The sequence below is a fragment of the Chionomys nivalis genome, chromosome 3 (genome assembly GCF_950005125.1).
Source record: "Chionomys nivalis chromosome 3, mChiNiv1.1, whole genome shotgun sequence".
Classification (NCBI taxonomy): Eukaryota; Metazoa; Chordata; class Mammalia; order Rodentia; family Cricetidae; genus Chionomys; species Chionomys nivalis.
The window spans coordinates 61876604-61936454 of record NC_080088.1 but is presented as its reverse complement, the minus strand read 5'-3'; the positions used below and the strand labels follow the sequence as shown (position 1 = coordinate 61936454).

The window sequence follows — 59851 nt, the reverse complement described above, 5'->3', positions numbered from 1 at the left end:
TACTAAATAAACAAAACCTTTCAAAGGGGAAGGGAGAGGGCACTGGCTGCTCTTCCAGAAGACCCAGATTCCATTCCAAGCACACAAGTGACCCCCAGTCATCTGTAACTCCAGTTCCAGGGCATCTGATCCCCTTTTCTGGTCTCTACAGGCAGGAGGGAGACACATGCTGCACAAAGAATGCAGACAAAACACCTCTACTGTTGTAATAAGAGCGGCAGGGCTGCGTCCCCGGCACCCGGCCGCCCGCATGGCTTATGCCCCAAAATAATTACACGGAAACTGTATTCTTTTGAACACTGCCTGGCCCATTAGTTCCAGCCTCTTATTGGCTAGCTCTTACATATTGATCTAACCCATTTCTAATATTCTGTGTAGCACCATGATCTGGTGGCTTACCAGGAAAGATCTTAACCTGCATCTGTCTGGAGTGAGAGAATCATGGCGACTCTCTGACTCGGCTTCTTTCTCCCAGCATTCTGTCTGTTTACTCCACCCACCTAAGGGCTGGCCTATAAATGGGCCAAGGCAGTTTCTTTATTAAATGAAAGTAACTCCTCCATCACTCTACACATAAAGTCATAAACATGTTATTTAGCCTTTCTGAGCTTCTGGAGGGAAGAGCTGCTTTACCTGGAGAGGATTCCGTGGGACTAGAGAGCAGGAAGACAGACAGAGCATTTTGTCTAGTGCACCAGCCACAGTAAAGCACCCACTAAATGAGTCCTGCCTGCTCCTACGAATCCGTAACTCAGCATCAAACATCAGCTATTCTACACCAATCTGAGTCCAATTGTTCCCATGTTCTCTTAGCTTCCCCACTTTTTTTTTGCAACAGAATGTTCTTTTCTTACATTCAGAAATATCTTATAGATCTATCAATTTTCAACTCCATTTAAGAAGACAAAAAAAAAATGCTGTGTGAGTTGTCAGCATGTAAGACTCTGTCATTGAGGAAGGGTTTTTGCAGGGGCAGGACGCCAGAGCAGCTGCAACTCCCGCGAGCGCGCGCGCGCGCGCGTGTATGTGTGTGTGTGTCTCTGTGTGTGTGTAATGCAGCTCGGGCTGTGTTTCCTAAACTCCAGGCCTTCCTGCTGGCTTCCCGCAATCCACTTGCCAGCTCACGCAGCATCTCTGTGTAGCAGAAGCGGATCTGGGTTTACCAACCCAGGAAATCAACTGAGGATTTGTTGGGCAATCTGTCAGCGCCACTGACAGAACACAAACTGAATAGACAGTCTGTGCCCTGGGAAAGAGTGACGTCATCACAGCAAGTTGGTGAATCTCTGCAGTCATTGTGTGTGCAGGGAGATGGCTCCCCAGAACGTGACTCTTGCTGACTTAGTGGGGGGCAGGGAGTGGGGGTGGTAGTGTTTCAGTGGTTAGCTGCTAGCTCACAGCGTGGACTGGCTTGTTCCCAAGCCCTTTATCTTCCTGTTTGGGGGCTTCTCATGGTCGTCATAAAGAACCATGACCCAAAGCAGCTTGGGGAGGGAAGGGTTTATTTCAGTTAACCGTCCCAATCACCGTCCATCGCTGAGGGAGCGTCAGAACAGGGTGTCTAGGTAGGAACCTGGAGGCGGAAGTGATGCAGAGACCATGGAGGAACACTGCTTGTAACATGAAGGCCAGGCTGCTTGTCGGGGTTTCTGTCCCACCTGGTACCCCACAACTGTTTAGCCCCAAAGAAAATCACACATAGGTCTCCATAAATTATAAGCTGATTGGCCCATTAGCTCTAGCCTCTCACTGGCTAACTCTCACATCTTGATTAACCCATTTGTCTGATCTATGTTAGCCATGTGGCTCAGTACCTTTTCTCAGTGGGGCAGATCACATCCTGCTGCTTTGGTGGTCTGGGCAGGAGTGGGAGGAATCAACTTCCTCCTTCCCAGAATTCTCCTGTTCTCATTACATCATTTCTACTTCCTGTCTGGTTTTCCCGCCTATATTTCCTGCCTGGCCAATCAGCATTTATTTAAAACATGATTGACAGAATACAAACAATTCTCCCACCAACTGCTCCTCAAGACTTGCTCAGCTTGCTTTCTTATACACCCCAGGACCACCAGCCCAGGGGTGGCAGTGTCCACAGTGAGCTGCACTCACTTACATCAATCGCTAATAAAGGAACTGCCTCACAGGCTTGCCTCCAGGCCAATCTGATAGGGACATTTTCTCAACTGAGCTTCTCTCTTCCCAGAAGACTCTAACACGTGTCAAGTTAACATAGAAACCAGCCAACACAATACGGGTGCGGTCGGTGACACACACCTTTAATCCTGGCACCTGGAAAGCAGAGGCAGGTGAGCTTGAACTCTGAGTTCGAGGCCAGTCTGGTCTACATAGAGAGTTGCAGGACAGACAGGGTTGCACAATGAGACGCCGTCCCAACCACCTGTCCCCCTTACTCCCAAAAAGGAGCATCAACTTAGCATAAGGTCCAAGCGTGTCAGAACTGCCTTCTGTTTGAAGGCTGAACCATATTCCCCTGAATGAATACACTACATTTCTTTGCCAGATTTCTATGAACTTGGGTTGCTGCTACCCTTGGTCTATTGAGCATAATGCTGCTGTGGGCATTAGTGTGCTCACACCAAGACCCTTCTGCTGGGCGGTGGTGGCGCACTCCTTTAATCCCAGCCCTCGGGAGGCAGAGGCAGGCGGATCTCTGTGAGTTTGAGGCCAGCCTGGTCTACAAGAGCTAGTTCCAGGACAGGCTCCAAAGCTAAAGACCCTTCTTTCAACTCCTTTTGGTATTTGCCCAGACACAGGATTACTGGGTCACATGAAAACTCCATTTTGAACTCCATGTTTGAGTTTACGTTCATACTAACAATGCACAAGCATTTCTCTTCCTCCATGTCCCTTCCTTTGTGCACTGGTTTCTTCCTGTTGGTGTGGGTGGCATCATACTGTGACTTTGGTCTCCTACGAAACATCCTGTCTTTGCCTGTTCTTTTCCTCAGGTTGTTTGCTGGACCTCGTAGCCAGGAGTCTCATTTCTCGCAGTTGGCGTAACGCCTTCTGCCCTTCCGTCCAGTACGCCCATCTCGCTTCTCACACACCAGTGGGTTCTGTCTCAACTTTCCTCCCTCAAGGTGTTACTAGTCTGTTCCTGAAGCAGCGAGTACGCATGATATCTGCTTCCCCCCAGTCCCGTTCTCCCCGCTCCGCTCCTCCTCCCCGACAAGCAAAGGCTCCACAGTGTGTGCTGTCCATCACAGAAAAGCCACCCTCCCCACCTCTCCCTTCTAGCCCAGGCTGCCTCTCCCACATGGGACAGACACCATTCTCTTCACGGGAGGTCCCTGCTTAGCCGTGAGCAGCCCTGGTGGTGAGGTGGGTGGGGACAGAAACCTGGATGTCTTAACCTCAGGGTGACTGGATCACCGGGGATGCGGATTTTAGAAGTAGAAAGTGGTGAGCAGACATCTGGAACCACAGAAGCACCCCTGCAGTGGAGGACAGTGGCAAGACTTGTTGTAGGGAGGTTGGGGAAGCTGAGAAAAAAGCCCCGCAGGTGGCTTGGGATCGCTGTCTCTGTGAAGGGGTTTCGAGTTCTATAGAGCCGACCGGTGTCTTACTCCTAGGTGTTTTGTGGACCGGACTTTGTCTATTTGATTTCATCCCTTCCCAGCTCCCCTGTTCTTCCCCTCCATAACTTCCCCATCCCCTTTCTCTACGTGGCGTCCACCCTATGGCGGGAAATCTAGGGCCAATGAACTTCCCCCACACGAGGGGTCTGGCCCTTCTGGCTCCACTGCACATCTCCCTCACCTCGGGGAACCTCAAACCTCAGCTGGGCCAAGCCAGTGAAGGCGAGCCAGAGGACCGCTGACGTGCGCCCCCTGGAGGAAGCGCAGAGCATTGTCAAGCAGAATCGCTGCCCACCTGGTCTTCGGAACAGTTTGAGCCGCCTCCCGGATCTCTGTGCGTGGGCTGATTGTGTTCTGTTTAACCACAGCCTCGGGCGAGAAAGCACGTTCGTTTTCCCTTGCACACAGCTCCCATCTGGAACAGTTCTTATTTCTAACCCCTTCCTCTATGAGAAGTTTTATTTTTATTTTATTTTATTTTTATTTTTTGATTTTTCGAAACAGGGTTTCTCTGTGGTTTTGGAGCCTGTCCTGGAACTAGCTCTTGTAGACCAGGATGGTCTCGAACTTACAGAGATCCGCCTGCCTCTGCCTCCCACGTGCTGGGATTAAAGGCGTGCACCACCACCGCCCGGTTTCTATGAGAAGTTTTAAAATGCAAATATGTTATCCATGCATGCATTCCTAATCTCAGCAAAAAGAAATCCCACCAGATGAGCTCCCGGCTCCGTCTGTCCTTTGGCACTGCTCCAGTAGCAAAGGCTGACACCAGACATGTACAGTAGGACAGAGAGACAGATGCCATCACTTTTGGGTCAGACAGGTGAGAAGCCAAGCTGGGACTTGGGTGAAAGACATGTGGAAGCCTATGGTAATGGAGCTGCCCAAGCTACAGACCTCAGAGCGCTGTGCGGTCCAGGACATGACTGGTCCATGGCTCTAACCTGCTCACCAGAGGGGCTGAGAGGGGAACCAGCATCTCTAATTGACCACTGGGTGGCACACGTGTGTGAGACAGATCCAGAGAGATTAAACAGACATTGGAACCACAGTTCCCAGAAGGCAGATAGGCACGTGTGGTCAGGACTATGGAGATGGTTCAGTTGATGGGCTGCTTGCCATGCAAGGGTAAAGACCCAAGAAAGGATTCCAGATCTCATGGAAAATACTGAGTGCGGGCCAGAGTGCGCCAGAGATGCTCAGTAGGTAGCCACACTTGCCCCCATGTCTGATGCCCTAAACTCCACCCCGGGGACACACATGATGCAAGGACCGTGCTGACTTCCTTAAGTTGTTTGTTCTCCACACTCATGCCATGGCATGCCCGTGACACACACACACACACACACACACACACACACACACAGAGAGAGAGAGAGAGAGAGAGAGAGAGAGAGAGAGAGAGAGAGAGAGAGAGAGGACTAAATGTAATTTTAAAAGATTTTTTCAAGCTAGGCACAGCCGTTTGCAGCTATGACCCCAATGCTGGGGAGGCAGAGATAAGCGGGTCCCTGGGGCTGAGTGGCAGTCAGCCTAGCAAAATGGCTGAGCTCCACTCCAGGTTCAGAGACCCCGTGTTTAAAAAGAAAATGTGGAGAGTCACCGAACAAGATATCAGACACTAACCTCTGGCATCCACCCCCACACGCACACAAACCTCCATACACATGCATGAACACACTCATACAAAGAAATGTGTGCCCTGACTTACAGTCATCTGCTGAAACAAATAAACACACAAGGAAAGCTCCCTCTTTGGGCTTTAAACATGACCCTGAGTCTCAGAAGATAATAGGCATAGTGTCTACGCCCCAACTCCAAACCACTCCGTGCACAGTCTGACGTCCCACAAGGACTAACATTCGAAGACCACTGACAGACAAAGCAGACGTCTTCCCCAACAGCCATGGTGACCGTGCTCCAACAGAAGAAACACTCTTGGAGTGAAAAGAAAGAGGACATCCCAACAGATAAATATTTAAAAAGTATCATTAAATGGGAAGGGGCTCCATGGCTATGGGACAGGTGTGAACCGAAGCCATCCCTGTGGTAACGATTCTCCATAGTGAGTGTGGAGAGTTGGACTACTGCCGATCTGGAACGGAATTATCTCGGGCTATCTTGAGTGCACTCCTAGGCCATCATTGGTCTAACATCTGTGTGACTGTGTGGTTATCACGTGAACCCTTTGCTGATGTAGTAATAGACCGCTAGCTTCCACCAACACCAAAGCTAATAATGTCCGCAGCCAGCATCTGAATGCTACAGCAGAGGGCTCCTTGCTTTGCTATAAGCCGTCGGCTTTAAAGTACTTTGATTTATAGCTTAAAAAAAATTCTGTAACTATATTTAAGAAAAAACAAACCAACTTTATTAAACTGCTTTTAAAACAGAACTGAGGGGCTGGAGAGTTGGCTCAGCGGTTAAGAGCACTGACCCTTCTTCCAGAGGTCCTGAGTTCAATTCCCAGCAACCACATGGTGGCTCACAACCATTTATAATGAAATCTGGTGTTCTCTTCTGGGGTGCAGGTATACATGCAGGCAGAATATTGTATTCATAATAAATACATAATCTTCTTTAAAAAAAAAGTAAAATAAAATAGAACTGAGATCCGGGGCATGGTGGCACAGGCGGATCTCTGAGTTCGAGGTCAGCCTGGTCTACAAAGCAAGTTCCAGAACAGCCAGGGCTACATAATAAAACCCTTTATCGAACCTCCTTCTGGCCCCACCCATAAAAAATTAAGGAATGGAAAATTTAGAAAAAAAATTAAGAGTCAAACAGTCAAAATAACAGTTCCAAAAAATAAATAAATAAAACAGGTTTGAAGGTCAAGGGCAGAGGCGCTGTCCCCAGACCCTGCAGCCTCTGAGCCACTTGCCTGGCTCTCTGTCTCTTCTTCACGCTGTCTGCTTGTAGAAGGCACAAAAGGTATCTCACAGACTGAGTTGGGGCTGGGGGCTCAGGGCCTCCACGGCATGAGGGAGGGAGGAGCACAAGTGGCCCCTGGCAGCCGTGTTCTCACAGCCCCACTCGAAGAACAAAGCTGGGACCCCAAGCCATGCTTGTGCCTGTAAGTCAAAGCCTTTGGCGGGAGAAGATAGGAGACTGGGAGAGAGTCAGCTGCCCTCAAAAGTCCTTGTCCCCGGTTGATTTTACACACACACACACCAGATGGCATGCTGGGCACTGAGGGATCCTGGTGAAGAGCAATTGATTTAGCACAATCTTTGGCACTAAAATTAAAACAAGGATTGCCGGACATAGTGGTGCACACCTTTAATCCCAGCACTCGAGAGGAAGTGGCAGGCAGATATACATAGAGAAACCCTGTCTCAATAAATTAGTTAAATAAAGCAAGGAAACCAGGCACTACTCCTTCAAATGACCAACAGCACACAGACTGTACACACACACACATAGAGAGACACACACGCATGCACGCACGCATGCACGCACGCACATGCGCACGAGGGTAGAAACAGCAATAAAATAAACAGTGGTTGTATTCAAAAGTCAGAACTAAAAATGAGCTGGAGGCCTTCTTTTTCTGTTATTGAAGCTTTATGACGTCGTTTTCAGCTATGACCCTATGACCCCAACGCTGGGGAGGCAGAGATAAGTGGGTCCCTGGGGCTGAGTGGCAGTCAGCCTAGCCAAATGGCTGAGCTCCACTCCAGGTTCAGAGACCCCGTGTTTAAAAAGAAAATGTGGAGAGTCACTGAACCAGATATCAGATACTAACCTCTGGCATCCACCCACACATGCACACACCTCCATACACACGCATGAATATACACGTACAGAGAAATGTGTGCCCTGACTTACAGCCATCTGCTGAAACAAATGAACACATAAGGAAAGCTCCCTTCGTGGGCTTTAATCATGATCCCGAGTCTCAGAAGATAATAGGCATAGTGTCTACGTCCCAACTCAAAACCACTCAGTTAGATGACTATTGTTTCCCCACCTTTAAAGCCGACTGCTTATAGCAAAGCGAGGAGCCCTCTGCTGTAGCATTCAGATGCTGGCTGCGGACATTCTTAGCTTTGATGTTGGTGGAAGCTAGCGGTCTATTACTACATCAGCAAAGGGTTCACATGATAGCCACGCAGTCACACAGATGTTAGGCCAATGATTGCCTAGGAGCGCACTCAAGATAGCCCGAGATAATTCCGTTCCAGATCGGCAGTAGTCCAACTCTCCACACTCACTATGGAGAATCATTACCACAGGGATGGCTTCGATACACACACACACACACACACACACACACACACACGAGCGAGAGTGAGAGCGAGAGAGAGAGAGAGAGAGAGAGAGAGAGAGAGAACTGATATTCCCAGGGTGAGAGAAAAATTAGACATTGATTTTCAGTGGGTTTTATTTTCTTAGGGTTTTATTGCTGTGAAGAGACATCATGACCACAGCAACTCTTACAAAAGAAAGCATTTAATTGGAGTTGGCTTTAGTTTCAGAGGTTTAGTCCATTATCTTCATGGATGGTCGTGGCGGCAGGCAGGCAGACATGGTGCTGGAGAAGGAGTTGAGAGTTCTACATCTTGAAATGCAGGCAACAGGAAGTGAACTGCATCACTGGGTGTAGCTTGAGCATAGAGACCTCAAAGCCCACCCCCACAGTGACACACTTTCCCCAACAAGGTCATATCTACTCCAATAAAACCACACCTCCTAATAGTGCAACTTCCTGTGAGCTTGTGGGGGCCGATTGCATTTACACTACCACACTGGTAGGTGCCTCATCCTCCTGTTTCACTTTGAGAGCTCTCTGAAGACGAGCCCAGGGCCACCCCAAGGGGAGGATGACTGTTGAGGCCTAGGCTGTGACAATCTCACAGTCCCACCTCCTCCTCTGTGCTTGTATTTCTAAGACACACCCCATTAACCCCCTGCCTTCCGTTCTCTCTCAGAGTTTGTCCGCTAGACTGGGGAACTGGACCCAAGATGGTGCCTGTCACTCAAAAGGAGGAATAGAGGAAGCAGACAGAGTATGTAATGAAACCCGCCCTCTTCCACACCAGCATCTCCCAGCGCCTTGTCCCATCTCTGGCCTATCACAAGGAACTTGGACTCTAACAAGAACCCCTGGGGTGCACGTCAGAGTGTGGGAAACCCCGGTGAGAACAGTGTGAAGATCTGACGCATGCGCCCGAGGGACTACTGCGCCAATGTGGACGCCTGGGACCAGCATCATCTCCGTACTACACCGGAAGTACTGTGAGCGGGGAGATTTTCCATGAAGTTAACAATTCTTGGTTACGTGCCAAACAAAACACCCAACTCTCTGAGTTTGCACAATGGTTGAGTTCCTGGAAAATTCAGTTTGTCTAAAAACTGTACAAACCTTCCTTTGTCACGTAGGCTACAGGACATTTCTTCTCAGGCATGACTGTGCCGTGTGGTCCCTTGGCCCTGCCCTTGTCGTCTCTGATTTAAAAATAGCCTTGGAATTTCTCAGCTTGTCCCCTAGGAGTGGCCACTGCCCTCCCCTGGAACAAGTGCTTTCTTCCGACTGCCTGCACTCGGAACGTAATGTTTATTTATTGGAATTCTCTCTTCAGCTTAAGATATCGGTGCCCTTCTCAAACCTTGGTTAAGAAAACCAAAATTCTGGGCCATCAGACATCTTCAAGAGGTCACACAGTTGGTAAGTGTGAGAGCAATCCAGGTCTGGATCAGGGATGGCCTTCAGCCAGATCCTTGTTTTTTGTTCCAGATTCCTTCTAGCAGTCAAGAGTAACGACATCTTGGGCGCATTCACTGCTGCTGGCGCAAGGGAACCGGGAAAACTTGAGGCTGGGAGCTGCTGGGCCTCTGGGAGCCTCATCTGAGATGTTGGTTCCCTTTCTCGGTGCCGTGACAAGTGCGTAGCCAAAGGGTCAGCTTTTAGTGTTAAAGCTCACTCTCTCATCATGATGGGGGATCACGGGGGGTGAGTATGAGGTGACTGCTCACACAGCATCTACAGTCAAGGACCAGAAAGAGATGGACACTGGCCCTCTGCTCACTTCCTCCTTCGTACTTTATCCAGAACCCAACCCACTGTGGTGTTACTCATGCTCTGTGAGTGTGTGTGTCTCCGCTCTTCAGTGTCCTCTCTGAAGGTTCCCCATAGACATACCATCAATGGAGATCAACCATCATGCTTGTCCAAGGCCTGAGGAGCCTGGGTTGGTAGATGGAGCAGTCTCAGGCCCCCTTCCTCAGACTCACCCCGAGGTGGTTGTCCATATACCACAGAGAACCCGAAGAAGTCAGCAATCAGATTGCAAGTCCTTTGGCTGCTCTCATACTCCGATGTGGGCCCCAGGAAGCAGAAGTACCTGTGTCTAGCTCAGATGGCACACTGCTAGCAAGCAAACCTCCTCATCCCTTCACTAGTCCTGGGCATCCCCGACTCTTCCCTTGAGTGTGAAGAGAAGCACACAGATCCTTAAAGACCCGGACTCGATGTCTTTCTTATCTGTTGTCCTTGACCTCAAGCACGTGAGCTCCAGTAGCCCTGAGAAGGGCTGTGTAGCCCTGAGAAGGGCTGTGTAGCCCTGCCTGCATGGCTGCTCCCCATGCCTTCCCTGGTACTGCCGTGTCTGACCTGAGAGAGGGCAGCTGAGACCTAGCCGCTTGGCCACTGCTGGCTGTTGTCCTCCAGGGAATGACCGTAACAAGCCTCTTTTCACAGGGGGGAAACTGAAGTTGAAAGAGCTATGGCAATATCCTGAATTAGAGCCAGTGGCAGCAATTCGTCCTGCTTGCCCCAAATGCTTCCATAAGGTTCCTGACCCTGAGGATAAACAATCCACTGCCCAGGCCCCACATTTCAGAGATAGTGGTATTTTTGGAGACAGACTTATTATTTTATTTTTAAAAAGATTCATCTGTTTTAATGGGTACGCTTGTTTTAGCATGCGCATATGTCTGTGCACCACATGTATGCAGTACCCTTGGAGGCCAGAAGATGGTGCCAGATCTCTTAGAGACTGGAGTTAGCTGTCAGCAGGTTGCTAGGAACTGAAACTCCAAGGCAAGAGCAAGAAGTGCTCTTAACCCCTGTGCCATCTCTGCAGGCCTACATTTATCCACTTATTTTTCTGGAGTGGAGTGGTGCATATGTCTCAGTGCACCTGTGGGGGGTCAGAATTTGTGGGAGTCTGTTCTCTCCTTCTATCAGGGATTGCACGGACTCAGAACGGTAGGCTTGGTGGCAAGTACCACATTGATGGCCTTAGATGGCTTTCAAAAGTGCTCCACGTGGTTCTGACCAGCAGCCAGGATTAGACCATGGCTGTGCTTTGAAGGAACTTGACCTTGAGCCAGGTTTTGAAGGCTAGCCATTTGACTGGTGCACACAAGAAACACCAAAAAGGCATGGGGCGGGGCTGAGCTGGGAGGAGAGAGATGCACATTCCCTGTGCAGGGCTGAGGGGATGGGGGGGTGGGGTCCTCCCAGACTGAGATTGAGCCAAAGACCTGGAGTGCTAGCTAGGAGTATCTTGCTTGGGGGTTCCCTGCTGGGGAATGCCTTGCTTAGGGGTGCTCATCTGGGGAGATGCTTGGGGCGTGTCCTGCTGTGAGTTTTCCTAATGGGCTGTCCTGTCTGTGCTTCTTCCTTATGGATAAACACATGCTTCCCCAGGGTGTTGTGTTGGGCGGGACTGAGGGTGTGGGTGAAAGTGTATGGCTGGTTGTCTTGGTCCAGAGTCTTTTTTTTTTAATTATTTATTTATTTATTTATTTATTTATTTATTTATTTATTTATTTATTATGTATACAATATTCTGTCTACATGTATGCCTGCAGGCCAGAAGAGGGCACCAGATCTCATTACAGATGGTTGTGAGCCACCATGTGGTTGCTGGGAATTGAACTCAGGACCTTTGGAAGAGCAGGCAATGCTCTTAACCACTGAGCCATCTCTCCAGCCCTTGAAGGAGCAGTCATGACGTTGGGATTAAAGCTGAAGATCACCCTGGAGGAAGTGAGTGCTTGAGAGGAAACTAGGAGGAAGAGGAGGGGAGGAGGAGAAGGCAGAGGAGTGCCCCTTGGCTCTGACAGCTAAGGAAGATTGTGTGCGCCTCGTCCCTGTCACTGTCTGGGAGGGACTAGGAGGATACCGCTCTACAAACATGTGAAGGGCTTCATAGGGCTGCAGAGGACCTGATAATCTGAAATCCCGTCCCATGCTGTCTCATCAGTGACATGGCTGAGGACTTTGGGTCTTTAAGTCGTGACTGCCTGGAACACCTCGTGTCTTCACACATGAGGTACGGACACGTTCCTCAGACTTCCCAGGCTGCAGTTTCCCTTGTGGGCATCATAGACCCAGCAAGATAGTTTGCTCAGTGAACCCTTGAACTCTCTTAAGAGAAGTGCAATGTTTACTGGGAGGTGGAGGCTCAGGACGTGCCAGACCCTGGTTTAGGTCCCCACTGCCTCCTCCAACATCTCTAGCTATTGTCCTTTAAATCATTAGCCACGCCAAGTCATTGGGAAAGCATAAAGATACGGACTAATTCAGAAGGAACCTTTCCTTAGAAAGCATGGACAACCGTGGAAGCCATGTTTGCTGTCCACTGGCCCGTGCAGCGTCCTCACACTGGAGGCACAGTGGTGTCCTCCTAGTTCCTACAGCACTGGCAGAGAGCCTTCCGTTTGTCACTTCGTCTTCCCCTGCTCCACAATCCAGATAATCAGATATTAAATTGACACAAACACACGACCCTGATCTCCATCAAAAGGCTGATGGAAGATGGGGGTCTTTCTGCTCTGCCTCAGATGCTCCTGTCCTTCCCCACACTAGGTGAGTGTCCTTCTCAGGACAAGCTCAGTGTGGGTCATTCCAGAATGATCTGCAGGCTGCAGGGTCCTGAACTGTGACCTTGCTGCGCTGTCCAGATTTCCTCCTCATCCTTCTGATGACCTCATCATCTCTGTCACCTGGTGCTCCTTGAGGCCGGTGACTCAAACAGGGAAACCTCCTCAGGATGAGGAGGGACCAGGTCAAACTCTGAAATAGAAACTGAACCTACGTGGGGGCAGCCCCTCACTAGGAAAGAGGCATGAGGCCTGGGAGGAGAAGGGAGAAGAGACAGGTGTAGGAGGTATGGGGAGAAGTTCTCTTGAGACCGAGCACCCTGAGGGGCAGGGACCGGGTTTGCCTCCTGTACCTAGGGCCGGGCAAGCAACTCGCATACAGTAGGCTTGGAACGAACGCCTGGTTGACCGATTGATTGACTTTGAACAAATTCACATAGAGGGTCACAGAGACGACAATGAAAATGACCTGGGATTGAGGGGTGCTTACTCCCCAGGAGATGGCCACTGGATACCCAGAAGTACCCCAGAAGGGCAGCCCTTTGAGAAGTAAGTCCCAGTGGGACCAAGGGAGGAGCCTCCACTTGATCCTGGGTATGGGGGAAGGTAGCTACGTAAGCTGAGGACATTCTTAATTCTCAGGGCACCTTGTCCACGTGTTTCAGTGATCTTCGGGCACTGAAAAGGTCCCTGCGTCCTGTCTGGCAGCTGCTGCTGTCACTTGGATGCGGCTAGACCAGACCGAGTGGTAAAAGAGGGGTAAAATACACTTGGATTCAAAGACACCCTGTGAGAAGAGCATAAGGTGTCTTATTCATTGTGTTTATAGTATGAGTGTTGAAATGACAATGAATGAAATAATACTATGTTGAAATGATGATATTGTAAATAGACTAGATTAAAGAAGAGTTATTAAGATGGATTTTACCTATTGTTTTTCTTTTACAGTTAATGCGGTTAATAGAACACTTAAAATTATATTTATAGTTTCCACTCTACGACTGCTGGTCAGCACTGCCCTGCACCCGAGTCTATGTCTGCTTTTCCCACAGGATCTAACTGTGGGAAACACGGCGGTCAGTCTATCTGTATGGAGAAGTTTCTTTTCAGTGGCCACGTGGTATGCAATTGCTTGAAGATGCTGTAATGATGTTACACTCTTGGTGAGCATACGGGGACTGCAGAATCTGCAGGAATCCTGCGCCGAGAGCTTTAAGTCTTCTGTCTCGGGACACAAGGGACCTCCAAGGGTCCCCTTCCAGTGATGCGGATACTTGGTCAAACAGAGTGACCCAGCTGCCACAGAGGAGACTCATTGTGTATTGACGGAGAGAACCCAGACCTGGGGGGAGGAGGAGGAAGAGGGAGAGGAAACAGGAAGTGGACTTAGGAGCTGGAGTGGCTCAGTCCACAGAGGTCAAAGGGTGAAGAGGACTTACACCAAGAGGCGGACATCGGTAGCTCAGTGAGCACCTTCAACAGAAGTTGAAGTAATTCGAAGGATTTACTTAAAAGGAAATCCATTCCACATTAGCCTGTGTTGTTTATGTGGTAGCTGGTGAGTCATGCCTGAGAAGGGTTGATAGTCCCCCTCTCGGGACTATGAACAAATAGACAAATAGATTATAAACAAACTAACGAACCAATAAGACTTTTGTTTGTTTTAGTTTTTCGAGACAGGGTTTCTCTGTGTAGTCCTGGCTGTCCTGGAACTCGCTCTGTAGACCAGGCTGGCCTCAAACCCAGAGATCCGCCTGCCTCTGCCTCTTGAGTGCTGGGATTAAAGGTGTGCGCCACCACTGCCCGGCTAAACCACTAAGACTTTTAAGGTTGGCTGTGAGTGTCAAGAATGAAATGTGATAGTCACTGAGGTGGACAGTGCCATGACACCCCCTTTCTGTGAGTGACATTAGCATCAGAGTGGAGATTCAAACATGAAGACACCACCATTGAGAGAGGCGGACTTGGGACAGCAGCTAGCCTTGTTGGCTTTAGTCCGGCTAGGTGGACAGGATGAGGTAAGGGGAGCTCTGCAGACTGAGGTGAGCCTCCCTTCATGCGTTCCTTTTCGTCAGGGTCAGAGCTAGTGGCCCCATGGGATGGATGAGGAACCGTGTGAGATGAGACCGAGGAAGACGAGTGCACATGATCTGAATGAACCTAGCGGCCTCCATGAAAATGTGTGGTTCTCTTTCTTCTTCGGGGATTGTTGGCCATGGGCTCGTGCGGGTAGAGGGAGCAGAAGCGGAAAATGGGGTTCCAATGGCTGTGGATACGGTGGAGGTAACGCTCCTGGAACGACTGCAGTGAGAGAGCTCAACTTTATTCCAGAGTATACGGAATATATAGGATTGGGGGTGGTAGCTGGGGACAAATCTTAGCTTGCATTCAGTGCTACACTCCTATCATAGCTGGATTAGCAGAAGCACAGCTTTATCAGAATGACCAGAGCATACGCCTTAGCTGTGTGGGCAGCAGGGGAAGAACATTTGCAGGGAACTATGCCGAGGGTCATCCTGGAGACAGATCAGGCATCCAGGCTAGAGACAGCCTCCAAATAAGGGCAGGCAGAGAGCAGGAAGCCTCGCTGGTGAGGAAGTCCACCATGTTGCCGAGCTTGGAGAAAGCTGCTAGGTCCTGGAAGATTGCAACCTCTGACCAGCAGGGCCTCCCAACAGTCCAGAAGGTCATAGGTCACTGAAGGGATTTGAACAAGAGACTCCATCAGCTATGAAAATGAAGGCTCTCCTACCACTAGGTACCGAGTAGATGGAAGAGTCAGGGCCACATTTCAGGGGACTGGCAAAGTCGTCTACGAGAGGAAGGGGGGCATCTTGAACTGGGGTGGGTCTCATGACAACAGAGGACAGAAGGGACAGGGAGAGGAATCAGGGGGTAGAGACCAGATTTCTGCATTGTCTGAGGATTGTGATGGTGACTGGGAAGGAAAACTCGAGGAAGACGTCCAAAGGGTTGGTTTAGAACACTGGGTAGGGAGTGCTTGATGCTCAGTGGACACAGAAGGAGGAAATAAGCATACTTCCTTAATAAAAAGTATGCCAAACATGGATAAACCTGGAATGTATTCTAACAGTCAGTAGTTCCACTCCCAGAAGCCTTACAGTGTAGACAAATAGATTATAAGTGAACAAAGTCTGGCCCTGGGTGAGTTCAGGACCCTAAAGGTCTTGCGGAGGTGGCAATTTCTAATAAATCTGTCCCCAGGATCCCTTCCTGTGGTATGGAGTCTGATTCCCCAGGTTTTCCCTATTTCCCAGAGGTCAGAATATTTTTAAGGAAGCCTCAGCTTTATAATGCCAATTTTTGCAATAGAAATGCTCTTGTTTCTGGCAACGAGGGGGCCCAGCCACAAGGCATACATGGAATTGTAAACTCTGTATTCCTAACTCATATCTTTCCTTTCTTTAACACAACTAGACATTTAAAGTGGGGGCATTGGCGAGCAAGGGTCAATATGAATATGGGTGGCTGGTCTGTGGTCACACTAGCTAATGTCATCGCTGTATCTGTCTTCCTCAGTTCCCAAGTCCAGGCCTGAGGGTGAAAGGGGTTGGATCCCGACTCTTTACTTATACCCATAGGATGAAGCCCAAGACTCAGGAGGAGGTAGAGAAACAGGGAGTGGAAGGGTCTGGGGCTTGATGAAACCTTAATTTTAATGGGTCCATAGTCTGAGAGACAGTCCATTGGCTTCTGCTTCCTTGCCCTGGGTGTGGTGGAACCATCGTGTAATGACAGCTACTTTTACAGCTGTAGGAGCGGAGAGAATCACCATGTAGGGTCCTTTCCACGTTGGTTTCAGGGTCTCTTTGGCTACCTGCCTGACCCAGAGAGTATCATGGTGCTTGAGCAAGCAGAAACTAGTGGTGCCCTTGGAGGCGGTCTGGGTTTCTCAGATAGTCCGATGAATAAATAACCTTTAAGGACAACTGGAGGGCCAGCAGTGACTTGAGAGGGGCATAATTAGAGAGTTCTGCTAACTGCTGGCCTCTGAGCCTAGGAGGCAGTGGGAGAAGTCTTCAGAACATACTCTCATAGGGGGTAAATGCTCCCGCCTTTGCTTAGGGTGCAGCAGCCCTAAGCAAGCCAAGGAAGGAGGCTATCCATCTGTCTTAGTTAGGGTTTCTATTGCTGTGAAGAGACACCATGACCACAGTAATGCTTCTAAAGGAAAAACATTAACAAGGTGGCTTACATCTTCAGAGGTTTAGTTCATTATCATCATGGTGGAACATGGAGGTCTGCAGGCAGACACACTGCTAGCTACACTTTGATCAGAAGGCAACAGGAAGTGGACTGTCTCACTGGGTGTGACTTGAGCATATGAGACCTCAAAGCCCGCTTCCACAGTGACACACTTCCTCCAACAAGGCCACACCTCCTAATAGTGCCACTCCCATTGGGGGCGATTTTTTTTTTTTTCAAACCACCACACCGTCCTTTGCTGGACTCCAATGACAGTTTTGTTAAAGGTGATTTTTGTTGTTGTTGTTTTAACCTGCCCAGAACTCTGCTGTCTACACGCACAATGAAATTTTCAATCTATGTATAAAACTTTAGCTGTTAATTGAGAGGTTTTGACTATGAAAGTTGGGCCATCGTCAGACCCTGCTGCTAGGGGGAGGTCAAATCAGAGAACTGGTTCCTGGAGGAACTGTTTAAGTTACTCTTTAAATAGTTTCAGTCCAGGTGGGGAATGCTTCTACTCACCCAGAAAAAGATGTTTATGAAAACCAACAAATACTTGTATCTTCCCCTAGTAGTCTGGATCTTGGTGGAGTCAGTTTTCCCAGAGTTTGCTGGGGCATAGGTGTCTCACTGGGACCCCTTCCTGGGTAAGAGCTCTCTGTTTTGGTTTGACTTGAGCACCAACCTGGCATCTGGTTGAGACATCCCGCATTAGGCTGTCCAGTCTAGGTATAACATACCCTGGTCTGAGCAACTCAGAAAGTTTTTGGACCCCAGACAAGTAAGTATCCTGGGCAAGGTTAGTCACCAGAGCCTGCCGCTTGTTTCTGAGAGAATGATCTTTCCTTCTGGTGTCCTCGTCAGCCTTGAGTTTGAGCTGTGTGGTTTTTTTTTGTTTTGTTTTGTTTGTTTGTTTGTTTTGTTTTGTTTTTAACAATAGAGTCTCGGGCTGCACAGGTCAGGATGGGCCCCACTGGTCTTAGGGCAGTTTGTCTGGCAGTCAGATTAGTGACTGTCAGTGAAGGACAGCAATTCTTAGGGGAAGCCAAATAGTGTTTAGGAGGGCCAAGTATTTATTTATTTATTTATTTATTTATTTATTTATTTATGACACTCTTTTTTTTCCTATAGCTCATGCCATGGACATGGACATACACAATAGTAAAAAGCATAGCCACTGTCCATATACATAGTGGTGGACTTTCCTTTTCCCCATCTGAGAGAGCCTGGGTCAGCTCACTCAGTTCTATTGCCTAGGCTAATGTGCCTGGCTTGGGCTCCAGTTGTTTTGGTTGAAGCAACTACTGAAGCTCCCGTGTACCTGGGTTCACAGTTCCTCTTGTGACAGTCACGGATGAGCACCTGAGTGGTCATCAGGAAGAGGATAACAGAATTGATGACACTGGGTGTCTCACACCAGACTCACGAGTGGACCAGGAGTACTGGGCCACACAATCATCAGACAGTCAGATTTCTGGTGTTCCTCGGAGGAGAGCCTCAACCACGTCACGGGTGCTGTGAGTGTAAGATCTTGACCCAGGTAACTTGTTTTCTGTTTGTTTAGGTTAGACTAGCAATAGCTGCCATGGCTCTTAGAGAGTTGGCCTCTCCTGGGTGGGTAGGTCACTTGTAATGTCTTTTGGTTCAGGGCTGAAGCTGAATTCAGGGTTGTTTTTAAAGTCACAGATGCCTTTTGTTGAGTCTCAGTGTGGTTTAGGGGCTTGGTGCCCCCTTCTGTGTTGGTGTACGGAGGAGGCTTTGCTATTTCTGCAAACCCTGGGATCCAGTGGCAGCAAAACCTAGCTGTAACTTGGAACTCTTTTCTCTCTATATATTTACATACTATATTTACATTTATTTAATACTACATATATATTTATTTATTTACATACTAATCCCAGTTCCCCCTCCCTTCCCTCGTCCAGCTCCCCCACCTTCCCCTAATCCTACCGCCCATCCCATCTGCTCCTCAGAGAGGGTAAGGCCTCCCTTGGGGAGTCAACGAAATCTGTTGCATCACCATGTTGAGGCAGGACCAAGGGCTTCCCCCTCATGTCTAGGCTGAGCAAGGTTTCTCTTCACAGGAAATGTGCTCCAGTGGCCCCACAAACTGTGGGAGCTCACAGAAGTGAATCTGCCCCACCTTGACTGAAGTTCAGAGAGTTTAAGCCTATTCCTGCTCCTTCAAGGTTATCAACAGGAGATTTAGCTTAAGGTGTGGCTACTAACAGAATATCTTGACCTAGGTTGTGGTTACTTGGTGTGTTGGGTATTAAGAAGATAATCACTTTGTTCCTTGATAAAATCCGCTTCGCGGGTCCCCACTGGAATTCTTGTCTCTTAGTCTTTGGGCTGGAGGTGTGAGGAACAATGACAGCAATCTTACTCCGAGACAGGCTTCTCAGCTGGTAGTCTCTGATGTACAAATTTGGTTTTTCTTAGCCGGCATTTTGTAGCCCAAGGTTTGTAACTCTGGCAGTAGTCCCTCACTGTACCACCCCCTTTTTTTAAAAAAAAAAAAAAAGAAAAAACCTATTTTCCCAGGGAACCTCTGATGGAAGGCTAGCATTCAGTGTATCATCAAAAGGGGTTGGAGGATTTTTAAACCCTTCAGGCAATCTGGTCCATGTAAATTGCCCGTTGTAACCTGGGAGGTTATACTTAAAAAATGGGTTGGTTCACCTCTGCCGATGGGAGGCTGAAGAATGCATCCTTCAGCTGAGCATACATCTGTTTCTCTGGAAAAACTGGACTCGTGAGAATCAGAGGACCTAGGTCTCTTCACAGGCAGGAGAGGCGTGTTCCAGGGTTACTGTCAGGGCACCAGGATGCCTGTCTCTCTAAGTCAGACAGTAAGGACTGTAATTTCCTCTTTTGTTTCCAGGGTCATTGCCTATTGTTCATCTGGATGAGGGTAGCTGAACTGGTTAGTGGAACAATTATAGGAACTTGATGCTGAGCCAGTCCTGGGTAGTTGGTTTCTGCTCGTACCTGGGAATCTTTGTTGTCAATCTGATAGCACACGTGTATCTTTTGATTGGGGGCAGGACTTTCAGCTAGAAGATATTCTTCTGACAGAGGGCAAGATACCAAAATTTTGCTGGTATCTGTAAATCTAACTGTGTCATCATCAGAGAAGGAAACAGTGGTTTTTAGTTTATGCAAAGGGTCTTGTCCTGACCAGTTCTCTGCTGTTAAACACCTTTTGAGCCACCTCCAAAGGTAATTCTCATCACCTTTTGTTGTTGTTTCTAGACAGGGTTTCTCTGTATAGTCCTGGCTGTCCTGGAACTCTCTTTATAGATCAGGTTGGCCTTGAATTCAGAGATCCATCTGCTTCTGCTTCCTGAGTGCTGGGTGCTCAGCATAACTTTTTTTGTTTGTTTGTTTTGTTTTTGTCTTTTCAAGGCAGGGATTCTCTGTAGCTTTGATACCTGTCCTGGAACTAGCTCTTGTAGACCAGGCTAGCCTCGAACGCACAGAGATTCGCCTGCCTCTGCCTCCGGAGTGCTGGGATTAAAGGCGTGCGCCACCACCACCCAGCTTAACAAAGAAAAATCTTTCTAGCAACTATCTTTAATCCTTTTAAATAGGACCTAGTAAAAATTGTTTAAAGTCTCTTTGGTCAGGAGAAAATAAAAAGAGAAAGTCTGTCCAGGCTGCATTGTCTGGCATGCCCAGCCCTGTTTTTTTTTTTTTTTTTTCTTGTTTTGTTTTTGGAGAATGGTGGGTTTCGAATTTTTTAGTTATATGAATCATTGGATGAAAAGAAGACATAAATCATGAAAGAGAAAGGAATGGAGCTTTCTCTTTTCCTTCAGTTCAGGTTCAGCCTGGGGAAACTTTCCTTCCCTGAGGCTGCTCAGGATAGGCATGGAGCAGAGGGAATGCTCACCTGGGGAGACTCTTCCTCCCTCCCTGTGTCACTTAGATGACAGGATGAACGGTCTGGCCCCTCCCTACCTCCACACAAGGACCAACCCTGACAGTGAGCAGGACAAGCAATGAAGCAAGCGTGTGCTCCTGTTCTTGGAGTGGGATAGCTGGTGTTTTGTTTTCAGGTCCCCAATAGGGGAGAGTACAGGAAAGGGAGTTCTCACACCAGAGAAAGCCATTGGTCAATACAGGCAAACAGAACCGACAGAAACACATAAAGAAACGGAGAGTCAGACAGACAGACATACAGGGGTGGCCATATGACACATTCATATGCCTGAACAGACGGGGGGAGTCCAGTGACATCTCACATGGTTCCCATACACTGGGTTAGCAGCCACAACAGACCTCTTTGTGTCCAAATAGAAGTCACTTTAGCCAGACTTACCTACGGAGGTGACAGACCAAGTGACCAGGCAGTTCTCTAATTTGTTTCCATTTGGGGTGGAAGTGTCAGACACTGCCCCCCAAGCTTTAGGCGGTGACTAATCAAAGGGATCTGAAATATCTCAGGTTGCACACTTCCTCTCTCCAAGGGGCTCTTTGACACCTGGTGTCTCTAAGTATGGTTTCTGGGCTCTCACTGGGGCCTCCAGAAATGTTGTGGGGGTAGTTCCAGAGAAAACTACTTAGACTTGGGCTTAAGTCAATAGAAAATCGTTAATAGCTGGGTAGTGGCCACACTGAGTGTTCAGGATCCCAGTGTAGCTAAACTTAGAAGCACACACACACACACACACACACACACACACACACACACACACAAATGTTCTGAGTTGACATACTTCAGTTAACAAGAACAGTTAGCCAGAAGCTATACAGCAAGGTTACTACATTTAGATATTTTCCCAGAATTATGGGCTTTGGTGGATTAGGTCTTTTTTTTCATTTTGGCAGGTGGTGCTGTCTACACGTTGAATTTTGTAGTCTGAATGGTACTTCCATCATGGAGTCAGTTGTGCTAAGGTTGGCAGAAGGGGGCTACTAAAGTCTGGGGTTCTGCTATCGGCTGTGGAAGATGATGTTTGTGAAGCCTCAGTTGATGGTGAATTTGAGAAAAGGTAGTCACTCCCAAAACAGGGCCCTCAAGTTCAACATCTAGAATATAGGTGGCAAGGAGAAACGTGGCAAACAGAGAGATGTCTCATGTGCCATGATAAAGTTTGAGGTAATGTCATGTTACTAAAAGAATGTGTCTAAATGGCTGGAGATCTGGGACAAGCGTGTGAAGATACCGCATAGTATTGTTGGGAAAAAGGTGTTTATTAAGGACAGGAAATTGAAGGCCAAATGTACCCTTTCCCACTGCAAGAAGACCCTCAGTACCGTGATATTTCTGCTGAAGTAGCTCCAACTTTGAAAAGCCTTGCCCCCGGGGAGTTCTTTGCCATGCCTTTCCTTTGCCCCACCCTAGGGGTCCTGGGTGCAGCTTTGGCAGCTCAGCACCCATAATGGAGAGGAGCTGGAGCCTGGTGCCTGTGTGTCAGACACGGTGTGGGTGCTACCTTATCACCTAGTCAAGCAGGGTATGTGCTTCCCCTCTGGGGTGCTGAAGGAGATAAGACGGCTGCAGAGTGAATATAGCTGTTAAAAAGTGTCTTTGTTGTGACTGTGTGTCTCCTAGCGACAGCAGAAGCTACACCTGTACGTCACCACCATGACCAACCGCACAATGAGGCGGCTTCCCTAGGGAGGAGCACACCAAGTGCTTGCCTGTGCCAAACGGTCAACTCTGAAAATATACATGCTAGTAACATTATACGGACTCAGTCGTTTATAGTAAGGAATATATGTGTGTATACAAATACATATATGCATGCACTAGCAACTGATGAAAAAAGAGGCCATGAATCTGAAGGAGAGTATCAAGGGGCGTGTATATGTCAGGGTCTGGGGGGAAGGTAAGGGAGGGGAAAATGTTGTAATCAAAATACAATCTCAAAAATAAAAAGAACACTCTCAAATGCTGTTGTGACAGGTTTTATAAGACTGTTTTACACACACACACACACACACACACATCACGTGTGTGTGGGGCTGATGGACCATCTCCAGGCAGTAGACTGGGTCTTCCCTACATGTGAATAAAGTGAGTTTCTCCCCCAAACAAACAAACACCGTGGCAGGCCTGGGAGGTGTTTGAAAAGCGCTGGTGGAAGAAGCCTGACTGCCTCCGTTCAGATCCCTGGAACTCAGGAAAAAGATGGAAGCTGTGCCCCACACCTGTGCTTCCAGCAGTCCTGGGGGAAAGTACGGAAACAAGAGAATCACCCCAAACCTCACGGCCCAGTGCAGCCCTGGCACAGAAATAAGAAACCCTGCCTCAGAATCAAGGGGAGAACTAACTCTGACTTCCACATGCGTGCTGCCGCAGGTGTGCACCCGACACACACACACACACACCATACACACACCACACACACACCAAACACAATGGTACATATAACACACACAATATACACGCATATAACATACAACATTCACACATATAACACACACCACATGCACATAATACACACATAACACACACATAACACACACCACATACAAAGCACATAGAAACAACACATACACCATATAATATAACACACACCCCATACATATAACACATCACACAATATAACATACACACCACACACATATAGCACACACCACATACAAAGCACACATAAACAACACACACCACATACATATAACATACATATATAACACGCACACCACATAGACATGATACACACACCACACACACAATACATATAAAACATACATAACACACACACCACATACATAACATACAAACCACATACATATAACACACACACCACACACATAATATACACACACACACACACCTTACTTTTCTGTTTGATTTGGAAGATGGGGCTTGGGACGGCTCTGCAAGAACTGTCCCAATGGGCTTCCCCATCAAGCAGGTGTCTATGACGTCTAGTTCAGGAACGGACTTCAGATGGATTGGTGACACACAGCCAATCGTAAAGACACTTTTCTCTCCTGGCCCTCTCCTGGCCTGGTCTCTTTTCAGAGCTCTTGCCGGCTATACCAGGTCTGTGACACGGAGCCCAGGCTCACCCACCCTCTCTGTTAGGCATTAACTTTCTTTGCCCTGCAAGTTTGTGTTTTCAGCTAGACAGGAAGTGACAAGCAGGGGCCAGGTTTCCTCCTCTCCTTGGCTGGCTTAGTGTACCTGCAGTGCCGAGAGCTGACCTGTTGTCGTGACCCTGGGGGCAGTTCTACAGTGTTGCAGAAGCGGCTTTTGTGTGTCAGTACATGGGTTACCGATTGGTTTCAAAAGGTACCCAAAACAAATCTCCCCGTACTCAATGCTAGGAATGTGTCTAGGGACTGGAGGGACAGCTCAGGGGTTAAGAGCACTTACTGCTTCCTAGAGGATGGGAGTTCAGTTCCCAGCACCCATGGGAGACAGCTCACAACTTCAATTCTATGGCATCTGACACTCTTTTGGCATTTGAGGACACTCACACATATGTGCACACAAACACACACACACAAGAATAAACAGTAATACAAATTAATCTTTTTTTTTGTAAAGGATGTTTTTTAGCATATTGTGGTGGCACAGACCTTAATCTCAATACTCCAGAGACTGAGGCAGGGTTCTTGCAAGTTCAAGGCCAGCTTTGAACACATCACAAAACTCTACCAAAAAACAAAAACAAAACAAAAAAACCCAAACCGGGTTTGGAGAGCTGGCTCAGTGGTTTACCCAGGCTCAGCTCCTAGCACCCACAACACCACTTACTGCTGTGAAGCCAGCTCCAGATGATTTGGCGCCTTCTGCCGGCTTTCTTGGGCACCAGTGCCCTTACATACACATAGGGAGATCACTCACACATATAAAGTTAAAGCAAAACAACCCCAAAACATTAAAAATGTTTCTGAAGATTCCACTCCACAGCTTCCTTTAAAACATCTGAGAAAATGGTATATTTATTTTTATTTCTCTGATAATTATAGACAGAGTCCCCCTGTCTTCCTGACCCCCATTCCCCTGTTGGAGTGTTGTAGCCCAGTGGGAGAGCCTGTGCCTAGCACACGTGAGCCCCAGGTTCAATTCCCAGCACTGAAGAAGAAATTGAATCAATCCCTTTCCTTTATCAGACAGGACAAAAGGTTTGCACAATTATTCGGTTAATCACTTACTGCGCATTTGTAAGCCCCACAGCAAATATTTGATCTCTTCCTGTGACACTTTGATCTTTTTCTGTTGAGTAAGAAAAATCAGTGGGCCATTTCCTCCCAGCGTTGCCTCTCAATCATCTCTAAAGAATGGATCAATACTGTTCCTGCCTTATGATTTATCAGACAGTGTACTGATAAACACCCTGGCTGGCCAAGACACTCCCCAGGAGAGTGTTCTTCGTATCCTGTACTGTAGACTCAGGCTCGGGCTTCTCTCTCTCTCTCTCTCTCTCTCTCTCTCTCTCTCTCTCTCTCTCTCTTTCTCCAGCAAAGATCAGTATTTTATAAAACCCCTTCTTCAGAAGGCAGGCAAAATTCTTGCTGTGGCAAAGATGTGTGGTCGCAGGAAGGATGGGGAAGGAGGGTTAAGTAAGTGTAATACACAAGATTCTTTTTTTTTTTTTTTTTGGTTTTCCGAGACAGGGTTTCTCTGTGGCTTTGGAGCCTGTCCTGGAACTAGCTCTGTAGACCAGGCTGGTCTCGAACTCACAGAGATCCGCCTGCCTCTGCCTCCCAAGTGCTGGGATTAAAGGCGTGCGCCACCATCGCCCGGCAAGATTCTTTTTTTTTAATGTGCTGGTGAAATCATGCTCTCATTCGAGCACTACCAGGCCTGACCCTGCCTAACTTATGAGATCAAACAAGGTTTGGCCAGGTTGTGGTGTCTCATAACCATCTGTATGGCCAGCTCCAGGGAATCTGACACCCTCTGCTGACTTCTTTGGGTCACTTTGGGCTTCGGGTTCAGGTTCAGGTTAGGATCAGGTTATGGTTATGGTGGAGCCCAAAGCGCGCGCGCGTGCACACACACACACACACACACACACACACACACACACACACTGTTTTTAATTTTAAAGACATGTAATATTGAAGATGCTTAATACAGTAAATAAACAACAGAATGTAAATGGTACCTAGCTCATTGATAGAACAGGCTGTTAAAATCCATAAGAACATTAAAAATTGGAAGCAGAAATATCTTAAAGTTATTTGTAGAAAACATGGGCTGTATGTAATTTTCCCTTTACTGTCAGATTTTCTGTAATATTTACTGTTATTCTTCCTGCGGGGTTGAAAAGGAAACACGAGACACGGGGGGTCCCACGTGGGTAAACTTTAATGGGGGGGGGGCAACAGGTAAGGGACGGGAGTGAAGAGACGAAAGGAAAAAGGAGGGCGGGTTGAGACATCCCCCGTTTTCAGGGGGCTCCAGGTGTCTGGGAGAAAATGTCCTGCGCATGTGTGGCTTCCCATTGGGCTGCTGGGATTTGTATTCCAGAGAAATCCAGGTGAGTCTCGGAGAATGTTCTGCACATGTGCGGCCTTGTCTCCAAAAGAACAACATTTACATATTTCATTTATTTTTAATTTTTTTAAAAAAATTTTAATTTAATTTTATGTGCATTGGTGTGAAGGTATCATATTGCCTGGAACTGGAGTTACAGACAGTTGTGAGCTGCAATGTAGGTGCTGGGAATTAAACCTGGGTCCTCTGGAAGGGCAGCCAGTGCTATTAACTGCTGAGCCATCTTGCCAGCCCCTCATTTATTATTATTTCTTTTTAAAGAGAGGAAGAGAGAAAAGAGGAGAAGGAGAGGAGAGAGAGACAGAGACAGTGATTGTAGGCAATTCAGACCTGTCTCGGTGGTGAGTAGAGGTAAGTTCCTTCCTGCATTCCTCCCCCCTTTCTCTCTCCAACGGGCTGAGCAGCTCCTGGGAGGAGAGGAGGCGCCATTTTGACTGTGCTCCCTGCCAAGGTCACATGTTGAGAAAAACACCTTAAATTCACACGTGATGTTTAGGAAGTAGTTAGGATTAAGTGTAATCACGAGAGTGGGACCTCCATGGTTTTACACACACACGCACACACACACACACACACACACACGGCTTTCTGAGCAATGCAGTGTGTTGTTGCTGAGACAGACCTCACCAAATGTCAAATCGATGCTGGATGCTGGGGTCTTGAACTTTGCAGCCTGTAGAATTGTATGCCAAGTAAGTTTTGGTTCTTTATAAACGTCCTCGTCTCGGGTATTTTTCTATAGCACCAGGAACCAGACTAAGACAGCAGGGGAGACTCAGGCTCCAGCCCTCCCTCGCTCTCCACCCTTCCCCACCCCCTGGCTCGCTCCTCCAAATTCCAGACCACCATCCTCCTGTACTTGCTCACTCTGACATCATGATTGGCTACCTAGCTTCTCCCCCTGTGGCCCTCTGTGGGAAAGCAGCAGGGTAGAGGGACACGGCCTGGGCCCAGAAACCTCCCAGCATAACTGGTAGTGGCCAACGACTTGGCTCCTGGGGTTACCTGGATGCCCCCACCTCTCCTCTCAAGAGCAAGGAGATAGGAGCCTGGGGTATTTGCTAGGCATCGTCCTTTGCCCAGAAAGCCTGCCCCATTCTTTGCTTGCCTGACTTCTACAGGTTTTAAGACCAGCTGAAGAGTCCCATTTTGCTAAGGAAACCTTTCTCCCTCAAGGATACTCAGTCTGGGACTGCTGGGAAGAGATGATTCGTGCTCCCCAGGTCTTGGCTGAGCCTGCACTTAGAAAGTCCTTCTGTGAGTTCGAGACCAGCCTGGTCTACAAGAGCTAGTTCCAGGACAGGCTCCAAAACCACAGAGAAACCCTGTCTCGAAAAAAAAAAAAAAAAAAAAAAAAAAAGAAAAAAGAAAGAAAGTCCTTGCAGATGGAAGAGCAAAGCACCAGCAATCGATTCGCATGACCCTTGACCCTTGTCCTCAGTCTTCTCCACACACATGATCTTTTATTGATTTCTTTTGAGGCAGGATCTTGCAAGCTGGCTTCAAAGTCACGATCTTCCTGCCTCAGCCTTTGGAGAGCTAAGGATTACAGTGTGTGTCACCATGTCCAGCCCTCCCATTTTAATTTTTTTAAAAAATAGTTATTTTATGTGTATGGGCATTGTTTGCATTCATGTCTGTGTGCCGTGCCCATGGAGGGCAGAAGACAATATCAGACTCCAGTTACAGGTGCCTGTGAGCTGCCATGTGGTTGCTGGGAATTGAACCTGGGTCCTTGGAAAAGCAGCCCATGGTCTTACCCTCTGAGCCATCTCTCCAGATTCCATGTGTTTTATATTGCTATTATTATTATTATTATTATTATTATTATTATTATTCGAGACAGTGTTTCTCTGTAGTCTGTCCTGGAATTGACTCTGTAGACTAGGTTGGCCTCGAACTCTGTGTGTTATCTTTTAATAAGCAATACCTTTGCTTAATTTACATGCCATGTGGCTGAGGGAGACACTTTGGTGTAGCAGCCGTCATCTAACAGCTCCCATGGCAGGAGCATGACGGGTGACACCCCTCCTCCTCCCGTTTACCACCTTCCCCCCCAGTGCAGCGCCTCCTGTGGCCGCTCTGAGCCAAGCCTGGGGCACAATGAGTTTGCTGCTACCTGGGCGCCTTCCCACAAATCATGTGACACCTCCAGCGGTCTCTATGAGTAATGGCTCAGGTACTGTCCTAATGGAAATGTCCTCTTTTTCCCTTCCCTCACAGAAGCCAGATACAGCCTGTGGGAGCCTCTGAAGAGCCCCATCTCCTGGAACAAACAAAAAGTAACCAATCCTGGGCCAGAGATGTCTCAGTGGGTAAAAAAATACATTCCGTGAAAGTCGGATGGATGGGTTGAGTTCAGTCCCCAGCATCCATGGTGGTGGTGGTGGGGACAACCATGCCCTGCAAGTTGCTCTTCGAGCTCCACCGTGACATGTGTGCACACAATAACAATAAATAATAAATATCCCCCACTCCCCACCACTGATCATACTGACCGCCCAGCTGCAGAGGACACCTCAGTCACCTTCCTTCAGTCAGCCCTCACACCATCCTATGGTGTATTTTATATATGGGAAGCCAGACACAGAGAAGGTAAAATCGTTCTTGGGTGTGCATGCTCACCATAGAAGGTTCTAGATGTGTCTTTGGGGTGTGACTTTGAGGACCCATTTCACTCCTCTGCACCTCAGTTTTACGGTTTCAATGATGAGGACACTAAGCAACCACTCTCATGTTCCTTTATGCTGGTTACAAAGGTAACGCTTGCCTCTGAGTAAAAGCACATAGGAGAAGATGGCATGCAGACCCGTGCATGTGTGGGTGCAGACACGAAGGAGAAGCAAATGTCCCTCGAGGTCTAGGGAAAAGGCTGATTAGGTCCCATCTTCCCAATACTACAGACGCTGACAACCTTATGCTCCAGGGCAATGCTCTCACGCCACTTCAGGTGCCAGCATCCGCCTCGGGGTTTCTCAGGCTCCGTGCTACAAGGCCCCTTCCGCTTTGTCCTCTGCCCCTGTGTCAAGCTGAATATGAGAAATGCCCTTTGCCTCCTTGACCACTGTCCCCATGGCTCTCGTCCACAGGGCCCTCAGCCAAGGTGGGACATGGACTGCGGGCTCCAGGCCACAGCCACACTGCCCAGTGAGCAGCTGCCTGCCACAGAGTAGCACTGTCACCTGCTCCTTGCTCCTCCTACCCTTTAGTCCCCACAGCTGGAAAAATCTCCCTTCCTCTTGCTGAGGAGGGTGACTGAACACAATCTAGGAGAGTCGTGTTGTTCTGAATTTCATTGGACAGTCTTAGGACACACATGTCTGAGACAGTGAAGAGGCACTTGCTGGAAAGTGCAGGCTTTGTTGCTTACTGTTAAACAGACATGTAACTGCTGGCCTGCTGTTATTAGTCAGCGCTGCCTTGTCACCCCTTGAAAGCCCCCCCCCCAAACACCACCCTCTTTCTCACTTCCTGATTGCCCTGACATTCTAGATTCCAGTTGCTGCCTAGCTGGACGCTGCACCCCTCACCCCAAAACTTGGCGGCCACTCACACCTGCACATCTAAATCTCTTCAAGACACCTGCTCTTCTACTAGATCAGGGCACCTTAGTTTGTGTTCATCTCTGTAATTCCTTCAGCCTGTTCTGAAGCAATCCTCCCTGCTTTGTTGCTGGTGTGAAAGCAGCCTGAAGCACAGGAAGGCTTATGACTGACGTCAGGGTGTGGTAGGCTTGTCCCAGCTTAGATGATGCTAATACCAAGCATTAAGAATTTGCCTTTGACGATCTTACCAAAAGCAACCTACAGATACAATGCAATGCCCATCAAAAACCCAGCAAAATTCTTCACAGACCTTGAAAGAACAGTACTCAATTTCATATGGAAAAACACAAAACCCAGGATAGCCAAAACAATCCTATACAATAAGGAACTTCTGAAGGCATCACAATTCCTGACTTCAAACTGTACTACAGAGCTACAATAATGAAAACAGCCTGGTACTAGGATAAAAACAGACAGGAGGACCAATGGAACAGAATCTAAGACCCGGATATTTAATCCACATACCTATGAACTGTAGAAGGAGCTGCGGGCTGTGTTCCTGCCGCCCCAGCTCATGGTTGCCTAGCTAGCTTATGCCCCAAAATAATTACATGGAAACTGTATTCTTTTAAACACTGCTTGGCCCTTTAGCTCTAGCCCTTACTGGCTAATTCTCATATCCCGATCAACCCATCTCGAATAATCTGTGTAGCACCAGTCTTACCGGGAAAGATTCAGCATGTCTGACCTGGCGGCTGGCTGCATCACATCTGCTCTGGAGAGGAGAGCATGGCGTCTGTCTCTCAGAGGAGCTGCCCTGCATCTGAGCTCACTTCCTCTTCCTCCCAGTATTCTATTCTGTGTACTCCGCCTACCTAAATTCTGCCCTATCAGATGGGCCAAGGCAGTTTCTTTATTGACCAATGAAATTCCACATCAATGAACATCTGATTTTTGACAAAGAAGCAAAAAAATATAACATGGAAAAAAGAAAGCATATTTAACAAGTGGTGCTGGCATAACTGGATATCAACATGTAGAAGAATGAAAATAGACCCATATCTATCACCATACACAAAACTAAAGTCCAAATGGATCAAAGACCTCAACATAAAGTCAACCACACTAAACCTCATAGAAGATAAAGTAGGAAGTACACTTAAATGCTTTGGCACAGAGACCACTTCCTAAATATAACTCCAGTAGCACAGACACCAAGAGAAACAATTAATAAATGGGACCTCCTGAAACTGAAAAGCTTCTGTAAAGCAAAGGACATAATCAACAAGACAAAATGACAGTTTACAGAATAGGATCCACATCGGACAGAGGGCTGATCTCCAAAATACACAAAGAACTCAAGAAATTGGTCATCAAAGAACAAATAATCCAATAAAAAATGGAGTACAGACCTAAACAGAGAACTCTCAACAGAGGAATCTAAAATGGCTGAAAGTCACTTAAGGAAATGTTCAACATCCTTAATCATCAGAGAAATGCAAATCAAAACAACTCCGAGATTCCATCTTACACCTGTAACTAACAAAGATCAAAAACACTGATGACAACTTATGCTGAAGAGGTTGTGGGGTAAAGGGAACACTCCTGCATTGCTGGTGAGAGTGCAAGCTGGTACAGCCCCTTTGGATATCAGTGTGGTAATTGCCCCCAAAATTAGGAAACAACTTTCCTCAAGACCCAGCAATACCACTCTGGGGTATATATCCAATGGATGCTCAATCTTACCACAAGGACATGTGCTCATCTATGTTCATAGCAACATTGTTTGTCATAGCCAGAACCTAGAAACAACCTAAATGCCTCTCGACTGAAGAATGGATAAGGAAAATGTGGTACATTTACACAATGGAGTACTACACAACAGAAAAAGACATATTGAAATTTACAGGCAAATGGATGGATCTAGAAAATATCATATTGAGTGAGGTAACTCAGACCCAGAAAGACAAATATCATATGTACTCACTCATAAGTGGCCTTTAAACATAAAGCAAAGAAAATCAGCCTACAATTCACAATCCCAGAGAACTCAGACAACAATGAGGACCCTAAGAGAGACATACATGGATCTAATCTACATGGAAAGTAGAAAAAGATAAGTTTTCCTGAGCAAATTGGGAGTGTGGGGACCATGGGGGAGGGTTGAAGGGGAGGGGAGAGGAAGGGAGGGGAACAGCGAAAAATGTATAGCTCAATGAAATCAATAAAAAAAGAAGAAAAAGCAACAAAAAGTTTGCCTTTGGTGGTGGCTGTGGAAGGGCAGGATTGGGACTCAGAGGACTGACAATGGGAAGAGGCCCTGGACATGGGGACCTACTCTGCACTCCTCAGAGATCTGGACGTGGGGACCCCCTCTGCACTCCTCAGAGATCCGGACGTGGGGACCCACTCTGCACTCCTCAGAGATCTGGACGTGGGGACCCACTCTGCACTCCTCAGAGATCTGGACGTGGGGACCCCCTCTGCACTCCTCAGAGATCTGGACGTGGGGACCCCCTCTGCACTCCTCAGTGATCTGGACGTGGGGACCCACTCCACACTCCTCAGAGATCTGGACGTGGGGACCCACTCTGCACTCCTCAGAGATCTGGACGTGGGGACCCACTCTGCACTCCTCAGAGATCTGGACGTGGGGACCCCCTCTGCACTCCTCAGAGATCTGGACGTGGGGACCCCCTCTGCACTCCTCAGTGATCTGGGGTCATTTCTAGCCTCCCCTTGCATAGACCTAAGGAAGCCAATACTTTTGGAGCTGTCTCTAACCTGCTGTTTACTCCCTAGTTGGAAGCTGGGGAAGATGTGTTGTGGATTTCTAGGCAGAGCTGAGCAGCAGCCCTCTGCAGGCTTACCTTGCTGTGGAGTTCTTTGGGGCAAAGTAGCTCACATAAAGATGCCCTGCTCTGGGGAAATGTACCTTCCTCTCTGCCCTCTAGTCTTGGTAGGCTACCCAACTTATCTTTAGATACACAGAAGTTGTAAAAGGGGCCCTTACCACTCTCAGGGGTGCTAATCTATGCAGATGAGGCAGCCCCAACTAAGATTCAGAGAGTTACCCAGGGAGAAGAAGCTGATTGGTTGGAAGCATCACCCCAGCCCCTGGCATCCATTTTGCAATGTTTGGGTGAAAAGTTCCATTTCAAGCCCCATCCCTTGGGAGTTACCTCAGTCCAGACTCCTCCTCCAAGAAAGCCTGCCAAACGGTGACCCCTCTTCCAGAGGATGAACACATTGTCTTTCTGGTTCTTCTTCCCCTCTCCATGTTTTTCCGGAGGTCTACCAGAGAGCTGGCTTCCATTAAACCTGGTCTTTTCCTAATTTGGTTTGATCTAGTCTGATTTGAGTTATTGTGTTGTCAGAGAGGCTTATTGGGCTGAACAAACTTTACAGAAGCAACAAGCATTTGACCAGTCTTGAAATTCTGTTTTATACTGAGTCCACAAGCTGACCTAGAGTGGATATCACTCACGGACATTGTTGCCCTAGAGAGAGACAAGACCTGACTGCTCCTGAGCAGAGAGTATACTCCACATGGAGGCTTCCCCTCACTTCCCACCAAGTCCTTTTGGACTTTAGAGTTTATGCAGCATGACACCTTCATTAAGGTTCACTTTGCTCTGGGTTAAAGAGTCATCACGGGGGCAGCCATATTAGCAGTGGCAGAGGCACAGGAAGAGATGGGAAAAAGCAGGGAGGCAAGGGAGGGGGGGGGGACTGAGTCGGAGAAGCCAGCAATCACACAGGCAGGTGGAGCCGGTATAATGGTCTGCTCAGTCCCTTTAGGAGGCAAGCCACACCCACTCCCCCCTCCACTGAGGAAGCTGATCTTCAGCTTCCAGCCTGAATTTCCACCTCCCTCTCCGAGAGGCAGCTTCTGTCTCTCCCTTCCCCCACTTCTCTCCTTCCCTCATCTCTGTTTCTCTCTCTCTCTCTGCTCCTCTCCCCTTTCCCCTCTGTAACCCACTAAATAAATATCCAACCTCACCCTGAATGGCGTGCCCATCCACGTCTCTGTCTTTGCCTGCTGTGTGGCTCCCTGCCCCAAACCAGCTGCCTTCGTAGACCTGAGGTATGGTCTCATGGAGTGCCCATACATCCATCTCTCCTCATGGGACTGGCCGCCCCATCGAGGTCTCTCACCTATCACATGACTTGCTGCCCCTCAAACTGTCTGTGTCACTGCTACTGCTGCCAACAAGATTGGTCAGATCCATGAGGCAGCTTTCAGTTCCAGCCTTTTGCTCCCCTTTGTGGCTCGTGGCATGGAGGCTCAGTGACAGGGTGGATCATGCCTCTAGGTCTCTCTTATTATTAAACTTAAAATCCTTGCAGCTCAAAATTTGTGGCTTTTCCATACAACATGTGACTGCTGCCATTTTGACTGAGGTCAGGAGACCTTACCACCATCTTTACTGAGGTCAGGTGACTTCACTGCCATCTTAACTGAGAGTCAGGTCAGGTGATCAAGTTCCGCCATCTTTACTGAGGTATTCCCTGTCTGGTCCCCCAGTGCAGACTCCGTTGCATGGGTGTTTTGTGTAGTGGCATGACTTTGGTAGGGCCCACCAAGAGCATCCATCTCACCCAATTCCTGTTCACTCTGTGTGTGTGTTCACACATGTAACTTAAATGCACCTATAATTATTGTTAAATGTTATAATTGTCTGTTCATTGCATCTCATTTCAGACTACAAAACAACAAGTCTCATGTTTTAAACTGGTATGTACTTTTAAGTCTCTTACAAAAATACTTTATATTTAATTCAACCCTGCTTTACCTGTTAAGTTGAGAGCCAGTACAGTCAAGCTTGGACCCAGCCCTCCAGCCAAATTCTATACTGTAGTTATACCTGATAAACAGCCCTCAACTGCTCAGAGATATGGGGAATATGGCATTTAAATATTTAATTATTAAAAAACTTTTCATAACAAAAAGAGAAAGGTTGTCTCTTAGCAGCGCACTTTACTTCCTCCAAAGAAGACAGAAGACAAATGGGCACAAAACAACGTCCATCCACAATTCATTTCAACTGGCAAGCACTGACCACTGGGCAAAACTGCCTTTCATCTAAACTGAAGATCTCCTGACGTGGACAGAATTGCTGCCATTGACAGCCTAGCTGCTCAGCTCAAGGTAGGCCTGTCTTCCTACAGATTTCTTAGCACACAGGATCTTCTGGAGCCCGGCAGGCCTTGCACTAAATAGAAAAAGGCAAATATGACCTTCAGCAACCATGGAGGACCCAGAGGAGTAGCTCTAGGTGCCAACCAAGTAAGTTCTCTGTCGTTTTTAAATCAGTAACTCAAGTAAGATTTCATCCTTCTCAAAGATCTCTGATGCAGTTTGACAGCTGAGAGGTTTTGTCAATTTTAAAGGACAATCTCACCAAACAAATTTCAGTAAAATACAAGTTATTAAGGTGTGTACCTGCAAGTTATAAAGGTGTGAGGACAAATACAAGTTATCAAACTTCTTTCTTCCTCTGCCTTTCGTAGTCTTAAAAATACTTTTCATTGTGCAAAAATGTCTGTCACAGTCATTCAGCTGCTGTTTAAAACTTATGTTTGCACAAACCCAAAGAATTCTTCTGAATTCCAGGGAGCCAAATTGAAGGATCCACCTTAAACAGGTCAGATACACCCCCCTCCATTCCCTGGTCCTAATTTTTTTTCCCTTAACTTTGTCCTCTGTTCTGCCAGTATCTTAAACAGGTGTAAGAGACACCAGACATTTCCATACCACAAACACAGAACAGGAGCAAAGAGACCAGCTATGCCAGGATGTGACCAGCACCCAGCTTTCTCATGATCCCCCCACCAAGATGACACCCACAAATAAGCAGGAAGCAGTCTTGAGAATCCACCACCCCAATTCCTTTAACCTGTTGTGCCTAAACTCCAGCCTTTTTGTTATAAAAAAGGAAGGGAATGCAATGGTCTGCTCTGTCCCTTTAAGAGACAAGCCACACCCACTCCCTCCCTATCCACCAAGGCAAGCAGATCTTCAGCTTCCAGCTTGAGTCCCTTTCTTTTCCATCTCCCTCTCTAAGAGGCAGCTTCTGTCTCTCCCTTCTCCCGGCTTCCTTCTTCCCTCCTTTCTTGTTTCTCTCTCTCTCTCTCTCTCTCTCTCTCTCTCTCTCTCTCTCTCTCTCCCTCTCTCTCTTCTCTTCCTCCTCCTCCTCCTCCTCTCCTCTCTTTCCCCTCCAAAACCCACTAAATAAATATCCAACTTTATTCTGCAAGACATGCCTATCCATGTCTCTGTCTCTTGCCCCCTGCATGGCTCCCTGCCTGGGACTCACTGCCCCTCGTGGTCTACTGCAGCCACTTCAGGGACCTGCAGTGTGGTCTTGGGACCCGCTGCCCACTGCAGCCGCTTGGGAAACCTGCAGCATATTATTTTTACCATTATAGCAAGCATGGGCGGGAGGGCAGCAGGATGGGTATGTGGGGTAGGGTGGTGAGGGGGTTACGGGCATCAGAGATGGGGTGAAGCAGGTTGCTGGATGCTACATGCAGGCAGAAGGAGAGGCAGGCCTTGCCTGGAAGGGTTTGGGTAGTGGCTTCAACTCTGGGTGTGTCTGTGGGGAATGGATGGAGCAGAGGAAGTCCTTAGGGGAAGCTCACACACTGAACTCTTACACTTGAGAAGGAGGTTGGCTGCTGGCATGGGCCTCGCTGGAGTCCAGGTGGTAGAAGAAAGGTCTAGAATCATGACATTTTTCCATACGCATGTTCCTTCAGCCGTTGTCCTAGTCATCCTCCTTTGGCCCTTCCTGCCTGGTTGTGTGAGGCCATTGGGGCCTGTGGGACCCTTCCAGAGTGTTCCTCTCACCTCTGACAGCTCACCCTAGGACCTGAGCACACAAGCCTCTGGTGCTCCTCCCAGCAGCCGGGAGCAGGGACTTGCTTGTCATTCCTCACTCTGCCACCCCACCCCCCAAAGCTATCATGGCTGATTTCCCACCCATTTCTCAGAGCAAGTTAGATGGAAACTTAACTGGAGACATCTCCTTACTTCCTTGTTCCTTTAGGCAGCTGGGCTGTTTGTTTCAATCCCAGCCCCAAATCTCTGCTGTGCCAGCGCCCTCCAGAATTAGAGACCCACCCAGTCTGCCTCAGTTCAGAGGAGGAAGAGATGGGCAGGCCCATGAGCCTGGAGGTAAAGTGGGGGAGCAACTGACCCAGGTGCACAGTTAGGAGATTTTCCAGCTGCCAAGACCTCTATGATCCCCTCAACCAGAGCAGCATCCGCAGAGAGAGCTCCCAAGATCAAAGCCAGACTGCTTCTCATGGGCCTCCTCCTCCTCCATTACAATGGGCTGCACGCTCTCTCTGGAGCTAAGCAGCACAAGGTAGACCTGGGCCTCAGGCCACCATGAGCCAGGCTGACTCCGCTCCCTACTGGGCCCGGGGCTGATTCCATGGCGGCAAAGAGTAAATGGTTTACCTTGCTGAACCTCAGTGTTGCTTAGGAGCCCAGAGGGACCAGCCCCAATCAACCTTTCTTCCTCAGAGTGGTTATGTGGCGCTCAAGCAGGTTCGGGGGGGGGGGGGGGAAGCGCTGAAGAAGTGACTTGAAATGGGGGCTAAACCTGTGTGTGCTTTGCCAACAATGTATTGTTCTCACACGCTTTTGCTTTGCTGACTCTGTTCCCAAGCCTGGAATGCACTTCCTCTTCCTTCATATACCTACCTGACAGAAGTGTGTAAGTAGTAGTCCTCATTGTGCGCGTGCGTGCATGTGTGTGCATGTGTGCATGCATGTGTATGTGTGCGTGTGTTTGTGCATGCATGCACGCATGTGTGTGTGCGTGCGTGTGTGCACATGTGTACCTGTTCATGATGGCCAGGGTCAAACTTGGGTGCTCTTCTTCAGGAGTTGCCCACTCTTTAAAAAGTATTTTGCTTTTTTTTTTGTATGTGTTTCCGAAGGTACATATGTATGTGGCATCGTATCCTCTGGCGCTGGAGTTACAGGTGGTTGTGAGCCATCCTGTGGGTGCTGGGAACCGAACCCAGGTCCTCTGGAAGGTCAGTCAGTGCTCTGCACTGCTGAGCATCTCGCCAGCCCTTCATTTTATGTTTTTGAGGCAGGGTCATTCACTAGCCTGGGGCTCACCAATTAGGCTAGGCCAGCTGGCTGTCAAGCCCAGGGACTGGATCCTCCAGCAAATTCCTCTCCAGCACAAGGAGGGCTTCTTCTTCTCTCTCTCTCTCCTTCCTCTCTCTCTCTCTGTCTCTGTCTCTGTCTCTGTCTCTCTCTCTCTCTCCCTCCCTCCCTCCTTTCTTTTCTTTCTTCTTTCTTTCTTTCTTTCTTTCTTTCTTTCTTTCTTTCTTTCTTTCTTTCTTTCTTTCTTTCTTTCTTTCTTTTTTTGAGAAAATCTTTCCCTGTGCAGCTCTGGTTATCCGGGAACTTATAGACCAGGTGGTCTCAGACTCACAGAGACCCACCCCTCTCTGCCTCCTGAGAGCTGTATTTAAAGGTGGGCACCACCACCACTCGGCCTGATTTTTTCTAATGTGGGTCCTAGGTTTGGAGCACAGGTCTGAAATGCTGAAGTGGCCAGTTCACCACTGCCTGAGCCTCCTCTGTAGCTCTCCATGTTCCTCTGCCTCATACCACCCAATTTCCCACTTAAACTTTTCTATTCCCAATATTCTCTCCTTTTGTTTTCCAAAGGGCATGTCTTCTAGTGTGGCCCTTTCCTGAATAAGCCTCCCCCCACCGTGTGTCCCTTTCCTAGGTCTCTGACCTCTACGACTTGACTCCAGCTTAAACACGCAAATCTAAACCGTGAGGCTAGAAACCACCTATGAGGCAGAAGATGGAGCAGTTGTCTGTGTGAGCCTGGGGTTGTCTCACTTAAATATTTTCCAGTTCCACCCATTTTCCTACAAATTCCATTTCTCCTTACAGCTGAACAAAAGTCCATTGTAGCACTCGGGAGGCACAGGCAGGAGGATCTCTGTGAGTTCAAGGCCAGCCTGGTCTACAAAGTTCCAGGACAGCCAGGGCTACACAGGGAAACTCTGCCTTGAAAAACCTTAAAAAATCCATTGTGTGTTTGATGGAAATGTATACATATATGATATGTATACGGCCACATTCCTATCGTCGCCCATCCCATTTCCTATGAATAGAACAGCAGTGAACACAGATGTGAGGTTTCTGTGACAGGATGTGGAATTCTTTGGGGAAATACCAAAGAGTGGTATTATTTTGTTTTATTTTTACTTCTTGAGATATGGTCTCACTGTAGCCCTGGCTGGCCTGGAGCTCACAGAGATCCGCCTGCCTCTGCCTCCCAAGCGCTGGGATTAAAGGTGCCAGCCAGTGTACTCAGCAACATTTTGTTACTGACAAAACTGTGCATAGACTTATAAGGTGCAACTGAATGGCTTTTTTGTTGTCGTTTTTTCAAGACAGGGTTTCTGTGTGTAACAGTCCCGGCATCTGCTCTGTAGACCAGGCTGGCCTCGAGCTCACAGAGATCCACCTGGCTTCTACCTGGGATTAAAGGCGTGTGCCACCACCGCCCAGCCATAACTTAATGTCTTAATAATGGGTGCATCATGAAATGGCTACATTGAGATGCATATTACCTCACATTCTATAATTCCTTGTAGAGAGAATACTTACGTGTAGTTTTGTAACAAGTTCCAAGCATATAGCATGTTATTATATATAACACTCCTTTAACTTATTTGGCCAATTTTATTGAAATTTCATGTCCTTTGATCAACACCTCCTTAACGTGCCCAACCCCAGTCTTTAGGGACCACCTTTAGACCATGGGCTTTTTTAGGGTTTGCGTAAAGTGATTGTTCAGGGTTTTTATGTGACTTTTATCACTTAACACGTTATTCTCCATGTTCCTCCATGTTGCCGCAAAGGACAGGACACCATTGTCTGTGTGGCTGAATAATGTATTTTTCTGTTCATATGCACCGTATCTTCTGTATCCGTCCCTGTACACCCATTGTTAAGGGACACAAGGTTGCTTCCGTCTCTTGGTGGTGGTGAGTGATGTTGCAGTAGGCACAGAGAGTAACTATTTCTTCAACATCCTGATTTGACATTCTTTGGACCAACGCCCATTAGCAATGAGATTGCTGAATCATGTGGTTGTTGTGTTTTTAATTTCTTGAGGAATTTCTGTATCATTTTTCCCAGGATGGCCATGCTAAACCTCATCCTCCTACCCCCCGAACTCGTGTGAGGGTTCCCTCTTCTCCACATCTTTACCAACACTTACCCTTCTTCTTCTTTTATTTTTTAAGATTTATTTTTTTACTTTTTAATAAAGGATTTATTTTATTTATTATGTATACAGTGTTCTGGGCATGCCTGCAATGCAGGCCCGAAGAGGGTACCAGAATGCATTACAGATGGTTGTGAGCCACCATGTAGGTGCTGGGAATTGAACTCAGCACCTTTGGTAGGGCAGTCAGTGATCTTAACCTCTGAACCATCTCTGCAGCCTGACACTCGCCCTTCTGTTAGTTAACGGCCATTCTAATGGGCAGGAGGTTTTAGTTCACTGTGGTTTTAATATTTATTCTTTGGCTGATAGTGGTGTCAAGTGGTTTTTTTTTTCCCCAAATGCCCCTTGGCTATTTGTATTCATACTTCTGAGAAATGCCTGTTCTGATACTCTGCCTATTTTTAAATCAGGGATTTGTTTTCTTATGATTGAATTGTTTGACTTCCGCATAGATTTTGCATGTAAGCCCATATCGGGTGTACAGCACGCAGCTGTCCCCACCCCCACCCCACCCAATGACATCGCTTGCCTGTGCCATTGCTTTACTATGCAGGTGTTTCATTGTGTGCTCTTTTTTGCTTTTGTTGACTTTGCTGGTGGGGTCATCGCCAAAAACCCAGGTTGGTCACAGAAACACCTTTGTGGCTTCACCCCATAGTTTCAGGCCTAGTAGCTTGGTCTTCCAACTGCCCTGAGATGATGTATTTGGTGTGAGGAGAGAGTTTGATTTCATCCTTCTGTCTGTGGTAACCCAGACCTCTCAGCACATTATAAAAGAGACTGTCCTTCCACATGGCTCTTGGCATCTTTGTGGAAAGTCAGTTTATTTCTTGGATCTTTATTCTCTTCCACTGGTCTGCGCCTTTGTTTTTGGATCTGTGCCAGACTATTGTCGTTACTGAGTTTGTAGAGTTTGGGGAAGACAGTAGATTGAAATGCTAATCACAGCAGATGCTCAATAGTTTTTGCAAGTGTGCACATGTGTACTCATGCATGTGTGTGTGTGTGTTTGTATGTGTGTGCCTGTATATGTGAGTCTGTGCATGTGTGTGCATGTGTGTGTGTGATTGCTTTCAATAATAACCAACAATGGGGCCAGGGAGAAGGCTCAGTTGGCAAAGGACTTGCTGCTCAAGCCTGAGAACCTGAGGACAGGTCCCCAGAATCCGGAAGCAGGTGACTAGAATCCCAGCGCTCTTATAGCAAGATGGAGATGGAGACAGGGGGATTCTCAGCTGCTTGAGGCTGACTAGCCAGGTGCATATGGTAGAAAAACAATGAAAGACTGTCTCGTATAAGGTGGAAGGCAAGATGCATCCGTTAGCATGCACGAATGCATGGGTGCCACATGTGTGCTCACACACATGCACACAGAAATTAAATTTTTAAAGGAGAGAGAAAATCAGAAAAACACAGAGGGTGAGACAGTGGGGAGCCTGGTAGGAATGAGGTTGGCCTGGACTCCATGGTTGTGAGCCTGCTCTCCCAGCTGACTATTTTTGTTTCATTCTGACAGCTGTGCAGGAGGTGACTTAAAATACTGCCCTTTACGAGACTTTGACTGCTTTCAGCTGGGGCTATTAAGGGCACAGAGGCTGTGTGGCCTTGAGCTGCCCTCTGGAGGACCATGAGGAACTAAACGGTTGGTGGCAGGCAGTGCCCTGTGTACAGAGGCCAGCTCTTCTCTGTCTCAGGATCTCGGGGAAGGAGGAGGCTGTCACTTACCAGCCCTTGTGGGCAACATGGACTGTATCCTAAGAAGAAGTGGAAAAAAGCAAGGGTCCCAAAACCTGGTGGCCAACGTTAGTTAGGGACCTGCAGAGGGAAATGGAGGGGAAGCAAAGTTAGAGGCATCTGAGTGTGACAGTGGAGTCAGGACATCTGAGTGTGACAGTGGAGTCAGGACATCTGAGTGTGACAGTGGAGGAGTCAGGACATCTGAGTGTGACAGTGGAGTCAGGACATCTGAGTGTGACAGAGGAGTCAGGACATCTGAGTGTGACAGAGGAGTCAGGACATCTGAGTGTGACAGTGGAGGAGTCAGGACATCTGAGTGTGACAGAGGAGTCAGGACATCTGAGTGTGACAGTGGAGGAGTCAGGACATCTGAGTGTGACAGTGGAGGAGTCAGGACATCTGAGTGTGACAGAGGAGTCAGGACATCTGAGTGTGACAGTGGAGGAGTCAGGACATCTGAGTGTGACAGTGGAGGAGTCAGGACATCTGAGTGTGACAGTGGAGGAGTCAGGATATCTGAGTGTGTGTCAGGGAGGAGGGCAGGGCACTGGGTGGATATGATGAGGACCAGAGTTTGTTAAGTGTAAGAAAAAATGATCTTTAGCCTGATGGTGTCCGTGTACCTTTAGTCCCAGCACTGGGAAGACAGAAGCAGGCAGATCTCTGTGAGTTTGAGGTCAGTGTGGTTTGCAGAGTGAGTGCCAGGAGATTCAAGGCTACACAGAGAAACCCCATCTCAAAACAAACAAACGAAACAAAAATAACTGAAAGAAAAGAAAAAAGGTCTTTTAATGGTCATCAAAACCCGGGAGATATTGATGACTTCCCTTGCTCCCCTTCGCAGAAAGGGCTCTGCCAGCACTGTACAGCACCTGGAGGGGGCGCTGTAGAGTTGCGCTCCTTAACCACGTGTGAGGTCAACTCTGGTGTTGGTCCTCAGGAGCTGTGCACCTTCCGGGGAGAAAGAGTGTCACACTGGGCACTTTTTGGGCTCTTGAGCTTGTTGATAGGATGTGCTGGCCTGCTAGCAAGCCCCAAGGTTACTCCTGTCTCTGCTTCCCCAGCCCCCCCGCCCCCCCAGTGCCGGGATTGCAGGGGTGCACCTCCATGCCTACATTTGCATGTGTTTTGAGTCAAAAGAGGGTGTTCATGTTTGTTCAGCAAACACTTCATTGTCTCAGCAATCTTTCCAGCCCTTCAAACTTTATCTTTAGATTAAAAATGTGTGTGTGTGTGTCTGTGTGTGTCTTGCTTGCATGTATATCTGTCTGTGTACCAGGTGCTGTCTGGTGCCTACAGAGACCAGAAGATTTTGGAAACCCTGGAACTGGAGTTCCCAATGGTTGTGAGGTACTGTGTGGGTGCTGGGAATCAGACCGAAGTCCTCTGCGGGAACAGTCAGTGCTCTTAATTCCCAAGCTGTCTCTCAGCTCTCCAGCCACTCTCTAAAGCTCTGCAGCAATGCTCAGACCCTCAAAGCACTGGGCCACACTTCCCTCGGCTCCACTTCCATCAGTTCCCACAGCGGTGCTCAGTGTAGCAGGGAGGTGTGGATGTGTCCGGAGGTCCCCTCAGGCAAGACTCTGGAGGTCTCCTCTCTGCCTCTCTGTCACTGCCGGCCTTGTCACAGTGGCTGTCTTCTCAAGAGAGCCTGTCAGCATCAACGACTCATATAGGCAGGTAAATGTTCACTTTTAAAGCCCATAGAACTTTTAATAAAAAATGATACTATGTTAGAAAAAAAAAGAACAAAGACAGAAAGAAAGGGAAGAAAAAAGAAGGAAGGTTAAGTGGGGAGGGGAGGGTAGAGGAGAGGGTAGGAGGAAGAATAGTTAACACTAAGCATGTTTGAAAAAGCCATAGGGAGACCTACTCTTTTATAAACTTCCAATGTGCCCATATAAAAGGGTTTAATTGGAGTGATTCTATAAAGGGGAAGACACACCTCCCAGATGCCACAATTGCCAAATAAAAATCTCTGTACCACGTGTGGGACACCTCCCTCAAGTTGCAGGTCAGAGGTGTCCCAAAGACCCCCAGATAGCCTTTTTATTTTTTCTGCCAATGTCTGGCCGCAGTCAGAGTCCTGATCACACAGCAGCAGGGGCATGGAAGATGAGTTTAACATTGTTATTGTATTTCCCACCCAAAGCCGCAGCTACGATGCTGCCCTGACCTGATTCCCGTTCCCTCAATACCACCCCCAACACAGCCTTGCTCCTTCCCTGCCCAGTGTGGCTTTGGCACGGGCTGGGAAGACTCCCTGCTGTCCTCATGCCTCCTGATGCCTCATTCCACCACTCCCACACAGGGCTCTCAGGAAGGTTCCAGAATGTTCCAAGCCCTGCTTGTTGGCCCTTGTATGGCAGAGCCCCCATCCTAGTTCCCTGACCCGTGCTTCCTTCCACTCCTGCACACCCTTCCACGCTCACGGGCTCCTCTGCCTGCGGTGGAAGCAGAGAAGTCACATGGTCCAGCTCAAGTTTGGAATTCACCCCATGGAGACGCCAGGGTCTGAAGGATGAGGGTTGGACACAAGGCAAGGCTTGCTCAAGGATGCAGGTGACCCGGAAAAGCCTCAGGCCGATGTCTCAAGTTCTTTGAGAAAGCAGAGTGGGAAATATTAATGGGAGAGTCAGATTAGGCGCTACATAAGAAACAGCATTTCCAGGGCCTTGAGTTGGGCAGCCTGGTGTTTTGGTGCCTACAGAGGTGTGATGACATTCTTTCACCTCCAGGGCAGGATGTTCCAGTTTTGGGTCAGCTTTGCAGCTAACAGCTAGCTTCTGGAATCTTCTCAGAAAAACACTCAATATTACAGGAATGTAGAGTGAAAGGGGCAAATTCTAGGCCTCAGGAAAGGATCAGTCAAAATGAAGTCACAGAGAGGACAGCCTGTCACCCCTGTCTTTCACTTTTAAAATTAATTCATTTTAAATTTTATTTTATAAACTTTATTATAAAAAAGCTCTTGCAAGTAAATAAAAGTATCTCACACCAAGATTAACCAGGCCCGAAGTCTGTTCAGCTCTATGACGTCCTGACAGTTGGAAGAGGCATCAGACTGGCGGCGGGGAGCTTTATATTCAGTCTTACATCTTCAGAATAGGGCACATTTTTACCCACTTATCCACCACCCAAAACGAAGAAAGAAAAAAGCCCCCAAACATGACAGAACTAGGGTTAGAAAAACACTTAGATCTACACCCACTTTCATAACTCATGTCCATTCCCCTCACTCGGTCTCTCCTCATCCTCTTACATTAGCCTTTTGTGTTCTCTCTCTCTCTCTCTCTCTCTCTCTCTCTCTCTCTCTCTCTCTCTCTCTCTCTCTCTCTCTTTCCTTTTAGTTTTTTGAGACAGGGTTTCTCTGTAGCTTTGAAGCCTATCCTGGAACTAGCTCTTGTAGACCAGGCTGGTCTCGAACTCACAGAGATCCGCCTGCCTCTGCCTCCCGAATGCTGGGATTAAAGGCGTGCGCCACCACCGCCCAGCGTGTTCTCTTTTCTTATATTTTACTGGACCCACATGCACATCTGTTTACATGTATGTGTGTACATTATTGTCTAGATTCCACATATGAGAGAACCTGTGATTTTTTTCCCCAAGGTTGTGTGACTCTCTTAACATTATACATTTTAAGCAACTCCATTGTCTTGCGATTTTTGGAACTTAATTTTTCTCTAGAACAGAGTATAACATTCTCATTATTCATTCGTTGGTTGACGGGAAATAAGGCTGGCTCCAATTCTTTGCTATAGTGAACAAAGCAGCAATAAAACGGGTGCAGATACCTCCATTAGTGCAGATGGTAGAGTGTGGAACTCTCTGGGTATAGGCTCAGGACTGAAATAAAGGGTTCTAGTTTTAATCTGAGGAATCTCCAAGCTGATTTTCACAATGGCTGTATTAATTTGCACTCCCAGCAGTAGTGAATAGGGGTTCCTTTCCTTCCACATCCCCCCAACATTGCTGTCAGATTTGTTGATGATAGATAGCTATTCTGAGTGGGGTGGGGTGCTATCTCAAAGAAGCTTTAACTTGCATTTCTCCGATGGCTAGGGAAATAAATGCTTTAAAAATAATTATTGACCATTTATGCATACTTTGGGAAAACTGTCCACTCAGCTAATTTTCCCGTTTGTTTTTGGTAGTTTTACTGCTTTCATGTTTAATTGCAATTCTTTGTAAACTCTGGCTGTCAGTCCCTTGTCTGCAGCGTAGCTGGTGAAGACTTTCTCCCTTTCTGTGGGTTGTGTTCTGCTTGTTTCCTGTGCTGCACAGAAGTGTCATTGTCATGCAGCCCCGTCTCTTGTCACCCTGGCTCAGGTCCTGCTCTGTCATGTAGCCCCGTCTCTTGTCACTCGGGCTCGGGTCCTGCTCTGTTGGGGTGCTTTCCTGCCCGCCTGCGTCTTGAAGGGCATCCTTTGTGTTTGTTTTCAAAAGCTTCAGCACCTCAGGTTATTTATTTATTTATTTTTGGGGCATGGTTTTTCTAGACAGTATTTCTCTATGTAACAGAGCCCTTGGATTGTCCTGGAACTCACTTTGTAGAGCAGGCTGGGCTTGAACTCACAGAGATCCACCTCCCTCTGCCTCTCGAATGCTCGGATTAAAGGTGGGCACCACCACATCTGGTGTGGCTCAGGTTTTCAATCAAGGCCATTGATCCATTTTTGAGTTGACTTTTGTATCAGGTGAAACATGTACACCAGTTGATCTTCTCCCGGTGGAGGCCCAGTTTCGGCAGCAACATTTGTTGAACACGCTATCTTTTTTTCCAAAGTATGTTTTTACCTCCTTTATCAAAAATTAAGTGGTCATAGCTTGGTCATTTTATATCTGGGTCTTCTATTCCATTGGTCTGTCCGTCTGTTTTTATACCAGTAGCAGGCTGTCATTATTGCTACAGGCCTAGAGTAAGACATCTTATAGAAGAAGCCTGACCCACAGGGCCGAGGTAGCTCAGTGCTAAAGCGTGTGTTTGACTCGCACAGGCGCTAGTTCAACCACCAACACCACTTAAAAAAAATAGGAAGGGGAGGAGGAGAGAAAAGGAAATTGGGCCCCAAAGTTAAGGTAGCAAAAGGGATGGACGTGACATGAAGGCAGAGAGGCCAAGCCTTTTTACCTCATTGGAGTCCACTCGATATCTGCAGGTCCAAGGAAGGAGTCACCATTTTCAATAAAAATGGCTTTCAATCTTGAAAAAGTAACCTAGGCCACCATTATTGTTATAACCCAGACATCAAGTGTTATCTACAGTGTTTCTAGTCAGGAACCGTGTACTGCCCTGTGTGTGATCGGTGTACAGCTTGGGAGGAGGAAAGGGTTTATTTACCTTCCCCACCTTCTAACAGGAAGAGGGAGGAGGAAGGCTTGAGCTGCATAATCCAGGAAGCTTCTCAGAGGTGGGCGGGTCTCTGCACGCACTGGGGAAAGAACATCTATCAGACAGCTGTCAACGAACTAAAGCAAAACGTAGCATCAAAAGAGAAGAGGCAAAGGCAGTTTGGGAAGAATGTTATGTGTGCTTACAATCTTCCAGCCAGTTGATGAACAAGTGTGTCATCTCAGTGTTAGTTTCTTAGGGATCCTCTGGGAGGTCCAGAGAGTTGAGCAATGCAGACTGTATGGAACTACACGGTCCCTTGCCTTAGCCACAGTCCCTTACATAGGTGGGTCCCCACCCCTTGCTCTTCAGAACCCCCTAGCAACTCCTCCTAGGGTTAGGACTACAGCAGCAGTCTGAGTCAATGTTTGTGAACATTAGACCAGTCAGTGCTGCTACAACCTTCATCTCACAGACTTGTTCCAGAGAGACATCGTGTGTGTGTGTGTGTGTGTGTGTGTGTGTGTGTGCGCGCGCGCGCGCGCGCGCGTGCATTATCAGAGCCTGAGGAGACCACTGTGTGCAGCGTGTGTGAGAGAGTTCATCTTAGGAAATCGCTAGGTAAAATAGCATGAAACTGCATCTAGTTGAACTGGTTCCTATATAAATATAAAGACCAGCTGGGCAGTGGTGGCACACGCCTTTAATCCCAGTTCTCAGGAGGCAGAGGCAGGTGGATCTCTGAGTTCGAGGCCAGCTTGGTCTACAGAGTGAGTTCCAGGACAATCTCAAAAGCTACACAGAGAAACCCTGTCTTGAAAAACCAAAAAGAAAGAAAGAAGGAAAGAAAGAAAGAAAGAAAGAAGGAAGGAAGGAAGGAAGGAAGGAAGGAAGGAAGGAAGGAAGGAAGAAAGAAAGAAAGAAAGAAAGAAAGAAAGAAAGAAAGAAAGAAAGAAAGAAAGAAAGTCCCACACGTCAACATCCACCACTATCATGGGAGGTCCCAACCACTTTGGCTCACCTTATGTGTCATAGACAATCTCATTCCACCCTCCATGAAATCACCTCCACCACCTCCCCAACACCATAGCCGAAGACCTGCTGCATCTCTTTCTGCATACAAAGTGTTGTATTGGTGTAGTAGAAATGTTTCATGACCTTTTAACTGTGTAAGCATGTTACCACTTATTAGGTGTATTATCTATCTATCTATCTATCTATCTATCTATCTATCTATCTATCTATCTATCTATCTATCTATCTGTGACAGGGCCCTCTTTGTATTTCTGGCTGTCCTGGAGGTCACTAAATAGATCAGGCTGGCTTCAAACTCACAGAGACCCTCCTGTTTCTGCCTCCAGTGCTGGGATTAAAAGTGAGTTACCACCATGCCTGGCTAGGTGTATGATCACCAAAGATGTGTTGTGGAATATTATCTTAACTATATGAAGGTGTGTTAGATTTGTTTATGCCGTTGTTAATGTAAGGATGTGTGCATTTGTTTCTGCTGTGTTTGTTTAGTTATGTAAAGATAGATTGCTTTTCTTTCACCTTGTCTGCCTAAGGCACCGATCGGCCTAGTGAAGGCTGAATGGTCAATAGCTATGCAAGGAGAGGGACTGGTGGGCTGGTGGGCAGAGAGAATAAACAGGAGGAGAGAGGAGCACGGCTGGGGCCAGAAGCCAGGCAGCTACCAGCCAGACAAGGAGACAGCGGGAAAATACGATATATATATATATATATATATATATATATTATATATATATATATATATATATATATAAAAGAAAGGTAAAAATCCCTAAGGCAAAATGTAGATAAAGAGGAACAGAGTAAAACAAGGGCTAAGATAAGGCCGAGCATTCATAACAAATAAGAAGTCTCTGTATCATGATTTGGGAGCTGGTTGGTGGCCCAAAAGAAAAAGCCTGGTACAAAGATGTGGTTTTTTGAGGATGAGCGTTAAGATAGGGTCTTGCTAGGTAGCCTCAAATTCAAGGCTTTGGCTTGTCAAGTATGGAGATAACCAATAACAAGGTTTTTTGAGTCTTGTGCCCCTAACTCGATTTCCCTTCTGAGTCCTGGGTTTTATCCCAGGACTCTGCACAGCGTTCTGCCTTTCAGGAGTGTGTATGTAGAGTTACAGCCGGGCCCACTGCTCCATTCGTGGAACCATCACAAAACTTTAAACGTTGAGGGCTGGAGAGATGGCTCAGTGGTTAAGAGCATTGTCTGCTCTTCCAAAGGTCCTGAGTTCAATTCCCAGCAACCACATTGTGGCTCACAACCATCTGTAATGGGGTCTGGTGCCCTCTTCTGGCCTGCAGGCATACACACAGACAGAATATTGTAGACATAATAAATAAATAAATATTTAAAAAAAAAAAGCTTTAAACGTTGAGACATGGAAGGGTATCAGGGGTATCAGCCAAGTGGGAGCTGTGGGAGGCGGGGTGCACAAGCCAGGGGTTCCCAAATCTAGCTGTAGCTACAGAACCAACAGCTGCCATGCTATCTCTATTAGTGTTCCTTTCAGTGTGTGTGTGCGTGTGTGTGTGTGTGTGTGTGTGTGTGTGCGCACGTGCGTGTGTACAACATGTGGAAGTCAGTTCTCTTCTTCCTACCACGTGTGTCCTGGGGATGGGGCTCAGGCCAAAAGAATTCACAGCGCTACACTATCTCGCTGGCCCGGGCTTCTTTCATATTTAAGTCATGTATCTGTTTACACATGTTTTGGCATGAATGTGACACGTCTCCCAAAAGCTCACGGGTTAAAGACTTGGTTGTTCCCCAGTGAGAGAGTCGTACTCGGATGGCATTATTAGAAAACGATGGTGACGATGGTGTCTTAGGAGTGAGGCCTACCTGGAGGAAGCGGGTCACTGGGCATGCGCCTTTCGAGGCTGCTTCTTGTCTCCTGACCCTCTTGACCTCTCTTCTTGTCATTTACAAGATGAAGAGCCTTCTCCACACACCCTTTCTTCAGGATGCTTCTATCTTGCAAAACATCAGGGAAGACTGGAGCTAGGTGACTGTGGATTCAACCTTCTGAAACCGTAGGGTGAAATCAAGTCTTCCTCCTTCCGGGTGTCTCTCTCAGGTACTTCCCGCCGTCACTGGGACTGTGATTGACACAACACAGTTCTACAACTGCTCTGCACTCATCTATCTATTCATGTGTCCATTTGACAAACGTTTGTCTTTTCAGGGTTGGGTACTGGGCAGGGCATGGTGACTTGCGGGAAGGGACTCTGTGACACCTAAATGAGCCACCCAAGGAAACCAAAGACAGGGAAAGGGCCAACACCCTGTGCCAGTTGGGCCTTGGTTTCCCCTGCCTCCTGAATGTTGGGAGACAGTTTTCCATGGCTCAGTCACATTTTTGCAAGTCTCAAGGACAAACGCATCGACAACCTTTCGCTCTGCACCCTTCCAGAATGCTTATGCAGTGAGATCATTGAATGACAAGGTAGTGTCTCCCTACTTTGTCTGAGAAGGTGGGCAGAAGATCTATTAGTTGTCAAATATCGTAAAGACAGCAATTAGCTCTAGGGAAAAAGGTCTAACAGGTTTGTTTTATGACTGTAGATAAGAGATTGGTGTTTCCTAACCTGGGGCTGGGCAGCTGGGATGCAAGCCTACTTTGGGTCATAGCGCCATCTGGGCCGGCCACTGTATTGTCTCAGGGAAAAGGAGGGGGAAAGCCAGTGAAATTATGACGTTGATGCTGCCGGCTGTAAAAAAGTTCTTTGTCTCTTAGCTAGGCTCTGGTGTTTATTGTTAGCATCTGTGAAACTGTGAAGCTTGTGAGCTGTGAAGATATCAAGGCCCTTCACGGTGGTGGACATCCATGGATCCATGTTTTCAGGCCAGTCACTGGAGAATGAAGCAAATCTAGGAGGCAAGAGGGCAAGCCTGGATACTGAGCACCTCTGGGGTTCTCCAAAAAGAGCAGGGCGGAATAGGTAAGGGAGCTGAGGGCCGACTGGAGACCAGGCTGGCCCCACAGTGCCACAACTACTTTCTATTGGCTAAGCTTCCGTCAAACCGTGAGGTCCTTTGGAGACCAGCCAAGGAGCGTGGTGACCATAAGAGGCCATTGCAAACTTCCTCCTCCGTGCAAGGAGAAGGGAGACCCAGGGGAATCTCTGGGGCATCATGAGTGAGAGAGGACCTGGTCCACACTTCCTGAGGTGTGTGGGGAGGGGCAAGCAGGCCAGGAGACTCTGCAAAATGTCCCCTCTCCCTAGATGGTGACATCCTCATGGCATGGTCCATGATCCAACTATCCTTCTACGAATGTAAAGGACTCTGCCTTTGAAAAAACAGAGAACCACGGAGTGTAGATGCCCTCCACAAGGAGCCCCTCACCACATCCCAGCATTCCACGTGTTTCTGGAAGGCCCAGCCCCTAGGCTCAGCTCCATAAACCCCTCTTAGCTGAGGCTGCTCAGTAGTACCTGCGGTTCAGCCAGGTGTGTGGAGGCCGTGCGTGACTCACATTCTGGGGAACTAGGTGAGCCAGCCTCTGTATGCATGTCTCACGTTCCTCCCTGTGTCACATGAGCCAGTGCATCATACTAAACATCATACAGTACACCATGCACCATGTTTTACACCATGCACCATGCTTTACACCACGCACCTTACTATACACCACACACCGTACTATACACCACACACCGTACTATACACCACACACCGTACTATACACCACACACCGTACTATACACCATACACCGTACTATACACCACACACCGTACTATACACCACACACCGTACTATACACCACACACCGTACTATACACCACACACCATACTATACACCACACACCACACTATACACCACACACCACACTATACACCACACACCATACTATATACCACACACTGTGCTATACACCACACATCGTTCTATACACCATATACCATAGTATACATTGCACCAAGCGGCTCTGGACTCACTGCTGTGCTTATTCTTGTTAATACTTCTGTGCCTGAGACAGGATTGTCTTTCCAGGTCCCATGAACTTGGTCCCTTTGGTGGTTTGAGGTCTGAGCCATGAGCCAGGGAACCCACAAGTTTGCGTAGCCTTCCCTGCGGAATGCCCCCCTTCCTCTCTGCCTTCCTTGTCTTTACATATTGGATAAAAACACAGACTCAAGGTCCTGAGAAAGACACAGCACTGCTGTTCTTAAACACACAGACTTGTAGATATGTACAAAGTGTGGGAGGTTTGTTTTTTATCTTGCCTCTCTTTCTGATCAGTCGTGAGCTGAGGATTAATATTGGAGGCAGAGTGACTGGCTTTCCCTTTGATGCCAAGAGGTCTGAGGTGAACTGTCTTTTCCACCACCGGGGTTCTCAGAAAGCCAGGCTCTTGCAGGCTGGAAGGCAATACTCTTTCTTTGGAGAGCTGCCTTCAGCCCCTGCCCCTGTCAGCTAGGAGGTGGCAGGGCCCAGTCAGTTGAGGGCAGTTGGTTTAATTGCCGCAAGGGAAGCTGGGTTTGGAGTTTCATGGCAGTACAGTTAAGGAGGGTCAGATATTCAGGGTCACCCAGGCAATAACAGCATCTTTTAAAGCCTTTTTATAGTTTGTTTTTAGTTTGTATTTTTCTCAGGCTGGCCTAGAACTCACAATCCTCCTACCTCAGCCTATGGAATGCTAGGATTATAGGCATACCCCTACACCTGGCTCTCTTAAAGCATTTAAAAGTCAGTTTTACAGGTGTATTGTGACCTGTTGCATGTTTTATGTGCATGTACTGAATGGTGGGGTATATATCATATACTATTTAGACCCTAATGCCACAGTCACACAGCAGCTGATACTGCATCGTTAAGTTACACATTAGTCACTGTAAGACAGGCCCTGAAGCATATTGGAACCTAGATTTGCTCTATATTCAGGCTGTATCTATGACCTGAGGCTTGCTTGAATTGCTCTGTCAGATGTTTTTTTAAAAAGCCTCGAATAAGAGGCTGGAGAGATGGCTCAGTAGTTAAGAGCACTGGCTGCTCTTGCGGAGGGCCTAGATTCGATTTCCAGCAACCATGTAGCATCTTACAACCAACTGTAACTCCAGTCCCGGGGGAATCGGTGTCCTTTTCTGCCTCCTCGGGCACCAGGCATGCATGAAGTGCATGTACACACATGCAGGCAAATGTATATACATGTATATACTCATGTATATACAATGAAAGTTTCAAACTTTTTTAAAAAATTTTTTTCGAGACAGGGTTTCTCTGTAGCTTTGGTGCCTGTCCTGGAACTAGTTCTTGCAGACCAGGCTGACCTCAAACTCACAGAGATCCACCTGCCTCTGCCTCCCGAGTGCGCCACCAGCGCCCGGCAAAAGTTTCAAACTTTTTAAGTTTTAAAAATGTTCTTTTGTTTTCTGTCTGTTTTGATCACATTCTTTTCCCTCTCCCAACACTTCCCAGACCCTACCCTTGCTCATCCAACTTCACTTCTCTCTCTCTCTCTCTCTCTCTCTCTCTCTCTCTCTCTCAACAACAACAACAACAACAAAAATCTTTCCTTTCTGAGAAAAGGCCTCATCGTGGAACTTTCATTGGTCCAGAACTCATTATATGGACCAAGCTGGCCTTGGAACTCACAGAGATCCATCTGCCTCTGCTTCCTGAGCCCTGGGATTAAAGATTTGCACCACAATACCTGTTCCAATAAATAAATACTAAATAAAGACTCTCTGCTCCTCTCCATTCGAGAGACAGACACATCTTCTGATGCATTGCCAGTCTTGTCCCTAGATACGATAGTGAAGGTCAGAGTGGACAGATTTGGCCATTTGGGCTCAAGGCTGTCTTCAGTTCTGGCAGAATGACTATTGTGGCCACCAATGACCTATTCATTGACATCACCTACCTGCTTTACACATTCCAGTATGGTTCTGCCCGCAACATGTTCCATGGCACAGTCAAGGCTAAGAAAGGAAACTTGGTCACCAAGGATGGCCATCTCCGTCTTCCAGAAGGGAGACTCTGCCAGCGTCAGATAGGGCAATGCTGGTGCTAAGTATGTCCTGGAATCTCCTGGTATCTCTACCGCTGCGGAGAAGGCAGGGTCACTGGAAGAATGGGGCCAAAAGTGTCATCATCTCTGCCCCCTCTATTGATGCCCCCATGTCTTGATGGGTGTGAACCATGAGAAGTTTGACAACTCACTCAAGACTATCCATCATGCTTCCTGTACCACTGATTGCTAACTCACTCAGGACTGCCCAGCACGCTTCCTGTACCACTGATTGCTAAGCCCTCCCTGGTCTAGGTCATCCATGACAACTTCGGCATTATGGAAGGACTCATAATCCTGTATAGTTCATGTCATCACTGACACTCAGAAGACCGTGGACGGCCCCTCTGGGACACTGTGGCATGATGGCCGTGGGGCTACCCAGAACATCATCCCTGCATCCATTGGTGCTGCCACGACTGTGGGCATGGTCATCTCAGAGCTGAACAGGGAGCTCACGGGCATGGTCTTCCATGTTCCTACCCCCAGTGTGTCTGTTGTGGATCTGACATGCCACCGGGAGAAAGGTGCCAAGTACGATGACATCACGGTGGTGAAGCAGGTATCCAAGGGCCACTAAGGGAATCCTGGGCTACACTGAGGACCAGTCTGACTCCCGTGACTTTAACAGGGAAGCTCACTTTCCCACCTCTGAGGCTTGGGCTGGCATTGCTCTCAGTGACAACTTTGTAAAACTTCCCAAGCATGGCAGTGGATATGGCTACAACAACAGGGTGGTGGATCGCATGACCCCATGGCCTCCAAGGAGTAAGAAGCCCTGGACCACCCACTCTGGGAAGAAGAAAGAAGAGCGAGGCCCTCAGCTGCTGAGGAGTCCCTGTACCAACTCAGCCCCAAACACTGAGCATCTCCCCTCAGTTCCCATTCCAGACCCTTGAATAATGGGAGGAGCTTAGAGAGCCCTTGAATACTAGCAATAAAGTTCACTGCACCTCTCAAAACAAAGAAAACCCCACAAACCCTTGAAAACCATCAAACCTTGGTAAAAATGGCCTTTCAAATACATCTTCTTGTTCTAGTAAGGTTCTGTTTTCAGTGTTTTGGTTGTACTGTGTCTTTGTCCCCTAGCTCCTGATTTCTCAATCTCTAAGACAGTCTCCGAGACTTTTTATGTAGCTGGGCTGGCCTTAGCTCTCTCTTGATGGTCTTGTCTCAGCCTCTAAGCACTGAGATTACAAGTGTTTACTGCCACTCTTGCTCAGTGACAATCTTTCCATGTCTGCTGTCCTTGGAGGGCACACATGGATCCCACAGTCATGCGCTGAGGATCAACTCTGTCCTAGGCTAGCTGGGGTGGCTACTATAGCCGTGCTATGGAGACCAAGGTCCATCTAGGAAGTCACTTGCCCAGAATGACACCAGAACCCTTACTCTCCCAGTACCCGCTCTGCCTTACAGGGTGCAGCAGCGGCCAATCTCAGAAAAGAGCAGGCCAGCGGCTCCCCTGGGCCTGGGCAGTTTATCCTCTCCTCCCCGTCTCCTCCCCTCCTCTACCCTTACTTCTCTTTATCCCCCTTTTTGAGACAGTGTCTCTAGAGCCCCAGCCAGCCCAGAACTTACTCTGTCGCCCATGCTGGCCTCCCAGTTTATAGCAGTCTTCCTGCTTTGGCTTCCCTAGAGCTGGGGTTATAGGGTGAGCAACTGTGTCTGACTTGGGGAGGCCATTTTGGGAAGGTAGGTAGATCTTGAGAGGTCCCATTTTTCTGTAAAGGGGGAGTCTGGCATTGTGTAGCTAAAAGGCAGACATATAGGTCCAGTTCATCCCCCTGGAGAGCAGGGGAATCCGCGTGGGCACGTGGGAAGTTGGCTGACACACCTGGCTGTGGAATGCTTGAGGCTGGGGTGGGGCTAACTTATTCTTAAATCCACCGTCCTCCTGTCCCCGTGCCGTCTTTCACCCTTAGTCTTTTGGAGTTCTAGAGGAAGCTAGAACGTGTGAAACTGGTATCTGTTAGCTAGTCCACCTTTGAGAGAAGACGGCTGAAGCCAGAGGGGATGGGGATGGCCGGAACCACCAGGCTCTGGCCTTTCTGCTTTGACCACTCCTCAGGCCCCTTGGGCAGTGTGTGGGGGCTCTCACTATGGGCTGACGAGGCACAGCTGCCTGCCGGGTTAGGAATTAGCCAGCTGTTTCTCTTAGTTACCCAGCTTGGCTTGTGACTCCTTGGTTCCCAGGATGAAATGGACCAGGCCAGGATGAAATGGACCACTTGCTGGCGTGCTCTTACAGAAGCTCACCCATCAGCTAGGGCAAATGCTTTACTTACCCCGGAACTCCCGTGTAATGACCCAAACATTTCTTCTTCCCCCACGTTTACTATAAGGGCTTTGTACTGGACCCCCAGAATGTCAACTGGAACCTCAGAATATGGATTTATTTGGAAATGTCTTTGAAGCTGTCACTGGGTAAACCAGACTGAGCCATACTATATTAGGTGAGCCCTCGTCCAGTGACAAGGTAGCCTTAGAATAGAGGACAGATGGGGGAGGGGGAATGGTCATGTGACATGTGACAATGAGGAAAGATAATAGAGGAGCTTCAAGGGGACCTTGGCACTCCAACAGCAGGAGAAGGGCTAGGAATAGTCCCTGCCAGAACCCTTGGAGTGTGGTCCTGCGATGCCCTGATTTTAGACTTCATGTTCTCTTAACTGTGAGAGAATAGCTTTGGGCAGCTTGGGGGCTGCAGGGTTTGTGACCGAGTTCATACAGACATCTTTCAGCTTGTCTTTATTGAGCCTTATCCATGCACAACACACAGCACAGATGGAAGTCACAGAACCCAGAGGCCTCTCCTTAAATGCCTCTCATTCATATCTAGGTTTCCCTAGACAGTGATTCTGGGAATGCAAGGTCCTCTTCTTGTCCCTTTCTCCAGTCCCTACTCCAGGCATGGTGTCTGGGACATGGGGTCGGGCTGCTACCGGCGGCGGGGTCGCCAGGCTCACCTCTGTTTAAGCTCTGCGTCCACTGTTCACTCCCGGGCTCTGTTCCTTTTGCTTCCTTGGCCTCTGGGTCCAGCCAGTCCCTTTCCCAGGGTGGGGAAAGAGCAGGCCTCACTCCCCAGCTGTAGAATAGCTTCCACCGGCTCCTGCTTCAAAAGCCTGGCTGACTCAACCACTCCTCACTCCCTCTTTTTTTCTTCAAATTATTTTGCATCGTTTTCTCTAGAATATTCACTCGACCAAGACTCAAGGCCAAGCTATTCAGCTGAGATACCTCGTACTTGGTCATGCATTATGGCTGGAAGTTTACCCAGGAAGGAGTCTCGGGGGACTCCACCTGTTTCTCAAAGTAGTAATTACCCCTTTCTGCTCTTAGCTGTGCCTCCACCATTAGGCTGTCAGCATTAGAAGATTTAATCGACCCCCTAATGTCCAAGAAAACATGTTGTGTTCTTTAATAAGCCAATTCATGTCAACTTCCTGCTATAACCCGCAGAACAACGCTCACCAGGATTGAGACAAGCTTGAAAAAAAAATGAGCCTAAAGACAGAAGGGGCTGTGGGTACAAAACCTGCTATCTGTGTGTGACTTGTGACAGAGACAACTGTAAACAACCCAAGCATCCGACTCAGTTAAACAAGTTATACAGACACAGGGTACAGATGGTGGCATTCGGTGACATATGACGTTGTCTTTAAAAATGCGTGAGGGCACTAGGTGTGGTGGCCCACACCCCAGCGCTCAGGAAGCTGGAGCAGGAGGGTGGTGTCACAGGCCACCTGAGCCTTGCAGCAAGGTTGTCTCAAAAGGGAAAAGAAAGTGATGAGAAGCTTGTAACAACGTAAACAGGGTTAAAGTTAGTTGCTAAAGTACGGATACAAATCATGTCAAGAATATGATGAATTTAGCCAGGTGTGTTGCTGCTTCTCCAATGCTGGGATTAAAAGCATATTCCACATACCCAGGCCTTACGTAGGCTTTTATCATATTCTTCTTTGTTTGTTTAAGACAGGGTCTCACTATGCAGCTCTTGTTGTCCTGGAACTCACTATGCAGACCAAACTGGCCTCCAACTCACGGAGATCCTCCTGCCTCTGTACCTCAAGTGCTGGGCACAGGCCTATAGTCCCCGTGCCTGCCTCTGCCTCCCGAGTGTTGGGACTGAAGGCATCCACCACCACTGCCCAGCTAATGATGTTCATCTTCTCTTAAATATTTCCTATAGCTCCATAATGAGCATTTCTTTATAATGGGAAAACAGTAAGTTTAACTTAATTAATTTTAATAATTGAGACAGGAGTCTCTCTAAGTAGCCCAGGCTAGTTTAGGATTCACGATCCTACTACTTCTACCTCCCAAATACTGAGATTGTAGGTATTACCACCTGGATTAGAAAAATTACTGAAGAGGTTAATGGATAAATTATGGTGCTGGTAATTAAACCCATTGGGCTATATCCTCCAATTTTATGTGTGTGGACAATGTTGGGTTTGACCTTCATTATCGATCCCGTGGTACTGATGGGAGGGGGTAGCCCATCATGAATGCTCATGTTTCTTCATGTTTCTTTCTCATCATAGAGCTTTAGAACGGGGGCGGGGGCCAGCGGTTCTAACCAGTCTATTAAGACGTACAAACTAGCTTAATAATAACATGGAGGCTAAGCAGAAAGCAAATAGGAAACCTACTTGGTTTCAGCCACCTGCAAGCTGAGGCACACCCTCCTTGGAAGAATGACTTAGACTCCATGGCTACCAGCGTCTTTCACCATCTAGGACTCAGCTGGGGCTCTTTAGATTTCACAAGAGCTAGCCCAGCTGTGGGGCACAGGGGAGAAAGCCGAGGGCCTTTCTGACCTACTGTGGTGAACTTCCTGGTCTTGGTTTCCTTCTGACTAAAGCTGGCCTTTAGTCAGGAGAATTTAAGAATCCTGGGCTTTAAGCCAATCCTGGCCTCCTCTGCCTCCTGTGCACCCAGAGCAGCCTCTGATTTGTGGGGAGACTGTGCCCAGATGTTGGTAAAGGGAGAAGGGCAATGAGCTAATCGCTCTGAAAATGCTTGGCACTTTCAGAGAAAGACGCTGAGAAACTCAATCCTTGGAGGCGGATGGTGGCCTTTGTGTAGTCCAAATGCCAAATGCCTCCACCCTAGCCTTGGGATTGGGGCTGTGGACATGGAACTTCCCTTCGTCACCTTGGCTCTCTCTTTTGCAGAGACATCAGCATCTGGCTGGGTCCAGAGACATCAGTATCCAGCACGTGGTTGCTGGATCCAGAGACATCAGCATCCAACATGCAGTTGCTGGATCCAGAGACATCAGTATCCAGCACGTGGTTGCTGGATCCAGAGACATCAGCAACCTACATGCAGTTTCTGGATCCAGAGACATCAGCATCCAGCACGTGGTTGCTGGATCCAGAGACATCAGCATCCAACATGCAGTTGCTGGATCCAGAGACATCAGCATCTGGCACGCTGTTGCTGGATCCAGGGACATCAGCATCCGGCACGTAGTTGCTGGATCCAGCCGTGGGGACCTGTGTCAGTCCCTCTCCTCATTATCGTTTACAGCATGAGGATCTTGCCTTTGCCCACAGGTCACAGGCACCACACGGTCACAGAGCATGCAGAGTGGGGTACAAGGGCCAGCAGGCCATATTCCTCCTTGTAGTGTTGCTGTCTATGAACCCATGAGAGAGGCCAGGCTGTGGGGTAGGACTGACCTAGGTCTGAGTTCCACCTCAGAGGGCCAGTTCCTCTCTGAAATGGTCAACTCCTTCGACTCAGTCTCAAGCTGGGTCCTGCTGGAAATGGAGATAGAGTTGGGGTGAAAAGGC

General features: G+C 47.9%; 1 pseudogene; it reads left to right on the top strand.

The window, feature by feature from the left end:
- Positions 1-31980: 31980 nt before the first annotated feature.
- Positions 31981-59528, top strand: LOC130871285 (glyceraldehyde-3-phosphate dehydrogenase-like; annotated as a pseudogene).
- The last annotated feature ends 323 nt before the right edge of the window (positions 59529-59851 follow it).